Source organism: Sorex araneus, chromosome 2 (genome assembly GCF_027595985.1).
Source record: "Sorex araneus isolate mSorAra2 chromosome 2, mSorAra2.pri, whole genome shotgun sequence".
Lineage (NCBI taxonomy): Eukaryota > Metazoa > Chordata > Mammalia > Eulipotyphla > Soricidae > Sorex > Sorex araneus.
This window is the reverse complement of record NC_073303.1, coordinates 224709530-224778323: the sequence shown is the minus strand read 5'-3', so window position 1 is coordinate 224778323 and position 68794 is coordinate 224709530. Positions and strand designations below refer to the sequence as shown.

At 55.4% G+C, this 68794-nt stretch overlaps 3 protein-coding genes across 3 annotated transcripts; all 3 read right to left on the bottom strand.

Annotated features, from left to right (window-relative positions):
* Positions 1-13417: 13417 nt before the first annotated feature.
* Positions 13418-19614, bottom strand: KRT4 (keratin 4). Its single transcript, XM_055127237.1, has 9 exons — positions 19086-19614; positions 17245-17459; positions 16382-16442; positions 15921-16016; positions 15296-15460; positions 14952-15077; positions 14416-14636; positions 14214-14248; positions 13418-14109 (listed from the first exon to the last, which is right to left on the bottom strand). The coding sequence occupies exons 1-9, from the start codon at positions 19569-19571 to the stop codon at positions 13928-13930; spliced, it is 1587 nt and encodes a 528-aa protein (XP_054983212.1). The 5' UTR covers positions 19572-19614; the 3' UTR covers positions 13418-13927.
* Positions 19615-27100: 7486 nt separating this feature from the next.
* On the bottom strand, positions 27101-39916 carry KRT79 (keratin 79). The gene is made up of 9 exons (XM_004601508.2): positions 39446-39916; positions 37346-37566; positions 35896-35956; positions 35687-35782; positions 30408-30572; positions 30099-30224; positions 28318-28538; positions 27811-27845; positions 27101-27306 (listed from the first exon to the last, which is right to left on the bottom strand). Exons 1-9 carry the CDS (start codon positions 39914-39916, stop codon positions 27101-27103), a joined length of 1602 nt encoding a protein of 533 aa, XP_004601565.2.
* A 6032-nt stretch (positions 39917-45948) lies between these two features.
* On the bottom strand, positions 45949-52023 carry KRT78 (keratin 78). Its single transcript, XM_004601835.2, has 9 exons — positions 51642-52023; positions 51150-51364; positions 50214-50274; positions 49694-49789; positions 48889-49053; positions 48574-48699; positions 47031-47251; positions 46401-46435; positions 45949-46323 (listed from the first exon to the last, which is right to left on the bottom strand). Exons 1-9 carry the CDS (start codon positions 51999-52001, stop codon positions 46052-46054), a joined length of 1551 nt encoding a protein of 516 aa, XP_004601892.2. The 5' UTR covers positions 52002-52023; the 3' UTR covers positions 45949-46051.
* Between the last annotated feature and the right edge of the window lie 16771 nt (positions 52024-68794).

Here is a 68794-nt window from a genome sequence, read left to right as displayed (position 1 = left end):
CCTTGGCAGGAGTCACCTCCCAAACAGAGAAAGAAGGAAGTTCAGAAGCCATTTGCAGCAAAGTGGGAGGGGCTCAAGGGGAGTGTGTGAAGAGAAATAACTCAGAAGGAGCAAGACAAATACTGGATGATTTGTATTTGTGCAATGTAAGGGTTCAAGTTGCTGAACACCCAGAAAAAAAAAAAGACAAGATGAGGGCCAAGAGAACTGGTCCATGGTTGGAAGCTTGCCACAAGTTGGAGGAGGGGGAGGGCAGTTAGGACAGAGAAAGGACCACTATGACGATGCTGAAAAGGGGAGAGAGAGAGAGAGAGAGAGAGAGAGAGAGAGAGAGAGAGAGAGAAGATAAATAGTAAATAGAGGCAGGCAGAGGCAAGGGGCAGGGGAGAGAAACTGGCGATATAAGTGGTAGGAAATGTACACTGGTGAAGGGACAAGTGTGGAACATTGTATGACTGAAACACAATCATAAACTACTTTGTGACTGTATTTCATGGTGATTCAATTAAAAGTAAATAAATGAATAATAATAGAATGCAACAACAACAAAAGATAAGTTAGTAGACATTGATAATAAAATGAAAGTCAGGGGAGGAGAAGAGGAGAAGGGGTTGGGGGAGGGACAAAATATCAGGGTGGGGTGCTTGAGGGGGAAACAGAAGGACAGGGATTTGTTCTGCACACAGTAGACACCGGCTGGAGTGGCCCCAAAACAGAGGAAATGATATTTTCTCCAGTACCTGGTTCTGTTTTGTCCTGCTCTCACCCATAATTCACCACAAGCCAGGCAACATGTTGGCCTCCCTGCCAGCGTCAAACCGCAAGCTTACAATCTCACTCGTCTCCCAAATCCCTTGGTTCTTAGCAAGTGCTAAGTGCTTAGCAAGTGCTTTTCCAATAACTCATGTACATAAACAAAGGTTCATTGGCCAAATGAGTGAATTTGTGAATTTATGAGTGAGTAAAGACTTTGTTACCGTTTTACAGCCCAGCAAAACTGGCCAGAAAGGACTTCAAGTCCTGGGGATGTGGTTCAGAATGACAGAGCACATGCCTTGCATTTGTGAGGACCTGGGTTTAATCCATGGTACCGCATGGTCCCCAGAGCACCACCAGATGAGACCCTGTGACCACCCCCCCAAGCATTGCTCGCTCTTATTTAAAAAGCAAATAACTGGTTCGAATCCATTACATGAGGTAGCCCAAGATGATGGAGCTTATCAAAGTTGATATTCGGATTTAGGAGAGCAGGAATGTGAAATGAGGGTCACCTCCTCCAGTAGTAAAGAATTCTGTCACAAAAACAGATCAGTTTAAAGAATCAATTACTTAAATAAAACAAATTAGAAAATAAAAAATATAGCTTGTCAAGAAAATGTCAATAAAAAGAAGAGAATGAAAGAAAATGTCAATAATGGTACTAAGTACTGAACTAAAATTTAGGTAAAATAGTATCTTGTCCCCAAAAAACTTATAAATAAAATGAGAAAAATAAAAGCCTATGTAAAGAAATAAAATAAAATCAAGCAGCATCAGCTTGAAGTCCAGGCCACTAATCTGAGCCCTGCCCAGTACTGTGACTCCTCTCCTAATGTGACTGACTTTGTGACTCTGATATTCCGCAGCGACTCCCCATAGCTTTGTATAATGAAATCGAGCCCAGGTCCAGAGGGGACCAGCGAGGTTACAGGCCACACCTCCTTTCAACACTGGACTAAACCCAGAGCCAGGCAGCCCTTCCCCATGACTAACCATGACCAGACAGTTGGGGTTCTCCCCAGGCTTCAGCATCTTTCCCCAGCACAGAATGTGCATCATCTCTGCCCCTGAATCACACAGACTCCTGCCTCGATGAATGAATTGTCCCTCGGGAGTCTCTCACTCTTCAAGACTTCACCCATTTGAGCCGAGCTCTCAAAAATGTTGTTGGTCATCTCGAGTCCATAAGCAGGTTCTTGAACCACACCATGCCCAGTGTCCTCCTTTGTAACAAGTTACAAATGGGTTTTTCCCCCATAGAGATGCCTTTCATGCGGCCAACCCGAGTTTGATTCCTCCGCCCCTCTCAGAGAGCCCAGCAAGCTACCGAGAGTATCGAGCCCGCGCAGCAGAGCCTGGCAAGCTACCCGTGCATATTGGATATGCCAAAAACAGTAACAATAAGTCTCTCAATGAGAGACGTTACTGGTGCCCAGTCGAACAAATCGATGAGCAACGGGATGACAGTCACAGTGACAGTAACAGAGATGCAGAGTTAGTTCCACAGAGGCACAGAAAACACACTCTAAGTGTTTAGTCTAATTTTAAAATTATTTTTGTTGGCAAGTCATAAAGATTTACGGCATTCCTATCAGCCAAAAGAATAAATCCAAGAAAATGGCAATTCCATTTACCAATTATGCATTGAAATCCCAGAAGGAATGTGGGCTCCGCTCAGCTAGACAAAAATAATGTTAATCCAAGGACTTGGAATGAGGGGAGGCAGACCTCAAGCCCCCGAACCCACAAAAAGAAGCCAGGAACACGGAGCCTGAGAGAGAAGTCGAGGGGCTGATCATGTGCTTTGCATGCAGGCGGCCCTCCTTCAATCCCTGCACCAGGCGGTCCCCACCCACCACTGGGACAGCTCCTGACCACAGAGCTGGGAATTGCCCCTGAGTACTGCCAGGTGTAACCCGAAAACAAATCCCCCCAAAAATCCTGGGGACAATTATGAGTGTTTCCTGAGCCCAAACTCTCAGTTGCTGTGTACTCGAGAAAACAGACTTCAAAAAACTCAGACACAAACAAAGCAAGAGTGTATAAAGTCAAGTGCCCCGTGAAAGGTACCAAGAGGATGTCAGGAATTGGGAAAGCAGTGGAAATGCAGGGTCACAGGGGTAGGCTTCAAGCAGAGACCTGAGTCAAAACCTGGAAGGGTAGGGGGCCAGAGCTATGGTGCAGGGGGAAGGGTGCTTGCCTTGCACTGTATCAGGCCAGAGTTCCATGCCCGGCACCCCAGATGGCCCCCTTGAGCACCACCAGGAGTGATCCTGGAGCACAGAGCCAGGAGTAAGCCCTGAGCACTGCCTGGTGTGCTAGAGAAGAAAAGAAAGGAAAAGAAAAGAAAAGAAAAGAAAAGAAAAGAAAAGAAAAGAAAAGAAAAGAAAAGAAAAGAAAAGAAAAGAAAAAAACCTGGAAGGAGAGCACGGCTTAGTCAGAGATAAGACAAGTGTGTCACCAGATAAAGGGTGTTCTAAGGACCCGCTTGGGATGGGAGCTATGTGCTGAAAGTAGACTATAGACCAAACACGATGACCACTCAATACCTCTATTGCAGACCACAACATCCAAAAGGAGAGAGAGAGAGAGAGAACAAAAGGGAATGCCCCAACACAGAGGCGGGGGTTGGGGGGCGTGGGGGACAGAGGGATAGCTAGGGTGGGGATAGAGGGAGAGATACTGGGATTATTGGTGGTGGAGAATGGGCATTGGTGGAGGGATGGGTACTCAATCACTGTGTGACTGGAACGCAAGCACAAAAGTATATAACTCTGTAATTGTACCTCAAGATGATCCACTAATAATAGCACTGTCATAACACTGTCATCCCCATTGTTCATGGATTTGCTTAAACGGGCACCAGTAACGTCTCCATTGTGAGACTTGCTGTTACTGTTTATGGCATTATCGAATATGCCACGGGGAGCTTACCAGGCTCTGCCGTGCAGGCGGGATACTCTCGGTAGCTTGCCGGGCTCTCCGAGAGGGACCAGAGGAATTGAACCTGGGTCAGCCACATGCAAGGCAAACGCTCTACCCACTGTGCTATTGCTCCAGCCTGATCCACTAATAATAAAAAAAAATTAATTTAAATTTAAAAAATATATAGATCTATCAGTCCAGGTGTGAGTGCCCAGGAAGGCCAGTGCTGGAAGCAAGTGTAGTTCTGTTTAGGAGGTGGAAGCCATGTGAAGTTTTGTCATTTGGGGCTACAGAACACCCTTCAACACTTTGCCTTCCTTTTTATCACTTTCCACATTGTGGTCCCCATCATGTTAGGATAAAATCCAGAAAATGGGGACCAAAGAAGTAGTGCAGAAGTTGAGGTGCTTGCCTTGCATGCGGCTAAGCCTGGTTCAATCCCCAGCACGGCATAGGGTCTCCCTGGCACAGCGCCATGGGTAAGTACTGAGCACCACCAAATGTAGCCCCCCACAAAAAAATTTTTTCAGAAAATAATCCCAGTCTCCTCTGCTGATGGACGTCTGCCCTGGAGGCCTGGAACCTTCCAATGAGATCCACCCTCCTGGGGTCTGCTGTGGGCCGGGTAAGAACAGCGAGAGAGCAGTTCCCCTTCTGCAGAGTGCAATGGGGGGAAAAGTCATGGTACCCAGGGTGGGGACAGGGTTTTGTCCTTTACCCCAGGTCATGGGTGCAGCAAGGGCGACAGTGCCACAGGCCAGAACCAGGCTGCAGAGCTTTACAGAGCTGCCATGAGCAACAACAAACAACCCCTAGTCCGTTGTCCCATTTCCATGAGACAGGAATTCTGCGCATTGGGATCCGCAGCCCAACTCCAGAGCGTGAGAAACCACAGAGACCTGGATGGGGCGGAAACAGGTTCCGGAGAAGACCAGGCAGGGTCACCTTGGTGTCAGACAGACACAAGGCTGCCGTGGGGACTGCAGTCCCAGGCAATGGTGGGTGTCTAGAAATTCTAAACCCATAGTGAGCAAAGGTCCTTATTCCCCCAGACCAGGACACGCAAGAGACATCGCAGTGCTCTCTGGTTTTTGCCTGTCCCATCCTTCCTTGAGAGGGATGAGCTTGCAGGAGATTCTTTGAGAAACAAAAGCCACAGCCGTCAGCTAGCGAGAGATCCGGGGCCTCCATAGCAGGTGTTGGAGGGATGGGAGGGGCATAATCTGTTCCCATTCTGAAGCCAAGGTTTCTCACAATGGGGAAAAGGCACCACTAGGAAGAACACGCGTTGACATGCCTGGAACATCAGCCCCGATTGGCCAGCCAGGTATGAGGCGAATGTCAAAGAGGAGGCAGAAGTTGGTGGATGTTCCTCGCGGCCAACCCCAGCCCCAGACCTCTGCACTTGGGAAACCCAACACAAATTTTCAGAAAACAGAGTTGCCTTGCCCTCAGCTCCAACACCCAGATTGATCGAAGCTTAATTAAGTGTCCTAAGTACTCTTTCCTCGGAGAAAAGCGTGAGTCACAGGCTTGCAATGTACGAAATCAAAGCCTCATAGAGCGCTGTGGTGGAAGATTGTCCCCGTCCACTCCTCTCGCTCGGGGCGCTCCCTGCAGCCCCTGCCTCTGCTGCTCTTCAGGGCTGTAGAACGCGACTCATCACATCTGCTGGCATGCCCGGGCCAGCCAGCACCACCCTGAGGAAGGCCATCTCGGGTCCTACATTCATGCTTCTGCTCAGGGAGCCTGTTTCTTCTCCTGGCACCAGTGCAAGTGGGCTGGCAGGGGCCCGTGACCATGGCGCACAGCCCTCTCCGGATCTGAAGACCCCTTCTGTCAACAAGAGTCATAATGATGGGGCTGAATCAGACTTGATACAGTGGCTAGGGTGCTCGCCTCACATGCAGCCACCCAGGTTCAATCCCTGGCACCCCTCATATGATCTTCTGAGCCCGCCAAGAGTGATCCTGAGTTCAGAGCCAGGAGTAAGTCCTGAGCACCATCAGGCATGGCTCAAAAGTAAAACAAAACCAAAAAATATATATTGCAAGTGAAAATTAACATATATTCTCATATGTTCGAATTTAAGTGCTCAGTGTCCACAAAAACCTATTTTTACTCGAAGTCTGCCAATCTTCCAAAGAATTGCCTCCTGCACATACTTAAGGAATGGTAAGTCACATATGTGGAAGCCTTGTTTATTCAAGCTAAAGACAGTTGTATGCACTGGGGCTTGAAAGACTTGTAACTCATCAGCCCCACGCCAAATTATGGTGTTTCAGGGTCAAGTCTCAAACTCCCACCAGCCAACCCCTCCCATTGGCATCAGCTCTGTCCCTAGATAGGGCAGCTGTCCCCAACTGAGACCCCACTATACCAGTACCTCCTAAGGTCATTCAACCCCAACCTTTTTTCCCACAGCTTGGGTCCTGCAGTCTTTCTATGGAGGTGAACTGAGCTGAAATGAATTTGCCGTCAGCAGAGCTTCCAGCGTATCCCTAGTGTTCGGATCACAACTCTTGCAATATGTGAAACCACAGTCAAGTGTCTCCTCTCCCATTTGAAAACAGCTGCTTTGGCCTCCCAGTCTTCCATGCACTGGTTTCCAGAGCTCTTCACTGAACCCACTCCCTTCTGTTAATGTATCTCCCAAAATGACCGTGCCACTGTAAGATGCAATAATGGGAAGTGGTGCAATGAGGTGGTGCAATTATGCACCCAAAGTACTGTCTATGGTGCAGACACTGGATTTCTTTGAATGCAGGTTAAGATTCTACACCATCAGCACTTCAGGGCCCTCATAATAGCTTGGTGGTCTGGGGTACATGCTTTTCATGCATAAGGAGCCAAGTTTGAACCTTGGTATCACATGGGGCTTCTGCTCATTGCTAGGTAGAATAATAATAAAGCGTATTATCCACTCCCGTCCTTCTCTGTTAGTTCCTATCAGGTCTGCTGAGGGGAGATGAAGAAGACATGGGGCTTTGGAGTCAGGCAGCAGTGGGTCTGAATCCTGGCTCTGCCTTTTACCATGCAATCTTGGCCAAGATACTAAAACTCACAGAGCCAAAGTTTTCTCCTGTGTAAAATGGAAATAATCCCTAGTGGTTGTGAGAATTGAATTAACTCTCGGACAGTTGATCCTGGTACTCAGACATAGCACTGGGACATCAACTGCTATTTTGCATTTGCCAATCAGGGATGCACTTCTATCCCAGCAGGAAAGCAGAGCCTCTTCTGTGCTTGAAAACTCTTAGCTTCATTCACTGGATCAATGGCTCCTGTGACGACCCAAGCACCCATTTCCTTCCTCATGCCTTTGACTTCAAGTTCTTGTTCTCCTCACACTGAAGAACAACAACTTTGATCCCTCTGTTAGCGCAATGGATGCTTGTTAAGTAATGTGAAGTGTTTTTGCAGGCTCAGTTCTAGGCACTAGGAATGCAGTAGGAACAAAATAGATGGAGTCCTTCCTCTTCTAGAGCTCCCAGGCCAGTGGAAGGCAGTCAATCAAGAAATGAAATGTGGCCCGCCATGGGACTCAGTGGTAAAGGGCATGCTTTGCATTCATGAGTTCTGGCTTCAATCCACAGTGATGCAAAAAAAAAAATCACTAAATAAAAAGCAAAAGGAAAACTACATAACAGCTCAGTAGGAGGTTGTGGGGTAGAAAATACATAAGAAAGAAGAGGATGCATGGGCATGCCGAGGAGGGGTTCTATTTCAAAGACTCTGAGCAGAAATCTGAGCACAGTGAAGGGGCTGAGCATTCAGACACCTGAGCAGGGCCCTGTGGCCAGTGGGTGGCAAATGTTTGGGGACAGCCCGGAACCCACAGAGCCACAGCAGTGGGAGGGAGGAGAGACAGCTGGACATAGACACTGGCTTTAGACCAGCACCTTTTGTGACACTAACGAGGCGGCGAAGGACATGCACTGGCTCTTGGAAGCACGAGTCTGCCTGCAGGGTAGAGCAGAGCTTACAGCAGCAGAGGGGAGACGCTTGGAAGCCACCCCCTTTTCCTGTGCCCCCAGAACAGAAGCTGCTCCCAGGGGTTCTGCGACTCCCTCCTGCCACCTGCTCTAGACAAGCTGAAGGAGCAGCCAGCATCAAGCATGGCGGACCGCAGGGTGGTGGAACCAAAAGGGAGGTTCACCCAAGTCAGCGCATCAGACATTCTCCCTCTGTTTGTGCCAGATCACATGCCTCCTCCATCAGGAAGTTGTACATAGTAGACATCACCACGTGTCTTCGTTGGGAGATTCCCCCGAAAACTTCCTATGTTCATTGAGAAGTTTCTTGAACCTAGGGGTAAAGGAGAGGAGTAAAGTTGTGGGAAGGGGTTCGACTCTAGCACAAGAAAGCACAGGGGATGGAAATGTCTGCTCCCGTGTACAGGTGTGAAAGGCACAGCGGCTCTCACTCTCTCCCCTGCAGCATTCGAGGAAATCCCACTGGACCTAGAACAGAGGGTGTGATGCTGGGAGGAAACTGAGTCTCACATACCCCTTGTAAGTAATGAGAGAGATCTAGAAATAGCCAATAGCCACTCACAATGCAGGAGAAAGGGACTCTCCTTCACTGTTGGTGGGAACGCCGACTGGTCCAGCCCTCTTGGAAAACAATATGGACGTTCCTCCAAAAACTAGAAATTGAGCTCCCATTTGACTCAGTGATACAACTACTGGGAATGTACCTTGGGGAACCAAAAGCACACAGCTGAAACACCATCTCCACTCCTAGGCTCATTGCAGCACTATTCACAAAAGCCAAACTCTGGAACAACTGAGTGCCCAAGAACAGACAAGTGGATAAAGAAACTATGGCACATCTACACAATGGAATACGGTACAGCTGTCAGGAAAAATTAAGTCATGAAATTTGCTTAGAAATGGATAGACATGAAGAGTATCATACTGAGTGAAATGAGTCCGAAGGAGAGGGGCACATAGAGAATGACTGCATTCATTCATGGTATTTAAAAAATATGGAGAAGACTAATATCCGAGATGAGGGAAAGCAAGGGCTAGGAGGACTGGTCAATGGTTGTGGAATCTATAATAAGTTGGCGGGGGAGGGGGGAGGCGTTCAGAGGATAGGTAAGACAGAGAAGAGACCAGTATTATAATAATAATAGTTGGAAATGATTATGCTGGACAAGAACTGAATGTTAAAAGTAGGTAAAGGGATATACACAACAAGTTTTCAATCTGTATTGCAAACCACAGTGTCCCAAAGGGGAGCGAGAGAGAGAGAGAGAGAGAGAGAGAGAGAGAGAGAGAAGTGCCTGCCATTGAGGCAGGCTGAGGGTGGGGTGGGGAGTGACAGTAGGGAAGTTGGGGGTTGGGGGACACTGGTGCTGGGAAATGCACACTGGTGGAGGGGTGGGTGTTGGAACACTGATGACTGAAACCCAATCATGAACAGCTCTGTAAGGGTCTACCTCACAGTGACTCCATTAAAAAACATTTTTACAGAAAAGAAGCCCCCAACATTTGGACGGCACATAACAGGCTGATGTCCAAGAGCAGATGTAGCCTGGGAGCAGGTGGTAATTCCAGGTGACAAAGATGACGGCAAACTTCTCAGTCCCCGGAAACTTCCTCATGGCAATAGGAGTGAACAAGGAGGTGGGAGGGGGGTGGGGGTGGGGGGATGGGAGACGGTAGCAGTTGGCTGCAGCAGTTGCCAGATGTGAGTCTGAGGTGGGCCCGGGGCCCAGAGGCCACACCCTTCGGGCAGGGTCCGGAGTTCCCTCCTCCTCTGTTTCCGGGCTTGTTCTCACAGGCAGGCTTTATTTGGAGCTTGTCTGTCCTTGAACATGGCATGAGGACCAAGTCCCAAACAAATGGGCCAATGGGCCAAGCCATCGTCCTTCTGAGTCTGGCCTCAACTTACCTCTCCTGCTTCCTCGCTCATCACTCTCTGCATATCACCTTGAGGGGAAGTGAATCTGCTTGGGGATCTCACACACACACACACACACACACACACACACACACACATACACACACACACATACACGTGGCACCAAACTTCTCTGCCTCTCGGATTCTTGCTCCTCGACCACCCTACTCCACTGTACCCTTCATCCTCAACGCAGAGTTTTACACGGTCTCACATCTTTAGTTCTGTCTCAGGATCACTTCTTCCAGGGAGCCATCCTGGACTCCCCAGGCAAAGGTGCATGTGCTAACGGAGTCTTGGTGCTGATAATCCTCCTAATACTTTCCTGGGATTGGAAGCTCTGTATTTTACGTGGGTGCCTCCCCTCTCATGTATGTGCGTCACCTAGAGCCGTGTGCATCCTCCTCCAGGCTAAGGACCCTGCCATCCTGCTGAAACTACAGTGTATTTCAGCTGCAGCACAGCTCCCAGTCTGATGAGACACTACAGAGTCCAGAGCACGGCACAGGGGGACAGTGTTCAGACTGAGGCCCAAGGGGGCCAGAGACACAAGGTAAGGCAGTAACGGAGAGTCCCCTGGGACACTCGCAGAGTCAAAGTACGGCTCTGCCAGGTCAGCCCCAGGCCTCTGACACCCAGACTAATCTAGACCTCCTGCAAAGAGCACCTCTCACAGGAAGCCCCTTGTGATTGCCAGCACGCCTTCCCCAAGACTGGAAGTAACTTTCTCTCTTTTTTTTATTTATTTATTTATTTTTTTTTAAATTTATTTATTTTTAATTAGAGAATCACCGTGAGGGTACAGTTACAGATTTATACACTTTTGTGCTTATACTTCCCTCATACAAAGTTTGGGAACTTTCTCTCTTCTGAACTCCCCTAGCCTTGGCTTGTAACTCACAGAGTGTTGGATTTGTCTCTGGTCACCAAGTTATTTGTGTGTGTGTTTTATCTAGACATTATCGCCTCGACCTGAAACCCCTTGAAAGCAGGCATCTAGTGCTTAATAACACATTGCCTAGAACAGACTAATCATTCGATAAATACTTGTTGACTCTTCCAATCAACTATGTGCCAAGCCCTAAAATATCAGGATGAGTCAAGTTCGGTCCCTGCCTTTAAAAAACACCCCGGCAGAGGAACGGCGGGTGGGGTCTGGGCGGCCAGCAGGGCTGAGATGAATGGTAAACAGTGAGCAAAGCCCCTTCTCCATGACCAACCCCCTCCCCAGTCTCCTTGTGTCGCCTTTGAGTTCTTGAGGACCAGACCCTGAGGATCAGACCCACAACATGTCAAGGGAGAAAGAAACACAACGGCAGATGCAGGACGGTTTGACTTGGTCCACTGGGAAACCACGGGCACAGCTGGGGCCCAGTGCTAGGACACACCCGCACAGTAGGCAGCTCCTGGCCAGGCCCCATGCTTGGTCGTCAGCACATCTGAGCACTGGGCACTATTTGGGGAGCTCCTCCCTGGCCCCCCCCTTTCCCCTTAATGGAATGCAGCACTTGACAGATCCTCAGAGACTTCCCTGCTCAGCGATCCCAAGCCGTCCACCCGGCCTGCAAGTGGAGGGGAGACACCTTAAGCTGAGCCCCTGTGTTCTTAGAATGCAAAGGCTGAAAGCGAAACCCAAAGCCCAGAGCACAAAATAAACCCCTCTGCTAGGTCCTTCACATTGGACGGGGCCCCCGAGCGAGGGACACTTCCGAAGTGATGGCGAAAACTGGCGGGAACTCAGAGAGCTGGACCCCGTGCAGTGGCAATGGGGAAATGAACAACCCCGGAGGAAGCCTCAGCTGACAGAGAAAGACAAGGTGGGGGTCGGTAGTGGACCACCTTGCAGGCATGAGATCAGATCATTTCCTGGCCCCGGCCCGCAGGACATCCCGGCTTCAAGGCAGCATATGGCCCCGGCGAGGCCCCCAACAGATGTGCGTGGTCACATGCGCCCCACAGCTGAAGGGGTGATGCCCTGGGAGCAGCTGTTCCTGAAACCCACTCGAGTGTCTGAGCAGTCGCCCTCGTGCCTGGTCATTGCAGTAGCAAAGGAATGGGGACAATAATCCCCTGCACCCACGTGGGTCCTGAGAACATGGGTAGCTCATGGTAATGCTGGGGAGTGGGGATAGGGCCTCGTCAGGGGTTGGCAAGGCCACCTCGGTCTCCATTGTGCCCCAGAACCTGCAGAGCGAGTGAGCACCCAGGGCTGATGACCTGAGCGAAGGTGGGGCCTGCCATTTCTGAGGAGAATTTTCCCCCTCCATAATCTCCTTTGATCTTGTCAGCCAATGACAGACAGTGGAGCGAGCCAGCAGCTACTCCCCTGGAAAGCTTTGGCAACAGGTCAAAACAAGCGCTTGTCTTCCTTCTGACTTGCCCTTTCCTCTGTTGCTATGTCTGGGGTCACACGCTGGTGGTGGCAGTGTGGCCGACCCTGCCGGGCGGTGCGGGGTGGTGCCAGGGCTCACACTCTTTGCCTCACGCCCGAGAGGCCAGAGTCTACCCACCAAGCCCCATCCTCATGCCCCGCCCCTCTCTGTTTGGTAAACTAAGTCCCTTCCTATACCCCTAAAAACTGCACTCACAGAGCCGCTTGCTCGCAGACTCATTTCTTCTAGGACACACGTGCACAGAATCTGGGTCTGGACCCGGGGCTGGGTGCGTCATCAGGGAACTCGGGCCCCCTGCAGGGGCCCTGCCTCGGGCAGCACCTCCCGGGCTTCCCTTGCTCCAAGGGCAGGAGAAACGAGTTGACCGGCCCCCTCCCCAGCCCAGGCCCCCTGTCCTCCTCCTCATCCCCTCAGAGGGGAACTTGAAAAGCCTCTTCACCCCTTGGTTGCTCTCTACCATCCCAGAAACTCAGAGAAGAGCCACTGGAGCGATTTCCCAGGGGCGGGTTCCATCGTGGGAAGATGGCCAGGCCACCTGACAGCAGAGACTTCCTGCCCTGACACATGCCCGAGACAAAGGGGAGATTAGGCTGGTGAGGGCCCTGCCCGCAGCCCTGGGAGCAGCAAAGGCTCCTCCCGCCAGGGACTCACTGGCCCTGCTTAACCCTTTGTGGCGCAGCACCTTCTCAGCTGCCCAGGAGGCCTGGAGAGGCTTGGACACGCCCTCAGCCTCTCTGTCCACCACAAGTTGGGCGTGAGCCTGGCCGGGGGCTGTCTGGTGGCTCCCTAGCAGGGGCCAGGGCAGCACCCACTGGGGGAGAGTTGGGTCTGATGACGATAGGGGCTCAGGGACACTGTACCAGCTTCTCCTGGGAATGGCCCAGGAAAGAAATGGGCCGAAACTGCAAGAGCTCCCCCCAGATTCTCCATCTCACTATCTGCATTTCGTCAACTAGGATCCCCAGGGCTGACCCCCGTTGGGCTACTTCTCCCTTCTCACCTCCCACCCGCCACCCGCCGGGATGCAGGATCCTCCCCCCTGACAGCATCACCCCCTGCCCGCCAGCCGGGCCCTTGCCAGAGGCTTGTCTCCTTCCACTTCTCCAGCCAACAGCCAGGACCCGTGGCTTCCTGGGAGGAAAGAGATCAGCCATGGGACCCGGCCCAGCGTGGAGTGAGAATGGGGGTCCCCGGGCAGCCCTTCCGGACACTCTTGTCGTCTTATCCAGGGGGACCGCTGGGTTATATCTATGTGCACCTTCGTCAGACCCACTCACACCACACAGAGCACTGAGCTGGTCCCCCAGATCCGAATCAGGACAGGTGAGAAGCAGAAGGTCGGCAGGCTCCTGACCAGCCCTGGAGCCTTCTCCTCCCCCGGCACCTGAGCTCTGAGATTTCTCCCCCAGGAACAGAGATGCTTACTCAGATTGAATGACAAAAGCGATTTATTGGAGAGTCGGGGGCAAAGAGAGAGAAGGGTGAGAAGACTCAGGGGGGAAAGTGAGGGGCTCTTGTCCTGGCCTTGCAGGGCCCACTGCTGGCAAGCGATGGAGGACGAGTTTGGTCTCGATGGAGAGGGTCATTCGGGACCCCGAGGAGTGGCCACGGGCTGGCAGGGGACAGCCCCAGCAATGCAGGAGGTGAAGCTCCTGGAATCTACTCAGTCCGGGGGTGATGCTGTGTCCCCTGACACCCACTCCTGTTCCGGGCTGGTCTCCAACTAGAAGCAGCTACCAAACTCCAAGAGGACGGCGGCGTCCACGTGCTGGTGGGAGAGAGGACGCCGGGAGCCGAGACAGCCAGGGGAGCGCAGAGACGACACTGGGAAGACGAGCCCCAAACAGGGAGGGCAGGGGCGGGGGGTGGGGGGCAAAGGAAGCACCAGGATCCAGGGCCGGGCCAGTGGGGCTCAGCGGGCAGCAGGGACCTCGTCGCTTCTATCGGTGGGACCTCTTGGTCAGGCTGGTGGTAGAGACGATCTTGCTGCCCGAACTGACACCGCCGCCAAACCCAAAGCCACTTCCGGAGCCAGAGCCGAAGCCGCCACCCATTCCAAACCCGGAGCAGCCGCCTAGTCCTCCGCCGATGCCTCCAGCGCCGGCACCGCCGCCCACAACAGCTACAGGAGAGGGGCAAAGGGAGCAGTTACCCCAGGGGTGCTGGCCACAGGGCGTCCGCCGCAGCCCCGCCCACCCAGAGGCAGGAAGGGCCTGGGGTACTTACAGATGCTCACAGAGCTCTGGCACTCTCCGGACATCCTGCAGGGGGGGACAGGAGGGAAAGGGGACACAGAGCAGTGAGTCACGCTTGGTGGGCCAGAGATGTCAAGCCCACGGGGCTGTGACTACGCTGTCCTCGTTTGCGGCCACCAGCAGGCTCCTGGCCCTGTGCCCTCCTCGCGGTCCCCCCCCCCGCCCCCCCTCACCGGCACTCCTCGCCCTCCAGCAGCTTCCTGTAGGTGGCGATCTCGATGTCCAGGGCCAGCTTCACGCTCATGAGCTCCTGGTACTCGCGCAGCATGCGGGCCAGCTCCTCCTTGGCCTTCTGCAGCGCGGCCTCCAGCTCCGTGCGCTTGCTGTGGGCGTCTTTGAGCGCCAGCTCCCCGCGCTGCTCGGCGTCCGCCACGGACGCCTGCAGAGTCTGGCACTGTGATGGACAAGGGGGCGGACAGGCCGGCCTCAGAATCCTGCTGTCGGAGACTCCTGCATCCCATCCACTCCAGTCGGGGCCCCCCCCGCCACCCCCCAGGACCCCCACCAGGATGTTAGGTCAAAATGAGCAAAGCCCAGTGCAGAAATCTCACTGGCTGGGGCGTTGCCTCATGTTCACCAGGGCGCTGCCAGCCAGGCCTGGGTATGACCTAGGTCAAGGGCTACAGACCCCTGCGGGCCTTGGGGACCCTCTGGCCTGACGCCTTCTCTTCTTGGCCACAGGGAGGCCTCTGCGGAAGCTGACGCTCACCTGCTTCTTGACATTCTCGATCTCGGCCCGCAGCCTCTGGATCATTCTGTTGAGCTCGGAGATCTCGCTCTTGGTGTTCTTCAGGCTGTCCCCATGCTGGTCGACGGAAGTCTGGAGCTGCTGGACCTAACAATGCCCAGGAGACACAGGAAGACGCGTCAGGTGAGGTCACAAGGGAACGCGTCCAGGAGAGTCCTGCGCATCCGGCTGATGTTGCCGTGGGCTCGCTAGTCAGACCAGGACGGGCCAACCTGGAAGGCCAGCACAGGCAGCTGCTCCCCGCAGAGCTGGTCTGCCCCCAGGCAGCAGCCACGCCCGCCTCCTGGCACGTCCCCAGCACCCACCTTGGTCTGGTAGAGCGCCTCGGCCTCGGCCTTGCTCCTCTGGGCGATCTCCTCGTACTGGGCGCGCACCTCGGCGATGATGCTGTCCAGGTCCAGGCAGCGGTTGTTGTCCATGGACAGGACCACAGACGTGTCGCTGACGTGCGTCTGCATCTGGGCCAGCTCCTGTGGGGACCGTGGCTCACTTCAGGCCTCCAGGAGACTTCCCCAGGGCCCAACATCCCCAGTGCCTAACTGACACCCCAAATCTACTGTCCTTGTGGCAATGGCTCGCCACAGGCCCAGAGGGATGCTAACTTGGCATTCCCGGGGCGGGGGGGTGTATGGAGAAACTGCCAGACAATGGACGCAGCAGTCACAGAGGACACAGCTAAAGTTTCTCTCCTTGCCACTCCCTGAGAGCCATGAGCCAGGCCACGGTCAGCCAGTACGTGTGTGGAAGGCAAGCAACAGACTCATTTCTCCAAAGAAGCACCAGGCACGCAGAGGTCAATCTCAAGTGGCCTCGGACTCTGAATACCCCCTTCTAAGACGTCAGTTGCCTCCCCGGACTTGTCTGTCGAATCTCTCTCCACAGCCCTCCCTGCTCGTGACCCGCACATGCTCCCCTTCCCCGAGTGCTCACCGCAGCGTAGAGGGCCCTCAGGAAGTTGATCTCGTCCGTGAGCGCGTCCACCTTGGCCTCCAGCTCCACCTTGATCATGTAGGCAGCGTCCACGTCCTGCACGGGAGCAGGAGGTCGGGATGAGGAGAGGAATTCCAGTGTGTGTGTGTGTGTGTGTGTGTGTGTGTGTGTGTGTGTGTGTGTGTGTGTGTGTGTGTGTGTGTGTGGCAGCGGGAGGACGGGGGGTTGGGGAGAGATACCCAGTGGCGGTGAGGCGCTTGCCAGGACCACCTGGAAGCCTTTTCGGCACGGGGCCGAGTGGTAAAGGATCATTGCACATGTGAAAGCTAATTATTCAAATGACTTCCCTTTCACCCTTAATTCCTTGGGCCCGGGTTCTGTGAGAACCAGGTGGTGCTGAGGCGGTTCTGGAGGGAAGAGGCACGCCCTCTCGGCCCCCTCCTCCCTCCTGCCTCTCTCACCTTCTTGAGGACCACAAAGTCATTCTCGGCAGCTGTGCGCTTGTTGATCTCATCCTCATACCTGAGCAGGGAGGGCAGGAGGAGGCAAGGCACTGTGGTGAGCAGGCGCGTCTCTGAGCCCCCCGTGGGCTACACGAGCACCAGGGGTGAGGCAGCAGGCCAGCCCCATTCACTGGGAGACATGAACCCCAAACTTGTGAAAGATTCCCTTCCACAGGTGAACGTGAGAGAAGCCAGCAATGATCTGGTTGGTTTCACGTCTAAGGACTATCCTTCGGGCCATGGGGTGGGTCACGGTCTTGGGCACCTGGCCAGCGCTCTGCCTCTCTGGCGGGCCTGACAGGGAGCTGGGAGGACTTGGGGTTTCTCGGCTGCAGCCCCACACCAGCAGAAATGAGTCACCAGTTACTAACCCTTCACCCTCTGCCCCGCACTGGCCGCACGCTTGCTCTTTCTCGTGTACTTTCTCACAACCTGGAGGGAAGGACTGTCAGCCCATTTAAAGAACAGGGAAACTGAGGATCAGAGAGGTTAAACAACTCACTCAGGGTCACAGAGCTAGAACGTGGAGGGACCCATATTCAGACCAAGTCCATCCATCTGTCTCTATGACCTGTGTTTCTTCTGGTCTCACTATCCTACTCCTCATTGCTTCTGGTCTTGGTTGTCCTGGCCAGGCCATTGTCTGTTTAGACAACTGAGGGGTAGCGTGTTCCCCATTAAATGTGACCATGAGGACGCAAAGGGCCTTCCTGCACCCCTTGGGGTCTTTTCAGAATCTGGGATTCTAAATTACTTTGGAGGAGCAACAGGCCAATTTATCGCCTGATGCCACTTCCCCACCCCATGCCCCCGCCACGTACTTGGTCTTGAAATCCTCCACACTGTCCTGCATGGCCTTCAGCTCAGACTGCAGGCGGCCTTTGTCATTGACCAAGGAATCCAGCTGCTTCCTCAGCGCGCTGATGTAAGCCTCAAAGAAGGGCTCCAGGTTCTTGCTGGACGTGGTGGTCGTCTGCTGCTGCAGGAGGTTCCACTTTGTTTCCAGGACCTTATTCTGTTGCTCTAAGAACCGCACCTGTGGTTTTATTTTTTAAAAAATGTCATTAGTCAAGGGGCCAGAGCAGTTGCCTTGCATGAAGCCGATCTGGGTACGATCCTCGGCGTCCCATCTGGTCCCCTGAGCACCACCAGGAGTAATTCCCGAGATCAGAGCCGGGATTAACCCCACATTGCCTGCTGTGGGCAAAAGCAAAGGTCATTCGTAGACTGGGAAGCTTGGGATGTTGGTGGGAAGATTTGCACAGGCCACTCAGTGTAAGATTCCCCAGTGGGGCCACCATATTGCAACCTCCATCCACGGGGGTCCACAAGGTGCCCCACTCCTGAGCCCAGAGCAGCCCAGGGGGCACACAGAGGTGGAGGACAGAGCACGGGTGGAGCTGTGGAGCCCGACAAGGCAGCGAGGACAGTTTCCTTGCCATGAGCCCTGGGGAGGGTTACTGAGAGCACTGTAAGGAAAGCCAGGTTAGAAGCAACAACCACAGTCCGGGACATTCAAGGCGACCCGGGTCCAAGGCACAAGCTCATTAGAGATTTTTAAAATAAGCTCCCACACGAATGGAGCTGGGGTGAGGCTGCCCACTACTGAGCGAGTGCTCCAGAGCGAGGCCTGGGCCACGTTCCGAGTCTCAGCCAGACTCAGTCCCGCCAGGGGCCTGCCCTGAACAGCCTCTGTGTGCAGAGATGCAGCCCTCTAAGTCCTGTGGCAGCCTTGCACACTTTTCACTTCATGGGCTTCACAACAGAAATGGGGCAGGCCAGCTGGTCCCAGTCTGTGAGGCTGAAGTGACATGTGACAAGGAAGCCTCCATCCTCGGTCCTGCCTCTCCGCAGGCACTTCCTCAAACCATGATGACTTTCCACCACTCTGGGTCTGTCGAGCCTGCCTGAGAGCAAATACTCCACTCCCCACCCGGGATTGCTCATGCTTGCCCCCATCCACCGCCCAGGACTGGAGAGCCGGGGCGGTCTTCACACGGGCCACACGCGCCCCTTTCACCGTTAATCCCCCGGTGACTCAGCTCTCTGGGGCGAATGGGCTTGCTGTCACCATCCATCAACTCGGACTCTGGTTGAACCTCTACACATTGCTTGGAACAGGAAGTAAGGTGACAAGAAGGAAAAGAAAGGCTGTCCCCACCTTCTTCAAACAGACCCAGCAACGAGAGGTTTGCTGAGAGTCAGGGCGTGACAGAGGGAACCTGAGGGGCCTCGGAGCTATCCCCCACGACAAAGAATCCTTTTGGCGTCTGGAGGCCAACCTGGGTTTTCTTCCACTCCAACAATAGAAATCAGTATGTTAGCTGCAGTTCGCTAGTCTCCATTATTACATTCTCTACCATGCTATGTCCCAACCCTGAGCAAAGGCGGGGAAGTCAGGAAGCCACTTTGCAGCTGGAGGGACTGTGCCCAGAAAAGCTAAATGAGTTGCCATTTGCACACGGCACATGGAGGCAACTCCAGGCATGGAAGGGCTTTGAGAGCCTGTTCCCACCTGCCGTGGAAGGAGGGAAAGACTCAGGGTCTGACTCCCCTACTAGTAGCTGGACCACAGAGGCCCCAGCCAGCAGGCTGAGGTCTGGGACGCTGGGACTCAGCGGCCCTGGCTCCCAGCACCCGGTGAGGTCAGGCCTCCGCTCACCTTGTCGATGAAGGAGGCGAACTTGTTGTTGAGGGTCTTGATCTGCTCGCGCTCCTCAGTGCGCACCTTCTGGATCTCGGGGTCGATCTCCACATGGAGGGGGGTCAGCAGGCTCTGGTTGATGGTGACTTCCTGGATCCCTCCAGGGGGGCAGGCCGGGAAGCCAGGGCCCCCCCTTCCATTGAAGCCACCCCCAAATCCACCGCCAAAGCCGCCGGCCCCAAAACCAGCACCAAAACCACCAGCCCCGAAACCTCCGGCAGCCCCAAAGCCGGCGCCTTGGCGGCCCCCAGCCATGCTCATGGAGATGCTCTTGTTACCCCCAAGGCTATAGAGGCTCCGGCTGCCAAAGCCCCCCGAGGAGCAGCGGCCTGCACCCCCAGACATGGAGACGGAGCTGAAGGCAGACTTCCTGCCCCCGCCGCCGACGACAGCTGAGCCACAGCTGAAGCCCCTGGACCCTCCGCGGACGCATCTGGAGTTCATGGCTGGAGAGGAGAGTGGAGCTCAGAGCTATCAGAGAGCAGGAGAGAGGCCAGGCCAGTGAGTGCCGGAGCCCTCGCCCGGGTCCCTTTTATGTGCTGGAGCAGCTGGGCTTGGTTGCAGGGGCATAAAGGGAAAAATCCGAAACATCTCTGGGCTTGGCCTTTGGCACCGACCCATCCTCCTCGCACCTGCTGAGCATGTCACTCACACACCTAGAGAAGTCACCGGGAGGGCACAGGTGACTGGATCTAGCACACCCCCCCTAGAGTATCAGAGTCAGGGCCCCAGGGCTCTGGACCGGCGGCCCCTGCCTGGGCCCAGCCCTCCAGCCCCTCCAGCCTGCTGCGTTCACCAGCCCGCGGGAGCCTCCCCAACCCCCCCCCAACACCTCAGAATGTGGAACCTCACCTCCTGGGCCCCGTGCCAGCCTGCCTTGACCAGAATGCAAACCTGGAGCATGTCTGGCACTCTGAGAGACCGTGGCTTCCTGCGGACTCTGGAAACAATGCTCATATTTGCCTTTGCCACCCTGCAGGGTTCAGTTGAGAGCACATCAAACCCCGTGCTGGGCAAACGGTCGGAAGTTATATGTATGTCCCTGATCATGCTTATGTCTCCATGTGCACTTATTTGCCCCATATTCACAGACAAAGGGGGTCATGCATGTGCCAACCTTCGAGCCTCCTGGCCTGGCTCAAGGTTCCCCTGGACGCGCCAGCTCATGAGAGCCCGCTGCACTCCAAGGGGGCATGAGAGATTGAGAAGACAGAGGTGGCGGGAGGCTGCGGCATTGCTCTAACGAGCCCCTGACTCGTGCCCCGGGCTGAGGCTGGCGTCTCCGGGCAGCACCCAGGTGTGTGCTGGCAGGACCCGAGTCAGCGTCCTGCGGCCTGGGTCTCGCAGCTGCCTCGTTTGCTGCCAGAGTTTTGCTCAGCTCCCACAGAGCCAGCTCTGCTTCCCCAGACGGGCCCAGCATCCAGAGCAGATGTTCCCAGCTTTGGGGCGCGGGGGCCCATTTCACAGAATGGTGACCCCCAGGAGTCACATTTTCCTGTGCAGAGTCCCAGAGTGGCCGTGGTGGGTATAGCAGACCTGTGCTCAAGCCCCGCTGGGACCAGGGGCTATCTCTGCTCTCTGGGTGGGCGACCCTCCCTCTCTGCACCCAGCCCACCCACCCCCATCAAACACAGCCCCATCAGCAGGCCTGCAGAGCAGGCGCTTTGTGCCCAGGTGACCTTCTCCTGCCTGCCTTGCCATTACCACCTGTGAAGAGAAATCAGACCCTCTCCTCTTCCCAATCCCTGGCGAGGCGGCCAGTCCAAGTCTGAGGTGCTGAGTAGCCCACGCAGTGGGCCTGGCCCACTGAGGGCTGGTAGGGCAGACATGCAGCTTCCCTCCATGCACAGAGGGAGGCGGGCCACAGGTGGGAGGCTGCAGGGGAGTCTGGGTGGGCCGGGGCTCTCTCCCACCTCTGCTTCACCCCGTTTCTCCCTGCCCACCATTGCCCTCTGCTTTTGATGTGCAACACACACACATATACAACACACACATGCACACACACATACATACACACACATACACACATACACACATATATAGACACATACACATATACATACATGCAAATACATACACACATATGTACATACATGCACACATACACACACATATATACATATACACACATACACACATATACATGCATGCACATACATAGAGACACATATACATGCATGCACACACATGCGCACAAACATACACACATACATGCATACATGCACATACATACACACATATACATGCATGCACACACATACATACACACATATATACATACACACACATACACACACACACACCATGGTCCTCGCAGCACTCTCTCTTCCCACCCCCTCCCCCCACAGCCCATGCAGGCAGTGGGTGTGGATAAAGACAGGGTGGGGCAGCCCCGCCAATCAGGCCTGGAAGCCCTCGGCCCCTGCTCCCCTCACAGAAGAGAGCCCGAGCTGGGGCCATGCTCGGTGCTGAGAGAGCATTCTAGAGTTGGGCCCCTCCTGCAAGGGCTTGCGTAGTCACACCCCGCTTTCCTTCCCAGGAGTATGTGTCGGGCACCAGCTCTGAGCTTGGTGCTACCCCCGGCGCCTTGGCGTGTGTTACCATTCAATCTGCCCCCAGAGCTCTCGGCGGCATCATCAGTGCTGGCTGGGACAGTGTCAAGGAGCTAAAGTATTCCCCAGGGTCTCCCAGTGGCTTGTAGGGGCGGGGGCAGTGTTTGGGGTGTGAGCTCACATGCTCGGGGGCCCAGACTCTGCCCTCGCCGACTCTGCCCAGAGCCCTCCTGAGTCGGGCATCAGCTCCTGCTCCGAGGTGGCTGCAGGAGTGGCACCCGAGCATCCCGGGGCTGCCGGGCCTCCCCACCCCCACTGCCTTGACCCCCACCCAGGGGCGGCCAGTGGGGACGCTGACGTTCGATCTCTGACTTCCTGTCCCAAACAGACCTGGGACAGGCATCAGAGCGCAGTCCTGCCGGCTCACCCTGGGTTCTGCACCTCCCACTCTGGCTCCAGCCTCCCCTCGAACCCCGTGGTTCAGAGACGGGGGTGGGACACAGGAAAGCCCCGGGGAGCTGTGAGAATGGGTGCGCCGTGCCGCCTGTTACGGCCACTCATCTCTGACGCCTACAAAGGCAAGCAGGGGCGGAAGGGGTTGGGGGGGAGAGTGGCCCATGGGCTCTTAACAACCTGGAGGTCAGGGCGCTGATGCCCCACCCCATGAGTCCAGAATCCACATGTAACTGTTGACTCCCCAAAAGCTAAACGCCCACCCTACTCTGGGAGCCGCACCCAGTTGGTTGGCATGTATCTGTGTGTTCAGTGGGTTATGGACTGTATCCTTAGCAAAAAGCAGATTGCTGAGAACAGTGTTAGTAAGAAAATCAGGAGGAAGAGAAAATACATTTTCCAAGTGGAACTGGATTTACTGCTATCTTGAATTTTACATCATCTGTTAACAAGATGCATCATCTATCAGAACCTACGTCAACATTGTCTTGTAAGATGCAAATCGCTGTAAATGATTGATACATATGTTACAACTTCCACCTTATCTATTCCTCAAAAATCACTTTTCGGATCTGGAGCAATAGCACTGTGGGTAGGGCGTTTGCCTTGCACACGGCCGACCTGGGTTCGATTCCCAGCATCCCATATGGTCCTCTGAGCACCGCCAGGGGTAATTCCTGAGTGCATGAGCCAGGAGTAACCCCTGTGCATTGCCGGGTGTGACCCAAAAAGAAAAAAACAAAAACAAAAATCACTTCTCAGTGGCCAGAGCCATGGTGTAGTGGATAGAGCAAGGCAAGCATGCAGTTGACCCGGGTTCGATCCCTAGAACCCCATATGGTTCCCTGAGCGCTGCCAGGAGTGATTTCTGAGTGAGTGCAGAGCCAGGAGTTAAGCCCTGGGCACTGCTGGGTGTGACCCCTTCCCCCAAAAAAGTCTCATCTTGGGGGACCTGCGCAGTTGTGTTGGAGGGTCTTGTAGATAGTATGGGACCCGTTGTGTCTGTCCTTGAGAGGCACCCAACCACCGTACCATAGAGCCGTGACTGAGGTATTGTATCAGGAGGACTGTGTCATCCCTGAGACAGAGGGAGATGAGGGAGAAGGAGTCTGGGGGTTTATTTCTGTCTTTTTGTTTTGGAGCCTTACCGGGTGATGCTCAGGAATTACTCCTGGCTCTGCACAGAGGAGTTGCTCCTGGCGGTTCTCAGGGGAACATATGGAATACTGGGATCAAACTCCAGTCGGCTGCTTGCAGGGCAAGTGCCCTGCCCACTATAGCATCGCTCCGGCCCCCGGACAGTAGTTTTAGGGAGAGGGGACTAGTTTAGATGTGCTTATAACAGTCCTACTCATCCCACCCTCCTGGACACTGAGATTGGGAGCGTGGGGAAGAGTTCCCCACACCCAAGACCCTCCACCCTCACCTCCTCTCTGCTTGCCAGAGGCCACAGAGCCTGGCATGAGCTGGGACCCAGCTCCCCACCCAGGAACTGCAGGAAGATCAGCTCTGAAGCCCATCCAGACAGAAGCCTGAGGCCCGGGCACTGCCCTTTCTGCAGAGGGTCCCAGCCTGGGCCTGGCCCCTGTCCTGTGAACACTGGCCCTGTCCGCACAACCTCCGCTAAGGACTGACCCTGTCTGGAGGGCCCGACTCTGCATCTTCCAATTAACCAAATCCAAATTAAAGTAATTGCAAATCCTATAATAACCCGCACCAAAGAGGAAGACAGGCATAGGTCAGACTCATATCCTGTGGCCTGATTTGAGTCAGGATTGCCAGAAGTTCACAAATTGTTTGCACATTCGCATGAGAAATGAAAGGGAGAACTGGGAAAGAATATCCCCTGCAAAAGAGTGTTTTGCAGGGCCAGCGCAATGTAACAGTGGATCGGGCATTTGCCTGGCACCCAACTGACCTGAGTTTGATCCCCGGCACCCCACACGGTCCCCCAAGCCCACCAGGAGTGAACCCTAAGTGCAGAGCCAGGAGCAAGCCCTGAGTGCAGCTGGGTGTGGCGCAAAAACCAAACCCGAAAGAAGCGTTTCTCTACAGAGAGTGGGGGCACAGGTGCTTCCCCGCCGGGGCCCCCAACAGGACAGGCCACTCTCTGGGCACCCAGTGCTCTCTGGCCCGGCTTCGTCTGTCCTCCTTACCCTTCCCCATCTGGCTCTGCGACCTGCCCTCGTCAAGGCTGGGTGAGCCTCTGACAGGGGTGTGTCGAGAGCCGGGCGGGCGTGGGCGCGGGGTGCATGGGGCAAGCCCTCCCATTCAGGGAGGGGATTACCGGGATCCCCAGGTCTTACTCGCTCTCAGCCCCAAACCTGACATGCTGTGTGAGAAAACGCCACCGCCCACCCCGGCTGGATCACTTTGCCTCGGTTGCCCTGCTGGGCCTGAGTCACGCTCTGAGGAGTCAGGGCCAATTAGGGGATCCAAAAGGACCAAAAAGGTCAGTGTGTGGGGCAGGGCACGAGACGGTGTAGAGGCTGAGCCGGGCGAGGGGTCTAGGCCCAGGTCTCCTCTCCAGGGCCAGAGCAGCCTCTCCTGACACCCACCCTGACAGCGGGAGGAAATTCCTGCCACCCATACTTCATGTGTTGGGGCTGGAGCAATAGCACAGCAGGGAGGGCGTTTGCCTTGCATGCGGCCAGCCCGGGTTCAATTCCCAGCATCCCATATGGTCCCCTGAGCACCACCAGGGGTGATTCCTGAGTGTAGAGCCAGGAGTAACCCCTGTGCATCCCCGGGTGTGACCCAAAAAGAAAAAAAACTTCATGTGTTATAGGGTGCAGAGAGCAGCCCGGGGGCTCCCAACGCAGCCGCTTCCAGCAGTTTCCCCAGGGAGAGGCCCCAGCTCCTGAGACCTGCGTCCCCCAGCTCATGCTGGAGCTGCCATCAGCTCCGTGGTGATGGGGCTACCTGCTCAGCACTCAGGCCTCAGGTGCGACTCCCATAACATTGCTCGTTCCAGGCTGGAGACGTGGTACAGCTGGTGGGGCACTTGCCTTGCTCGCAGCTGAGCCGGGTTCCATCCTGGCATCCCATATGGCTCCCTGAGCACTCCCAGGAGTGATTCCTGAGTGCAGAGCCTGAAGGAACCCTTCAGCATCACTGGGTGTGTCCCAAAAACAAGCAAACAAAAAATTGTTTGTTCGTTGAGTTTATTCTGCCCTCTGAAGTTCTTCCCTGACTCAGCCCCCATCTTCTCCCCCCGGAAAATAAAGTGTTTGGAACTAGATGGTTTCCGACCTCCCTCCCGGCTTCTGCGCCCCCTTCTCTGCTTCCTTTCCCCCGCAAGCAGCAAGACGTGTGGGGAGAGACTTCAGGTTCCCGGAGCAGAGCGTTGTGCTCCTGTGGCCTTCCACAGGCCGCCCGGCCACCCGGGCCTCGGTTCCCTCCTCAGGTGGGGCGCTCAGAGCTGTCCAGCCCCAGCTGTGTGGAGACCACCTGGGTGAGGTCACCATAACCTTTCAGGGACCCGCTGTCCTTCGCCAACAGCATAAAGGAAAAGGCAGGGGTCCCGGTTGGCTGCTTCTCTCCAGAGGTGACCTGGGGTCACCGGGTCAGCCAGGAGGAAGAGCTGATGCTGCTCAATGCTGGGCCTTTGCAGCCCTAAGCCGCGGCTTAGAGCTTGGCCCGGAACCCAGCCTGCCGTTCCCAGGAGCCCGCGGGGAGCTTGCTGGCTTGCCAGGTGGAGGCTGGCCCGGGGTCCCAGACTCGGGCATCCAGATGGGCTCACTCCAGCCACAGCCCCAAAGCTGCCCGGAAGGAGGGGAGGCGGGACCCTCCAACCAGACACACGGACTTGCTCGTGGGGCGGGTGGGGGCGGGATCCCGAGGTGTGGTGTGGCCTGAGGGGGTGGGGCTGTACAGAGAGGAGAAAGTGGGGTGCCTCTGGGGTGGGGGAGCAACGAAGGGTCAGTGCCATCAGGTGAGTAGGGGGCAGCTCCTGCCGGAGGGACAGGCAGCTGTGTGGACGCCCCAAGCCAGCACAGGCTGGCTGAGAGCTGACTTCCAGGAGCGTGTGCCTCACCTGTCGAAGGGGGACCAGGTGTCCCCCTGCCCGGATTCTAGGGCTGCGAGCAGGTCACAGGGAACCCCATGCCCTCGTGAACACCAAGGTCTGGGTACAGTGTGGATTTGACGCCTGGGCGTGAGGGTTCGGGGGGAAATGATCGGGGTCAAGGAGCAGAGAAGCCAGGAGGTCAGGCACAGGGGGCTAAGAGCCCTCCTACGCCATCTTCCCCCACACTCCCACTTTCACCCGGGGGAATGGGCCCAGAGAAGTAGAGGAAACCACCCAAGGCCACACAGCTAGTAAAAGGCAGCGCTGGGACGTGAAGCCAGGGGTGCCCGGCTCCGAGCCCTGGATCTACGGGCTGATGCTGCACCGTCAGGCTCCAGCCCGTGGGGAGGGCTCAGGCCATCGGGGGAGGAGCTGAGTGATAGGCAGTGGCCCAGGGGCCAGGGTGGCTCTGAGAGGAGCTGGAGAGAGACAGGGAGGGAGAGGAGGAGGGAGAGGAGAGAGGGGAGGAGGAGGAGGAGGGGAGAGGAGGAAGGAGTCGGCGCGCAGGCCGGGCCCGCCTGTGCCAGAGCCCTGGCTGGCAGTTCGCCCGGAGCGGAGACGAGCCACACACACACCCAGCTGCCGTTGCCGTTTATTGAGACCCTCGCGGGCACAGCCAGGGCAGGAGCTGCAGGCGGCGCAGGGCCGGTGGGTCTGGGCTCCGGGGCAGGCGCAGAGGAGGCGAGGGGGGTCCAGAGCCCGGGACATCCAGCCTCTCCTGGCGGCTGAGGAGTCAGCCCACCTCACCCAGGCCCGCGTGCTCCCCGCTCTCCGGAAGCAGGGGGAACCCTGGGGAGGCAGGGCCGGGCAGGGGTCTGCGGGCGAACACGGACCCCCGCTCCTGGGGGGGAAGGGGGGAGGACAGCAGGGAGCACGGGAGGGGGCTGCAGAGGCGGGCACTAGTATCTCCGGCTGGACGTCTTGACCGTGGTGGTCTTCCGCAGGATGGAGGTGCCCCCAGAGCTGGGCCCTCCCTTCACGGTGCCGTAGCCGACGTTGCTGCTGAATCCGCCCTTGCTGGCGCCCCCACTCCCGCCCAGGGACATGCCGCCCCCGTAGCCTCCGGCGCTGCCGCCGCACACCGTGGTGGAGTTGCCAGTCACCGCTGCAAGGCAAAGGGTCTGCGTGAGGCCCGGACAGCACGACAGCCGGGCGCTGGCCTTGCTGCAGCTGACCTGGGTCCAACCCCCTGGCCCTCATATGGTCCCACGACCCCACCAGGACTGATCCCTGAGCACAGCTAGGACTGGGCCCCACAAAAAAAAAAAAATAGGTCTGGGTGAGGCAGGACTCCAGCTGGGAGAGGGCTAGGAAGCTTCCAGAAATCGGCAGGGAGGAGAACACTGTTGGGCAGCAGGGCCATGAGGGAGCCCCGGCTTCCTCCCCAGTACCTCATGCTCCCCTGAGCACTGCCAGGAGTGATCCCTGCCCCTCTCTGCAGCCCCAGAACGTTGCTGGGGTAGCCCCCAAATAAGAGAAGAAGCCACGTGAGGAAGCTCGTTCTCTGGGCCCCCCGGCCCTCCCTTCTGGGGCCAAGCAGAGGAGGGCTGTGACCCGACCCACGGGTGGGGGGGGGGGGGCTGGGTAGGGCGGGACGGCAAATACTCACAGATGCTGACGGCACTGGGGCACTCTCCGGACATCCTGGGGAGACAGGCGGGCCGGGAGAAGTCAGGGTCAGAGGCCGCGAGCCCCAACCATGCCTCCTGCTCTCCCCCCAGCCAGCCCACCGACAGGCCGAGGGTACAGGCCACCCGGGGGAGCAGCACGGCAGAGGCCACTCACTGCCCAGCCCCAGCTCCAGCCCTGCTCCCCGGTGGGAAATGGCCCAGACAGTCAGCGGCCACGTGAGGGGCTGACAGGCTAAGGGGCTCCCCTGGGGACAGGGGAGTTCCTCAGCGTCCCCGGGACCAGGACCTGGAGGGGAAAGTGACCTGTCCAGCAGATGTCCCTGGAAAGTGTAGTACCCAGGAGAGGACGTGACCCCAAGGGGGTGTCCTTGGGATGAGTCTGGAGCCCAGACCTCGCTCCTCCCTCCCTCCCTCCTATGGGAGGCGGGAGGTGGGAAGGCCCTGGGGAGGTCAGCTGGGGGCGGGGGGGGGGGGGGGGGCCTCACCGGCTCTCCTCGCCCTCCAGCAGCTTCCTGTAGGTGGCGATCTCCACGTCCAGGGCCAGCTTCACGTTCATCAGGGCCTGGTAGTCGCGCAGCAGCCGGGCCAGGTCCTCCTTGGCCTGGTGCAGGGCCATGTCCAGGTCCCCAAGCTTCTTCTGTGCGTCCTTCAGAGCCAGGTCCCCACGCTGCTCCGCCTCCGCGATGGCCGTCTGCAGCTGCTGGCACTGGCCGGGAGGGAGCCGGGTTAGAAACATCCTCTATCAGAGGGTTCACATTCACGTCTCCGCCCCCAGCCAGCATCACCGTCCTATACACACACACACACATGAATACACACATGCACACACATACATGTACATGCACACATGCAAACATGCACACAAACATATGTATGCACACACATGAACACATGCATGCACACACATGAACACATGCAAACACGTGCAGGCACACTTGGACACATGTATACATGCCTGCACATGCACATATATGCACACGCACACATGCACACATGCATGTATAAGCAAATACACATGTGCACACATATGCACAAACACATGCGCACACACAGATACACACATGCATGCACACGCACATATGACCACTGCTGCAGCTGAATGTGGACTAAGGGAAGCATCTGCCAAGGAGACACTAATCCACCAGCGACTCACGTAGCACCCAGGACCAGTTGCTGGAGTCTAACATGAACACTGCCTGCTGCCCTTCAGCCCCGTGTCTCAGAGGAGACAAATGAACAGGAGCAGCCTCACTCTGAACCAGAGTCTCCGTTCAGGTCTGCAGGGAACATAAACTCTTGCTTTGGTTTGGTTTAGTTTTGGTCACACCCAGTGATGCTCGGGGGTTACTCCTGGTGCTGCACTCAAGAATTACTCCTGGCAGTGCTCAGGGGACTATATGGGATGCCAGGGATAGAACCCGGGTCAGGCGCATGCTAGGCAGTGCCCCACCACTGTACCATGGCTCTGGCCCTGAGAGCCACACTCTAGTCAAACCCTCAGTGGAGCTGGCAGTGGTGCCAAGAGCCTTGGACTCCGAGCCTGGGGTTTGGCCTCCTGGAGATGAGATCCAGCTCCTTGGGGAATGTGTCCCACCTACTCTACCACTGATCTACTGTGTGGCCTTGGACAAGTCTCTTTCCCTCTCTGGGCCTCAGTTTCTTCTTTGGCAATAGGAGTGTATTGATCTTGATGGCCCAGCATCGCCTGGCCTACCCGCTGTAGTATCGCTCCAACCAACAATGCTAACTTAACAGGTTGCTTAAGTTAACTGGGCAATAAACAAGACAGAAATCATCAGGAGAAGAACAGAATGTCCTTAGAAGCCAGGGAGGACCACCCCAGACTGACCATGAGAATACTGCCACACACACACTCACACACACACTCACATGCACTCACACACACTCACACTCACACACGCACTCACACACACACACTCACTCACACACACGCACTCACCACTCACACACACACACTCACACACACGCACTCACCACTCACACACACACTCACACTCACACACACACTCACACACACTCACACAAACTCACACATTCACACACACTCACACACACATTCACACACACACACTCACCACTCACACACACACACTCACACACATGCGCACTCACACACGCACTCACCACTCACACACTCACACACACATATACACATGCACATATACACATGCATATGCACACACTCACACACTCACTCACACACACACACACACACACACACACAGACTCCCACCCGGAGACTCACCTGCTTCTTGACCGCATCCACCTCCCCCTGCAGCCTCTGCACGGTGCGAGTAAGCTCAGAGATCTCATTCTTGGTGTCCCGCAGGTTGTCACCGTGCTTCCCAGCTGTCACCTGCAGCTCCTCATACTGGAGGCCAAAGAGAAGTGGTGGACGGCCTTGGTTCCAGGCCCGTGTGGGTAACCCCTGGCCCCAGGACCCCCTCAGGGCCGAAAGGCTGGATGTGTGTGAGCCCAGGGGCGCAAGCCTCCCGGGGTGGGGATCCTTTGTGTCCAGCCTCCGTGTGTCGCCCTGAGCCCGCCCCTCACTCACCTTGGAATGGTACCAGGCCTCGGCCTCAGCCCGGCTCTTCTGCGCAATCAGCTCGTACTGGGCCTTGACCTCGGCGATGATGCTGTCCAGGTCCAGGCAGCGGTTGTTGTCCATGGACAGGATGACGTTGGTGTCAGACACGTGGGTCTGCACTTGGCTCAGCTCCTGCAAAAGCGGAGAGAGCTGCTACCAGCGCACCAGGCCCGAGGTGGTGGGGGTGGAGGGGAGGTTGCAGGGAGGGGGGCAGGTACCGGGCTTCCCCAGGCCCCCCAGAGCCTGAGCTTTCCCTTCCACCATCCTGCAGGGAGCTGCCACTTCAAGGAAAGGCCTCGGTCCCTCTCGCTGAGAAAGGGCTCCTGCTCTTACAGGCGGCTCTGTGAGCCTTTGCTGGCTTCCCAGACATCACAGCAGTGGTGAGGGGGAGATGCCTCAGGCCCTGAACTGCCCGACTCCCTGGGTCCCAGGGAGCCCTGGAGGCAGGCCTGGGCACAGCTGGCCCACACGGTTTTCCATGCAGATTGTAGAAATCTGGTCAAGGCCACTGGCAGCCAGGAACTGAGCCTGGCCCTGATCCCAGCCAGGGCCACACGTCAGCCTGGTAACAGGTCGCTGTCCACTCACAGCAGTCCTGACGGTAGGGTGGCCAGGGAAGAGGCTTGCACGGGGGACAGCATACATGTGAGGTCACCCAGGCTGAGGCCATCAGTCTCAGGGTAGGCTTGAAGCAGCACCGAGTGACTGAGCCCAGAAGCTTCCTAGGAATGCTCAGCAGACGGCAGAAGGCAGGATGCTCTCCGCCTCCCGTGTGCCCCGGCCAGCAGCCCCCAGCCCCGTCATGGAGGCGGCTCTGCCCACTGCTCCTGTGTTCAAGGCCAGCTCAAGGCTAGGGGTCACGTCTGCTCATGGAGCCCGGAACAGCCCCTGAGCATCATGGGAAATTATAGGAATAACCTGTGGTATTTGACACAGATTCCAAACCTGACCTGAGTTTCTTCTAGTATGATCAAGAGCGTCTTTTCTCTAAATAAAACTGGACTGTGGTTTCTCCATAGAGAATGACTTGGGGAGCTTAACATGGGGAGCTTTCCTTCTGTTTTGCAAAGCAATTTCTGCCTTGTTGATTGCCTGGTTAACTTAAGCAACCTATAAAAAGTTAGCATTGTGGGGCTGAAGCAATAGCACAGCGGGTAGGGCATTTGCCTTGCATGCGACCGACCCAGGTTCGATTCCCAGCATCCCATATGGTCCCCTGAGCACCGCCAGGAGTAATTCCTGAGTGCAGAGCCAGGAGTAACCCCTGTTCATAGACAGGTATGACCCAAAAAGCAAAAAAAAAAAAAAAGTTAGCATTGTTGGGGCCCGAGAGATACTGCAGTGGGCAGGACATTTGCCTGGCATGTGACCAACTAGGGTCAGATCTCCAGCAACCCCGGGCTCCCCTGAGCACTACCAGAAGTGATCCCTGAACACAGAGCCAGGAGTAGACCCTGAGCACCACTGGGTGTGGCTTAAAAACTAAAACAAAACCCCAAAAATGCATTGCAAATGATATAAATTAGCAAAAACTTTTCTGGAAAACAAAATCATTCATCTGCTGAGTGCTTCACCAACCCCCAAAAGGGATAGAACCTTCTCTCCCAAGTCAACACCCCCGTTGTATGGCTGGTCCCCGCCCGAACTCCCACGCTGGCCCTCCAGGGCAGCCAGCTAGGTGATAAGACTCCTAAGAGCAACTGTTGGCTGCTGTCAGCCGGGGCCTGGCTGCTTCTGTCTCATTCCCGGCAGTCAACTCATCCAGAATCCCAACAACTCTTAAGTGGGGCGCCCAGGCTCAAATGCGGGGAGCCTGATCACAGAACCTGAGACATGGAGAACATCGGGCATGACGAGGAGCTAAAGGGGCCCACGAGAGGTGACTCAAGCAGGAACTGGAGTTCACAGGAGATCCCGCAACCCCAGCCTCCAGCCAGAGTGAGACCACAGAGATGCTTTCCTGCCCCCTCAGGTCCGCCGAGGTGGTGGTCGGCTTTCTGGGTTTCCTCGAGGTGTGGCCTGACCTGAAGCAGACCAAAAGGTCTCATTGTTCATGGCTCATGAAGACTCTCATGCGCCAAGTGGCAGGAGGGCAGCCTGACCCCCACAGAGGCATGAGGAGGCAAGAAATGTGGCAGGAACGACCTGTGGCCCGGCTTAGAGTACCCCGTCCCTTCGTCATTCATCCTCCCTCGTCACTCGATGCCAGCACACCTGCTCCTCCCCAAACTCTGTGCTCAGAAGGTCGAAGGAATCTCCTCCGCACCTGTACAGGCAGGCCCCCGCCCCCCTCCAACCTTCCCCAATGCTCACAGGAAGGCTCAGGCCCAGCCCGGTCCATGGGCAAGACCCAGCTGTCATCGCACACACTCAAAACAGGACTGCAGACCCCCCCTACAGGGTCCTGGCTGTCACGCCTACGAAATGCCTCCGGGTGCCCTTGGAGTGCATAATGGCCATGATCCAGAGACTCACAAATGAATCTGGGAACCGAGCAGCTCACTACAAAGATGTCTCCAGACCCAAAGTCATCCCAGATAGAGAAGGGAACACCAAGTAATATATGATTGGAGATCCTGCCGGGAAGGGAGATGCGTCCTGAAAGTAGACTAGAGACTGAACAGGATGACCACTCAATACCCCTATTTCAAACCACAACACCCAAAAGGAGAGAGAGATATCAAATTGGAATGCCCCGCCACAGAGGCGGGGTGGGGTGGGGGGATGGGATTGGGGGGGTGGGAGGGATACTAGGTTCATTGTGGTGGAGAATGGACACTGGTGGAGGGATGGGCTCTTGAACATTGCATGAGGGAAAAACAAGCACAAAAATGTGTGAATCTTTAACTGTACCCTCACTGTGACTCACTAATTAAAAAAAATAAATTTAAATTTAAAAAAGATGTCTCCAGACCCCACTTACTCAAATTTTTAGAATTCCAGGGGCATGAGAATTCCAGGACATCTCTTGCTATTATTCATAACAAGCAAAATAGATTATCTAGAATCTGCCTGTTGGGCAGGCTCGAGTGGTGGTGGGAAAATTCAAAATAATGGTGTGGGAAGGTGTAAAGGTGGTGGGGTTGGTGTTGAAATATTTAATGTAACCCTCTATTGTGAACAACTGTATGAAAATAAAATTTAAAAAAGAAAATCAAAAGACTGCAGACCCCACCCACCCATCCAAAGACAAGAACTGTCCTGTGTCCCTGTAGAAGGTTCTCGAACAATCTCCACCCGGCAGGGACAGGGGGTGGAGACGTTGGGACCCGGGGCACTACCTGTAGGTGGGGTACATAAATAAGATGTAGGGGGTTGGGGGCGGGAAGGAAGAGGCGGAAAGGCCAAGCAACTCATCTGCTCGGTCCACTGTCTCTTTCCCATCCAGGCAAACAGGAACCAAACTGGAAGGGGAGGATGCTTGAGAGGAAATGGAAACCCAAAACAAACACTGTGTGGGAGAGCCCTTGCCCAAGCCAGATAAGCAGTTTCTCCTGGGAAAACACGCAACCCTCGAGGCCCCCCAGACACCCCACCAGTGCCGTGAGAAACATGGAGAGGAGGGGAGGTTCCAGACCCCCAGACACAGCCGATGTCTGGCACTTTCAGAGATGTCTCTAACTTAAACTTGGTTCCAAGCTACAAATCTCTGGAAGGGGTCCTAGAAGGGGTGCACAAGGCACAGAGTGGGCCACAGCTCCCCAAGGAAGAGTCAAGCCCAGTGGATGTTATTTTCTTCCCGTCTTTCCCCAAACTGCTAAAGGACTGCCGTGGGCATCGGCTGACCAAAACTGCCACCACTGTCTTGAAAACAAGACAGAAAATGTGGGTCCACAATCTCACCTGCAAATAAATAAATAAATGTAGCACTGTAGCACTGTCGTCCCGCTGTTCATTGATTTGCTCGAGCGAGCACCAGTAACGTCTCCATTGTGAGACTTGTTACTGTTTTTGGCATATCGAATATGGCACAGGGAGCTTGCCAGACTCTGCCATGCGGGGGGATACTCTTGGTAGCTTGCCGGGCTCTCCAAGAGGGGTTGAGGAATTGAACCCAGGTCAGCCGCATGCAAGGCTGTCCTACCCTCTGTGCTATCACTCCGGTCCAATTTTTTAAAAAAATTAAAAAAAAACAAAACAAAGAATCTCACCCACATCTTCAAAGCCCCCGTTTCCTGGGATCCCTCCTGGGTTCTGTGATTGACACGCCCCTCCACCCTCACCCAGTTGTAGCTGTCCCTTTCTACCCACCTCTAAGCCCTCATCCTGTGGCGTTACAGAGTGCTCAGTGGAGCAGAGAAACCCAGCAGCACCGGCACTGCCTCTTCTTTCTTATTCTGTCTAACTTGCTTGCCTTCTAACTCCCTTCCTCCCTTCCTTCCCTCCTTCCTTCCTTCCTTCCTTCCTTCCTTCCTTCCTTCCTTCCTTCCCTCCCTCCCTCCCTCCCTCCCTCCCTCCCTCCCTCCCTCCTTCCTTCCTTCCTTCCTTCCTTCCTTCCTTCCTTCCTTCCTTCCTTCCTTCCTTCCTTCCCTCCTTCCTTCCTTCCTTCCTTCCTTCCTTCCTTCCTTCCTTTCCTTCTTTTTTCTTACTTTATTTGTTGCTTGCTTTCTCTCTTTCTTTATCTCCTTCTTCCTTTCTTTCTGGTTTTGGGGCCTCACCCAGTTGTGCTTATAGCTTACTCTTTTGCATTTTTTTTTTTGCTTTTTGCTTTTTTGTCTTTTGCTTTTTTGCAATGCACAGGGATTATTCCTGGCTTTGTACTTAGGAATTACTCCTGGTGCTGCTAGAGGGACCATATGGGATGCTGGGAGTCGAACCTGGGTCGACCTCATGCAAGGCAAACTCCCTACCCGCTGTCCTACTGCTCCAGCCCCAAGCTTACTCTTCATTCTGCGCTCAGGGATCACTCCAAGAAGGACTCAGGAGACCATGTGGAGTGCTGAAGAGCAAACCCTAGCTGGGTTCCATGCAACATGAGCACCTTCTCCACTGTACTAATTCTCCAGCCCCCCAAAACTGCCTTTCCAGTGGCTGTGGGCATGTCCTTCAGAGCCTGACTAGGTGACCCTTATTATGAATTGTTCTGAGGATTATGTCAAGCTTAGCACAGGGGCTGGCCCATCAGATGCACGGCATTGAACCAGCGGTCATTGAGTGTCAATGACACGGCACTGGAGCATTGAGACCTGGCCTCCAGGGCAATTCCCAGTGCCCAGGTCACTGTCCCTGTCCCTCAACCAACTCACCATCTCATACAGATGAGTCAGAAACTCGATTTCCTGGGTCAAGCTGCCCACTTGGCCCTGCAGGTCCATCCGTCCCATGTAGGCGGCATCCACATCCTGGGGGACAGGGGACAGTGGGCAGACAGTTCAGTGTCCAGACTCTTGTTCTGCTTTGAGTCACCGGGCAGCTGAATGACCACCTGCCCTCCCCCCCCCATCACCCTTCTCACCTTCTTGAGCACCACAAAGTCATTCTCTGCGGCTGTGCGCTTGTTGATTTCATCCTCGTACCTGGTTCATGGAGAAAAATCAGGTCATGCTCTGCCCTGTTCACAACCTCAGACCCAGTTAGCCGAAAGAAGCCAATGAGACCGACACTGGCCAAGAACATCTGTTGTTCTCCAACGCAGCAAACCAGAGGAGTAACTCACAAGGAGGTGGAGGGAGGGTCTCCTCTTTATTTAAATATTTCTCTCTGCCCCCTTTCAGAACAGGCACCAAATCTTTGCAATAACCTGACCATCAAAAGCAGCCAACTCCTTGGACCAGAGCCCTGAGGAGGAGGTAGAGGAGCAGGTGAAGCTGTGTCGACAGCGTCTCACCTTTGCATTGACTTTCAACAGTAGGATGGCACTTACGGCAACGAACTTCTCCCCGAGTGCTTTGGTGGAGACTTTAAGGCTTAGAAATTGCCATGATGAAGTTACCGGAAAAATTAGGGAAGATCAGTCCTTAAAGGTCCATAGCCACCATACTATGGAATCCCTGTCGGGCTCTTGATTCCAACAAACTATATTTACAACCTTATGAGCTATTTGAGAGCTTTTTTGAAGGTCTCAAGGAACCCAGGTGTGTGTAATCCCATCAACGGCCAACATCCAGAGACTTAAAAGCAAGCTCCCAGAAGCATGCAGCCACAAAGCAGCTGCGCAATATGTTATAACCTACTTCTCTCTCTGGGAGAAACCAGCAAGCTACTGAGAGTTTCCTGCCCACATGGGACAGCCTCGCAAGCTTCCCATGGTGTATTCATATGCTAAAGCCAGTAACAAGCTGGGTTCCCGGGCCCTGAAAGAGCCTACAATGTGGCATTGTTGGGAAGGACGAGTAGAGAGAGGCTTCTAAAATCTCAGGGATAGGACAAATGGAGACGTTACTGAGACCGCTCAAGAAATTTGACGATCAACGGGATTTTGTGATGAGACACTTGGGAAATCAAAACTAACTGAACTACTTGGTGGATATTGAGGAGCTGTTGCCTAAAACATGTTGGGTGTGGTGGTGGCCTTGTGATCATGTTTGACCAAGTTGTGCCACCAGGGAGGTACATGAATAGACCCGGTGAATATTCATGTATGAAATGAGATGATTTGCTGCGAGACTGTGAGGGAGGAGGAGAGGTGAGTCGGGGACAGATGAAACAAGGCCGACTCTGAGTTGGTCATTATCCAAGTTGGAGGGAGAGAACATAGAGCTTCATTGTCCCGTTCCTCCTGCCACATGTTAGTTGGTTTTTTAATGGCAGAAATAAGTGTGACAGTTCTCGAGGATGCAGCAGGTTCCGTTCTCAGCATGGGGGTGGGTGTCTGTCTGTCTGTGCAGTCCCCCAGGTGTTCCCCTGGAGAGATCACCACCACCCCCCGCCCTCTCCCCAGCCTGGGTGGCTGAAGCCCGCCTCACTTGGTCTTGAAGTCCTCCACGAGGTCCTGCACGCTCCTCAGCTCCGAGTCCAGCTTGCCCCGCTCACCCTGGAGGTTGTCCAGCTGCCTCCGCAGGCTATTCAGGTATCTCTCAAAGAGGGGCTCCAGGTTATTCCTGGTGACGCCTGAGTTCTGGCCCTGCTCCTGCAGCAGCGCCCACTTGGTCTCCAGCACCTTATTCTGCTGCTCCAGGAAGCGCACCTGAGCCAAGGCAAGAAGGACAGACGGGCCTCATCCCTGCGCACAGGTGGGATCATCTGCCACCCATCCCCACCACCAGGACGCCTCCAGAGTGGCAGGGCCTTGCAAGAAGGACTCCCTCCGCCGGATTAGACAGTCCACCAATGAAAAGGACCTATGGAGATGATGGACATAAAGGCCCAAATTTGATAAGCACCTTCCCCACAGTACTGACCACCAACTCTGCTTCTCAATGGCTGTGGGCATGTCCTCAGAGCCTCAGCCGGTGTCCCTGACTATCAGAATACCCATCTTGTAAGTCATTCCAAAGATTATACCAAAGGTTTAGCACAGGGTCCGCCCATCAGAAGCATTGAATCCAAACCAGTGGTCACTGGGCGTCAATGACACGGCACTGGAGCATTCGGACCTGGTCTCCAGGGCAATTCCCAGTCCCTAGGTAGCTATCCCTGCCTGTCCCTTGGCCAACTCAGCTCTCACACAGATGGTTCACTTGCTTGTTGAGTTAATCAAGTCCCTTGTCTTCGGGTCTTTCTCTGTCTTGGGTAAACTGAGCTAAATCAGTGTCTCTGAGTCCTAATTGTGTATCAAAATCCACCGTTAAAAATGCAGGTGCACATATAGAGTGCATGTGCGTGTGTATACACATGTGTGTATGTATATCTGTGTGTGCATATACACAGACATACATACAGAGGGAGAAAGGGTATATAACAAAATGTTAAAAATCGGTGAATCTGGATGAAAGTGTATTCAGTAGTGGAACACGTGATTCTGGCAACTTTCCTGTAAAGTTGAGGTGTTTGGAAGTTGGGTTCTTTTCTAAAACCGAGGCTCACCCTCATCTACAGACTTGAGGGCTCCTCGTGTGGTTCCACGGGGCCCCCTGTGATCCCTCTGCCCACCCAAGACCCAGGCTCCTCTCGGCCCCGGCTCCCAGGCTGGTCCTGAGAACATGGGAAATGGTTTTGACTTCAACCTCAGGGCCTGTCCCAGAGAAGGAGAAAGAGTCACTGGGGGGAAGGTGAGGCGGGTGGGCGGCTCGCCCTGCCCGCTGCTGCCAGTGCCTCCGGGGCCCGCCCCCTCAGCCCCGCAGGCCCACACACCGCACCGCAGGGTGAGCACCAGCAACACCTTTGGGTGCCCAGGACCATGGGGTCAGGAACCTGGGCTCCAAGCACTCGGATGAGCCTCAGACAAATCTCTCAAGTCAGCTAGGTAAGCCTCAGTGTTGTTTCCTCTCCTGAAAATGGGTACAATATCCCCTCCTTCGACTCCTCCTGGTCTCCCACGAGAAAGGGGGCAAGATGATCCCCGGGGAACCACTGAACCAAGGCATGCACCCCCACTAGGATGCTCCCCACATGGACACTCTGGACAGAGGTGGACAATGCCAGCCCTGTCAGCCTGGAGGCAGGAGAGCCCAGCCAGGGACAGAGCAAATGCCACGGCCCTGGGAAACCCCCCTCCTCGTGATTAACCTCACACCGAGCTAATGAGAACTAGAAGCCAAGGGCCAACTCGCCCTAAGACCACATCCCACAGGGGTCCTGATTATGTCTTTGTCCTCAGGCCTCCTCCCAGGCCTAGAAGACATGGGCCACTCTGATGGCCACTCCAAGCCACACTTCCCAGGGGGTGGCAGGGAGGACCCCACCATTGGAGTGAGCCATGAGACTGCCGTGTAGGAAGCCGGGATGAGGTGGGCCCAGCCAGCAGCTGGTGAGCAGGCGCCAACCGCCTGAGCAGGCTCCGTAAAGGCCCAGGAGGCTGTCTCCAGCCATCGCTCAGGTGAGAAGCCTCTAGAAGGTCATTCCTAGCTCCGCCTGCACACGCCCCGCCTGGGCCTCGGCGCACCTCTGCTCTCCAGAGCACCCACCTTGTCGATGAAGGAGGCGAACTTGTTGTTGAGCGTCTTGATCTGCTCGCGCTCCTGGGTGCGCACGCGCTGGATCTCGGGGTCGATCTCCACGTGCAGGGGCGTCAGCAGGCTCTGGTTGACCGTGACCTCTTGGATGCCCCCGGGGGGACAGACGGGCCCGAACGCCTGCCGGCCAGAGCCCACATAGGCCCCGCCGCCCAGGCCGAAGCCGCCCAGCCCGCGTCCCGAGGACGCCCCTCCGGCCACGCTGACCGAGATGCTCTTGCTGCCCCCCAGGTTGTAGAGGCTGCGGCTGCCGAAGCCGCCCAGGCTGGGCCCACAGCGGGCGCCCCCACCGCTGCCCCCGCTGCGGGACACGGTCACGGAGCTGAAGCTGGTGCGGGCCCGGGAGCCGCCCCCGCCGCAGGCAGAGTTGGAGCTGAAGCCCCCCTTGGTGGAGTAGGTCTGGCGCGACACGGAGGAGCGCATGGCTGCAGAGGGCCGGCGGCAGGGGGAGGAAGCGGGGAGCCGGGCCACGCGTGGCCTTTTATCTTTTCCTGGGGACGGGGCTGGCTCTGGGAGCCACACACACCCCTGCCCCATCGCCCCAGGACGGGGGGCGGGGCCCCGTGGGCTGTGGGGAGTCCCTGTCCCCCGGCAGGAGGGAGGGGCCCGTCCTGTTATCACCTCCCGAGACTGTCTGGGGTAGGATGCTGCCACAGGCACCACCTGCCCCCAGGGCCGTCCTCACCTGGAACGAGATGACACGGGCTCCCCCGCCGTGCCCACCACCGGGGGCTCCTCCCACCCAGCCCCAGTGGCCGCGCTCAATGGGGCTCTGTTCTGTGGGCTTTGTCCCAGGCCCCTGTCGCAAGCCAAGGCCCCGGGGCCCGGGGCTGTGCAGGTGGTGAGAGAGGCAGTGTTGGGCAACGGGCTGCTGGAGAGGGTGCCCAGGCCTGCCCTGTCCCACCCACCCAGCCCACGGTCTCACTTCTGGTAGTCCACGGTGGGCACAGGTGGGAGCATGGGGACTCGGCACGCCCCTGAAGGACCGCCTGCTAGGGGCACTCAAGGGTCTGGACCAGGGGGGTGGACGCGAAGAGGCCTCAGGCCTGGACTGCCTGGTGGGGAGTTCCCAGGAGGGGAGCACACACTTCCGGGGCTCGGTGGGTGATAAGGAGCTTCCAGCACAGCCTGAACGCCAAAGCCCTGCCTCACCCTGGTGGCTGGAGGGGACGCACCCCATCGAGACTGGACGTAGGTGGAGAGGCAAGACGCACGTGGGACCCCAGTCTCCCGGGGTCTGCAGAGCACCTCAACATTCCTGTCTCCTGTCCCAGGAGGAGCCTCGTGCCTGGCTCAGGGGTGGGGGGGTCCCGAGTCACCTCATAGCCCCCTCCGCACCCCACCTCAGGCTGCTGAGACCAAACCCCGGGGAGGGAGCAGAGGCACGCTGCTAGAGGGGGCCCCGGGGAGCAGCCAGCCCGCCTCGGCCTCATCCTGGCCCAGGAAGGCTGGAGAATGGGTCCACCCAGGCCAGACAAGTCTGGGAGGGGGGTCCTTGCCCAGGACTCTGGGAGCGGCTTCCTGCACATCCCACGGGGACAGAGATGCAGGGAGCCACAGTTCCTTATGCACAGGATGCTTTCCCCGCCCCCCGCCCCCCCCCCCCCCGCTATGGTGAGAGAATAGCAGGAGTGGAGAAAGAGGAAGTCCCTGAGTCAGGGGTCCTCAGGCAGTGCAGAGACCCTCTGGGCCCTTCTGGGCATCTGGTCTACCAGCAGCGCCAACAGACCTGCCTTTCCCAAAGCACCAGCAGCACCCGGCCTGCCACCCCAGCCTCCCACCACCCCCCACCTCCCCAGCCCGCCACCCCCGCCTGCATTCCCAGCTGAGCTGTCACTTCCCACTGACCTTTGCCTGCTGTCCCCACGGCTGTGTTCACTTTCTCAGCCTCCCTTATCTCTCCCCGTCCTGAGTGGGGGCCCCCTGCCCCGGGGAAGGGAGTGATGTCAGATGCCAGCTGGTGAGTCAGGCAGACAGGGGGTGGTGGGAGTAGTGGGGGAGCACTTGCCGCCCCTCCCTGAGACCAACATCCACGCACGGTTACTCAGTGCCCTGTTTCGGGCTTGTGCTGGCGACAGACACAGCACAGCCCAGACTCACTCTCTGGAACTCAGACACAGCAGAAGCCAGCCTCCTCCTCCCTGCAGCCACAGGCACCCTGACCTCCTGCTGCAGAAACCCCCACCAAAAGCCCGTGGAAAACCAAGCAAGGGGCAGTGAGGGGGTGTGGGGAAAACACTATTTTTATTGCACTGGCAGACCCAGCAGAGCTCCTGCTCCAAAATCTGGGCCCAGAACAAAGGCGAAAACTGTTTTATCGAACATCTGATCAGGATGGGGGCATTTGCAAGCAGCTGGCCGGGGAGGGCAGGGGAGATTCCCAAGGACATTGTTTTACAAAGCAGGGTCGGGACCACCTTGAAGACATGCGCAGGTGAGAGGCCGTTCCCACGTTACCAAGGTCACAGGGCAAGATTAGGACCGTCTCAAGGCCACCCCGAATGCTCTCCGTGGTTCTGCCGTCACCCGGGCTCAGCTGCCCCTTGGCAGCCTCCTCTCTCGGGTGCTAGCCCGTTTGGAACACGGGCAGGGATCTGCTTTCCTCATCACTCATCTGCAGGCCCTGGAGTGAGGGTGCTTGGGGGTTGACCCACCCAGTCCCGGCTGCTTCCTTCCCGGCCGCCACTCAGACCTCCGGACCCCCGAGGACCTGCTCAGGGTCGCTTAGGGGTTCCGGACAGGGGGCAGAGGGAGCAGGAGGCACTGGGGAAGTCCGCGTGGGACGGGAAGACAGGCACTTGGGGGTGACCCACGGGCTCCTGGGACACACAGGCCCCGCATATTCCTTGCCTCTCCACCTACGTCCGGGGAAAACCACTCATGGTGTCAATGGAAGCCACGGGCAGGCTGGGTGCTGACATGGGCGAAGAGAGTGGAGTGACGTGGGTGGCTCCCGGCCCGGAGAGCCCCTGTGGGAAACTTTCTGACTCCTGGTAATGCCGCCGTCAACACTTAGGGCACATGGTCATGGGGCAGGCCCTTGGCACGTGAGCATCTGCCACCATCAATACAACAGGCTAGGGGTGGGGAGAGACTGACCCAGCACTGCACTCCTGCCCTCCTGGCTGCAGCCCTGTCTCCTGTCACCCTCCGGGTGGCCGCGTCACGGCGCCCCCAGCCCTGTCATCAAGGCCCCCTTCTCTGATCTCCAGCACTACCCAGGGTGGGTCCAACATCCAGATTTTCCCAGCACTGCCCCAGTCCAGCCCCGGAAGTCTCATATCCCTGGGATACTTCTGGGCCCAGGACACCCCTGGGTTCTGGTCTGTCCCTGGGCTGGTGGTGGCTTTCCACCGTGGCCAGCCTGCCCCCTCCCACCTGCCCCTACCCCGTGAGAATCCTTCCATTAAACTCCATTGTACCCACCTGTCTTTTGTTGTTATTTGGGGTCCACACCTAGAGGTGCTCCAGACTTACTCCTGGCTCAGGGATCACTCTTGGGAGGTGGGGCGGGGCTCGGAAAATGACAGGGGGTGCTGGGGATCAAACCCGGGTTGATCACATGCAAGGCAAGTGCCCTGTCTTCGGTACTACCACCCTGGCCCAGCCCAACTTTCTTTGGCTGGTTTGTTTGTTTGGTTTTGCTTTGAGGCCACACCTGCTGGTGCTCAGGACTTACTCCTGGCCCCGTGCTCTAGAAGAGTGGCTGTTTCTCAGCCGCAAGCAGCTGATTAGTATGTGGCTGACCTGGGCTTGACTGCTGGCACCCCCTATGATCCCCGAGCACGGCCACTCTCCTGCCCTCCTAGTACTGGGCCGTGAGCCCTGCACCCCTGCTTTCTGCAGAGGAGGAAGAGCAAGACATTGCCAGCCTGAGGTTCCAATGGTCCCGGGCTGGGGTGAGCACCAAGGAGAAAGGAGGGTCGGGAAGAGGCCCCCCAGAGCCTGGCCCAGCTGGCAGCTGCTCCCATCCATCTCCTGCCCAGAGGCCCCAGCTAATAGAGAGCCTGAGTCCCGGACCAGAACTCAGCAGAAATGGAGCCCCGAGGACAACAGGTGCAGCCAGGCTGGGCTGGGGCTGGGGACGTCTGAGGGTCCAGGCAAAGGGAATTAGGGGGGCCTGCAGGAGGAAGGACATCTGTGAAGTCTCGGAAAGGAGGAGTCTGGGTGAGCAGACCTGCACGGGTCAGGAACGAAGCCTGCTGAGGGCTGTGAAACTGATGAGGAAAAGAGCCCCATAGCTGGAAGCTTGTGTCGTGAGCAGAGGGGAGAAGGCAGAGGGAATAGAGAAGGGATCACTGAGAAAATGATGGCGGGAGGAACCAGTCGGGATGGGAGATGCATGCCGAAGGTAGATAATGAACCAAACATGACCTCTCAGTGTCTGTGTTGCAAGCCATAGTGCCCCAAAGTGGAGAGAGAGTATGGGGAATATTGTCTGCCATGGAGGCGGGGGGTGGGAAAGGGGGGTATACCCGGGATATTGGTGGTGGGGAATGTGCACTGGTGGAGGGATGGGTGTTTGATCATTGTGAGATTGTAACCCAAACATGAAAGCTTGTAACTATCTCACGGTGATGCAAATAATTAATAACTAAATAAATAAATATACTAATACAAGGTAGGAAGCAAAAAAAAATTAAAAAGACCCCAGAGACACACAAATGAATCTCGGACCTGACAACTTGCCACAGAGATGGCCCTGGACTTTGCAAAAGGCCTTCCCCACCAGGCTGCTCCAGACGGGGGCAGGCTCTGTCCCTCCGCCTGCCCGCTAAGAGCCCCAGTGGTCACCATTTTCTAGAAGGCAGCCAGAAGCACCAGGTACAAGTTCGAGGTAGTGGCAAGTTGGCAAATCCCAAGTCTCTCGGGACAGGGGAGGAGTGGGCCATCCTTGTTCCCACCCCATGGGACACTGAGATGATGTCACATCCGCCCACCATCTACTTAAGCTCCCACATGGCCATGATCCAGAGACACACAGATAAATCTCTGACCCGAGCAACTTGATGCAGTGATTTCTTCAGACCCTAATTATTAAAATCTTAGAATTCCTTGAGTGCGCGGCCACTCTTGTGGCTGCACAATATTATATTATATCCATAACGAGCAGTACAAAACACATTGTCTAACATTGCATTTTTGGCAGGTATGAGGTGTGGTATGACTGATGTTGATTGTTGAAGCTAACTAAAGTAGAGAAAGAATACTTTGCAAATTGTCTGCCATCAGGCAGGGGGAGGTGTGGAATGGGGGTGGGGAATCTGGGGATTTTGGTGGTGGAAGGGATGGGTGTTAGATGATCAAAGTTCAAACATGAGATTTTTATTACTGTATCTCACAGTGAATTAATAAAAAATTTAAAAATTGGGGCTGGAGCAATAGCACAGAGGGTAGGGCATTTGCCTTGTACGCGGCCAACCTGGGTTCGATTCCCAGAATCCCATATGGTTCCCTGAGCACCATCAGGAGTAATTCCTGATTGTATGATCCAGGAGAATAACCCCTGTGCATTGCTGGGTGTGACCCAAAAAGCAAAAAAATTTAAAAAATTAAAAAATTGAAAAAGAAAGTAAACTTTATCAGTCTTAGTCAGCAAGTCCAATACACATTGATGTTCCATCATATATGATTGGATAATCAATACCTTAGAATAAAAAAAGAAATAAACATCCCTTTCATTTACAAAAAAAAAAAAAAGAAAAAAGACCCCAGCCCAGATTCCGAACAGACTAACACCAGAGAAAAGGACCTTTCAGGGGGCACCTGAGTCAGGGACACATGACATAACCATGGAGTGCCTTCGGGATGTCCTTGAGACGGTCCCAGTCTGGCTCCGGAACCCTGGTGACCTGGGAATGGCCTGTGATGTGCTCATGTCCTCGAGGTGGCCCAAACCCAGTCTTTCCAAACCACATGCATGGAAATGTCTACTTCTACACTCTACTTTCTACTTTCTACACCCCTGCCAGGGGCTGCAAATGCCCCATCGCTTCTCGGACAGACTAGAAAACAGAGTTCTCGTCTGTCCTGGGCCCAGGTTTTGGAGCGGGAGCTCGGCTAGGTCTGTTGGCATCATTAATATTGTGTTTTTCCTGTTTTAAGGCATCATGCCTGGTTCCCACTGGATTTGGGTGGGAGTTTCCTCAACAGAACCAGGGACTAGCTGTAGAGTTGGCTTGAGGTTCATTTTTTTGGTCTTGCATCTTCAGAAACCTTTCACTGTTGCATACTCAGAACATAACTGTTTTTGTAACCTCTGCTTTCCGGCCAGTGTCCTCACCTGGGCCTGTGACCCCAAGTTTGAGAAGCAGGGGCTGGCTGGGGGATGACACACCTTAGTGGGAGTTGGGAGTGGGGACAGGGCTTCAGACCACACAACGCAAAGTCAGACTGGGTGGCAGGTGAGCAGCTGGGACTTTATTGACCGGTGCAGAGTGCCCCAGAGCTGGCTGTGGGCAGTGGGCATGGAGCAGGGGGTGGAGGGACGGGGTGAGGGGTGGGAGCGGGGCCCTGAGGGTCCAGGGAGCCTGTGGGGGCAGGAGGCTGCTGGGTCACTCAGTAGATGATGGACGTCTTCAGACTCGACTCGACTGTCTTCTTCACAATGGTGTGGCCGCCGCAGCTGGCGTTGGAGCTGGAGCCGGAACCGGACACAGAGCAAGAGCCCAGCAGGGAGTCCCACCCTGGGCCGAGCGAGGCCCCGGAGCCCCCCTTCACGATGCTGGTGCAGCTGGAGCCAAAGTCGCCTCTCCTGCCTCCGCGGCCACAGGTGCCCCCCAGGCCAGCGCCGAATCCCCCGCACGCAGAGGCACCGCCTCCCCCGACAGCTGCCAAGAGACACAGAGTCAGGGTGGGGTTCTCGCCTCCCCACACAGCCCCTCTCCCCAAGCCCCCCAATACTCACAGATCGTGACCTGGTTGCTGCACTCCCCAGACATCCTGGCAAAGAGAGACGGGAGAAGAGGCTAAGAAGGAGCCAGAGAGTGGATCCCCTAGGGGAGCTATTTGATCATTCGGGGGGACCCCCGCCCTGTGCTCAGGGAATGGAGGGCTGAATATTTGAGCCAGCAATGAATGCTGCTTGCACCCAGGGGTGCTGAGGCCGGGGAGGCCACCCCGCAGGGCTGGGGCTCCTTGCCCATGTGCGGTGGTTCCCTGACTCCTCAGCTCTCGCTCCAGCCCCAGTGCTCAGGGCGTTTAAGCCTCTGGGAGCAGCTCATCTAGCCAGGAAAAGCTTCCAGCCCTCATTTGAAACCTCAACCAACAGAATGTCACTGTCATCCCATTGTTCTCGAGCGGGCACCAGTGACGTCTCCATTGAGAGACTTGTTGTTACTGTTTTTGGCATATCGAATACGTCACGGGTAGCTTGCCAGGCTCTGCCATGTGGGCAGGATACTCTCGGTAGCTTGCCTACCGAGGGGTGTAGGATCGAACCCGGGTCGGCTGCGTGCAAGGCAAACGCCCTACCACTGTGCCATCGCTCCAGCCAACAGAATGACTCTCCACACCCGGGCAGCTGCCCGGCCCTCACCGGCTCTCCTCGGCCTCCAGCAGCCTGCGGTAGGTGGCGATCTCCACGTCCAGCGCCAGCTTGGTGCTCATCAGCTCCTGGTAGTCGCGCAGCAGCCGGGCCAGCTCCTGCTTGGCGTCCCTCAGGGCAGCCTCCAGCCCGGCCAGCTTGGCCTGTGCGTCCTTCACGGCCGCGTCCCCGCGCTGCTCCGCGTCGGCCACGGCGTCCTGCAGGCTGGAGTTCTGGGGAAGGCGGAATGGGCGGCAGGAAGGGTCAGTGAGTCCAGCACCACTGCTCCCTGGGGGGGTCGGCCGGAGGCGGGGGAGGGTCTCTGTCCCACGGCCCCCTCCTCTGCTATGGAAAGACACTGCTGAGGGGAGCACACAGTGCCCCCCATGGCCCCGCCACCTGCAACATGAGACGGTGGCCTTCCTGAGGAACAGGGTCTGTGCGTGTGTGTGGGCTACGGGTGTCGAGAGGGAACCCCACGGCCACTAGGCTGAACCCTAAACTCAGACTGGGGTCCCCAGAGGAAGATGCATTGTGAGGGCAGAGACGACACAGTAAGTGATGCAGAAACCCCTGGGAACTGGGTCCTCAGGGACAAGCACGGCCCCCCCACCCCCAGTTCTCCAGAAGGAGTCCCCACAGGCCCCACTCAAGACTCCCAGACCCCCAGAACTGAGGAATGGACCACGGGATCTCCATATGTCACAGGCCCCGGTGACACAGCCGGTGTGTGAGCAGGAAAGACACCAGGAGACTGATGTGGTCCCAGCCGGTCACATGTGAGCACCACGGCCACCCCCATGAGCCTCCTCCTCCTCCGGCTCCTCCTCGTTCTCCTCTTCCTCCTCCTCTTTCTCCTCCTCTTCCTTCTTCTCCTCTTCCCTCTCCTCCTTCTCCCATTCCTCCTCCTTCTCCTTTTCCTCCTCCTCCCTCCTCCCTCCTCCTTCTTCCCCTCTTCCTCCTCTTCTTCCTTCTCCTCCTCCTCCTTCTCTTCCTCCTCCCTCTCCTCCTCCTTCTCTTCCTCCTCCCTCTCCTCCTCCTCCTTATCCTCCCTCTTCTCCTCTTCCTCCTCTTCCTCCTCTTCTTCTTCCTCTTCCTCCTTCTCCCCTTCCTCCTCTTTCTCTTCCTCCTCCCTCTTCCCCTCTTCCTCCCCCTCTTTCCCCTCTTTCTCCTCCTTCTCCTCCTCCTTCTCCTCTTCCTCATCCTCCTCTTCCTCTTTCTCCTCTTCTTCCTTCTCCTCTTCCTCTCCTTCTCCCCCTTCTTCTCTCCCTCCTCTTCCTCCCCCTTGAGATGAGCATAGCCGGGATGTACCCAAGCACCACAGTCACCGAGTGTGACCCTGTGAGTGGCAGAGGAGCCCCGTGGTTCCACAGCGTGTGGGAACCGTCATCTCGGCTGTGTTTTCGTTGGCAACAAAGGGTAGAGCCAGGAGTAGGCCCTGAGCACTGCCAGGTGTGGTCACATAACCAAAAGGAACGGGATTTCACATCAACCCAGGGAGGGCCCTGGGGCAACGGCGCGAGAGGGAGAGCGTCAGCGGCCTCAGAGCCCTCACCTGCGTCTTGAGAGTCTCAATCTGACTCTGCAGCTTCTTGATCGCCTGCTGCAGCTGGGAGATCTGGCCTCTGGTCACCTGCACGCTGTCCCCGCGTTGCTGCACGGACCTCTGCAGCTCCTGGTACTGAGGGGCAGAGGTGGGCTCATGCAGCAGCAGCCTCCCCGCCCCTGCTCCACGCCCCCCACCCCGTCCTCTGGCAGACGCTCTGGCCTGGCCTCCTTCCTGGAGGGGGACGTGCTTGTGCCCGCTCGGCCCCGGGGGCTTCCGCGTGGGGACCCGCAGACCCAGCCCTCCCTCCACCCGGCCCTGCACCTTGCTCTGGTAAGCCGCTTCCGCTTCGGCCTTGCTGGCCCGCGCGATCTCCTCGTAGCGGGCGCGCACCTCGGCGATGACATCCTTGAAGTCCAGGCAGCGGTTGTTGTCCATGGACAGGACCACAGACATGTCGCTGGCCTGCGTCTGGAGCTGGGCCTGCTCCTGGGGGGCAGACAGACTCAGTCCCACCGTCTGGCCCCTTCCCCCTGCAGGCCCCCAGGGGGTGGGGAGGTGGTAGGAGGACTTCCTGCACACACACGGTGGGGGGCTGCCTGGTGGTAGTGAACCCCCTCGGGGGGTGCTGTCCCCTCGGTGGACACAAAGCTTGCACAGCTGGGCACTAAGGGAAAGTGTCCCCAATTCTCCCCACCGTGCCCCTGGCTGGGCTGAGCTGCTGCCCACCCGCCGTGTCTCCCCAAAGACACCAGCGCGCCCCGGGCTCTAGGCAGCCCCTCTGCCCGGCCGCACGGCCCCTCCCTCACCTCCTTCGAGTCTCTGCCAACTCTGCGTCCTGCAAAGAGGCCTCCTGCGACCCCACCGGGCACAGCAGCCTCTGCCCTCACGCCTCCTTCCCAACGCTCCGCCCCCCAGAGCTCCGGGGACCCATGGCGTCCCAGACAGTTTGCCCGTCTGCAGACATCTGCCCGGGAAGACAGGCTCCGGGCTGTGTGTCCGGCCCCTCGCGAGCCGAGCTGTCCATCCTCGGTAACTCTGCCCGATGGCTGAGTGACGGCGTCCCCTGCAGCCCCGGGGCTCGGGGGGCGCTGCCCTCCCCCACCCCCTGCCCTCGGCCAAGCCTCACCTCCTCATACAGATGCTTCAGGAAGTCGACGTACACCCGGAGAGACTCGTGCCTGTCGTCCAGCTCCATCTTGCTCAGGAATACCCCGTCCACCTCCTGCAGAGAGGGGAGAGAGAGACTAGAGGCCTCTGTGTGGTCTTCGGGGGGGAGGTGCTCTCTCGTCCTCTCTGAGGTCCACCCGCACCCCCCACCCCCTCTCACCACCTCCAAAGACCCTTGCCATGCTGCACTCCCATTCACCTGACCAAACCACACCACCTCCAGGAAGCCCACCCGGCTCAATCCCAGCCAGCTCTGCTTCTTTCGTGCCTTTGGCATCCTCTCCAGCACGGTGAGTCCGAGAGTTTAGCACATGGCTCCTGGGACGCCTTGCCTGCATAGCTGTCCCACCTTCTTGGGGGCCCCCAGGGAGCATGCCAGTGGGGTCTGCGTTCAGAAGCCGCCCCTCTGGCTCAGGGCCGGGCTCTGTGCGTGGGGAGCCACTCGGCACCCTAGCGGGGTCACTGGCCCCCGCCCTCACCTTCTTAAGCACCGCAAAGTCATTCTCCACCGTGGCGCGCCTCTGGGCCTCCTGCTCGAACCTGCCAGAGGAGGGACAGACTCAGAGCCCGGCTGCCTCCGGCCAGCCTCCCTGCAGGCCCGGGGCCTCCCGTTTCCTCGAGGGGCCTGCAAGCTGGACTCCAGCCCCTTCTCAGCCTTCCCTGACGTCGACATCCTGCCGCATCCGGCACTGTCCCCGTGGGCCCTGGCCCCGGAGCTTGTGGCCATCCTGCCTCGGGGAGGGCGGGTCTCCGACAGCGCCCCAGGGAACACAGGCCTCACCCGGGCTCCCTGGGCCCAGGGCTGAGAAGGCTGAGGGGAGCCGGTCCCCTGAGGGAGGCTGAGGGCCGTCACCTGATCAATCCCGCTCACCATCAGAGGTGGCAGTTCAGCCTTCCAGAACTTTAGGACCGTCCTCCCTTGGTGGCCCAGAACTCCCGTCTCCTGCTCGTGCCCTCCCCACCTCTCCCCTGCCCCAGGCTCCCTCCAGGGCCTGTTCCCCCCCTGGTCCCATCCTCCTGCGACTCAGGGTCAGAAGGTGGCACAGGCCCACTTTCCAGACACGGAAACTGAGGCTGGGGAGGTGAGCCGGCGCTGCCCGTGTCCCGCCCCGTGAGGAGGGTGAGGAGCCCAGAGCTGCCTGCGGTGTGAATCACGCCACTCTCCTGGGGAGGGTCCCGCTAAGTGGATTCCACGGCACCCAGAGACCAGGGCAGCTCTGAGTCACGGGAGCCCGCAGCCTGCTCAACCAGAATTTCTGGGGAGAACCCCACCGCAGGGGAGCAGCGGGGGCCCCTCCCGGCCCCGGGCGGCACGGCTGCTGCGCACCCCCCCCCGCCCCCGCCCCTGCGCCCCTCGGGGCTGCTGCAGGAGCCCAGGCTCCCAGGGGGCCGAGGCAGCGCCCAGTGGTGCCTACTTGGTCCTGTACTCCTCCTCCTGGCTGCGGCAGGACTGCAGCTCGGCCTCCAGTGCTCCCCGGTCTCTCTGCAGCTGCTCCAGCCACTGCCCAAGCTGGGCCACATGGGCCTCGAAGAAGGACTCGAGGCCCCGGGGGTCGGCGCGGGGCCCCTGCTCCTGCAGCAGGCTCCACTTGGTGTCCAGGACCTTGTTCTGCTGCTCCAGGAAACGCACCTGCGGCACCGCAGAGGCTGCCTGAGCCTGGGGGCCGAGGGGCAACAGCCCCTGCCCACGCCCACCCCGCCCGGCCAGGGCCGGGGCCTTGCTCGGACTCTCCGAGCACAGAAGAGCAGTGTAAGTGATCGGGAGGGCAGGCCCTGAGGAGGGAGTGAGTGATCAGGAGCCTCGGCCCCCCACCACACACACCTCCCCTGGACATCCTAGGGCTGGGAGGGGGGAGAGGAGGGCCCCTGAGGGAGGCGGGGCTGGGCCCTGCTCCCGGGACCCTCACCTTGTCGATGAAGGAAGCGAACTGGTTGTTGAGGCTGCGGATGGCCTGGGTCTCCTGCGTCCGCACCTCCTGGAACTGGGGGTCGATCTCGATCTTCAGGGGGATGAGCAGGTTCTGGTTGAAACTCACTTCCTGGATGCCCCCCGGAGGGCAGCGGACGGGGCCTGCCGCCCCACGGCCTGGGCCGAACTGCGCCCCCCAGGCCCGCCCCTGGGAGGCTCCTCGGCGCCCCCCGGAAGCACTGAGGCTCCTGCTGCTGAAGGAGCAGGAGGGCCTGGCTGGGCCCCGGGCCCCCGGGCGCACAGAGCAGGCCGAGAGGGCGCGGAAGCCCCTGCGGGCCCGGCCTGGGGAGAGAGACATGGCAGAGGCAGGCTGAGCTCGTGTGCCGTGTGCCGGGACTGTGTGACTTCCTGCCCCGAGGCCCCGGCACGAGACTTTTATCCCCTCCCGTGCCTGGGCTGGGCCTCCGCGAGCCAGATGCCGCGGGCCTGACTGTGTCCCTCTCAGGCTCCAGCTGACCTACCCTGACACCAGCAGCGTGAGCAACTGCCACGTGCCGGGCCCCAGGGGAGGGAACCCCAGACCTGCCCCGCTAGAGAGGAAGGACCACACGGGCCTCGGGACCAGGAAGCAGCCAGACATGGGGGCCTTGTGTGCTGGGGGAAGGGGACGGCTGGCCCTGGGCAGTCTCTGAGGGTGTGATCAAGGAAGGCTTCCTGGAGGAGGTGGGGAGGAAGGGAGGAGGAAGGGGGGGAAAAAGAAGGGAGCAGATGGGCTTCAAAGCACCCGGAGACCTGGAGAGAAGCAAATGGACTTCTCAGGGGCCAAGCGACCTACAGGCGGTGAGGGAAGGCGCTGGAGGAGAGGAGGTTAACAGGGATGCGACTAGAGTGACTGGCTGAAAGGACTCCAGTGTTTGGAAATGAAACAGGAAAACAGGGCGGCCGGGTCCCTCCTCTGGCCCAGCCCAGCAATCACCCGGGAGGTGCCACCCACAGGAGCCGGTGTCAGCGCTGCCCAAGCCACTCGGACCCACGGAGCCTCTGGGGTATGGGAGACACCTGACCGCCCCACTCCCCTCCAGGGAGGCCCTGACAGAGCACCGGGCTCCATGTGAAGTGTGTGCCCGAGAACATACTCCCTTGGGGGGCGGGAAACAGAGGCCAAAATTCAGGGGCGTCTCCAAACAGATTTCACTGCTCCCCTGAAGGTCCGCCGAGTGGAGGGGCTCAAGGGCTCAGGTGGTAAATCCCTATTGCTATCCTGGAGGGCTCCCTGTAGGAGGCACCTGTGGGCTTGCACCAAAGCCCCTCCACTGCAAGCAGGCAGCCCGGGATGCTAGAATGCCTAGAATTTCTCTATCTGTGCCCCCCGCACCCCCCCACCCACACACACCCACCTGCCTTCTTAAAGCCTCGTGTAACCAGGAGTTGGGTATTGCAGCCTTGATCATCGAGCTCAAATCAATAACAGGAACAGCACGTCACACCCCAGAGAGATGCGATGAGGAAGACCCGGGCTGGTAACGTGCCACCCTGCCAGGCGGCCTGACTCCCCCCACCCTCAGGGGGATTAGGGGCCCCTTCCTCCTTCCTCTACCCCAGGGGGCAGCGCCCCTGGAGGAAACTGAGCCACAGGTGACCTCATGAGGAAGAAGTGACCAGCAGGCCACTGTCCGTGGGCAGAGCAGAGCTCAAGGGCCCGAGGCCAGGGGCACCCAGGAAACAGGGGGCAGCATGAAGCCACCCAACCCGAGAGAGAGAACCCAGGAAGCCGGAAGCCTGAGGTGCCACCTGGACCATCCTGCAAGCAGCAGGGAGAGCCAGGGACGAGCTTAGCTCAGGCCTCGAGTGCTAGAGCGGGGCTTGCTCCCCGCACAGCGCCAGCCCCGGCACAGCCAGGAGGGAGCCCCCAGCACCAGCGCCAGGTGTGGCCCCAAAGCAAACAACAAAGCGGGGGGGGGCCGGCCCTACCCCAGGATGAAGGGTGGAGAACTAAGGTCACCAAGGATGGGGCCGAATTTACCTGCCGGGAACTTCCCCATATTTGTGATACTAGAGTGAGCCAGAGTGAGCTCACGCCGTCACCCTCATCTACACGGCAGGGTCCTGAGGTCCCCTGGTGTGGGGAGGGGTGGCCCTGGGCCACTGAGGCACTGCACCAGCTAACCTTGAGATGTTCGGCCTGCCACTCTGGGGTCTGAGTAACTTGCTCAAGAACGCCCCTCTATGGGGTGGAGCAATAGCACAGCGGGGAGGGTGTTTGCCTTGCATGCGGCCAACCCGGGTTCGATTCCCAGCATCCCATAGGGTCCCCTGAGCACCACCAGGGGCAATTCCTGAGTGCAGAGCCAGGAGTAACCCCTGTGCATCACCAAGTATGACCCAAAAAGCAAAAGAAAAAAAAAAGGATGCCCCTCTAATCCGGCAAAGGGTGGGACCCCAGCTCATCCAGCAGCCCCCCCACACCCCCGGGGCAGCCCACCAGCCCTTGGTCATTCACGGTGTCTGTCATCCTCCTCTGTCCAGCCCTGGCCACATGGGGCATCCGTGGCGCTTGCTTTGGATTCTTGGCCCAGAGATGTGGGTCCTGAGGAAAGCACAACCCTTGCATCTGTGGGCCCCGACTTTGTCCCCCAGGACTGCCCACACCCCCCGGGTGTGACCGCGCCCTTTGGCATTGCAGCTAGGGAAAACTTCCACCCAACACGGCAATAACACAAAAGGTTCATTCCTTATTGTTTGGTGGGAGGTGGGGGGGTGGGGAGGGACCGTGTCCAGGGATCCCTCCGGGCCGGGCCTGGGGGAATCATATGGGGTGCTGGGGATTGAACCCCAGTCTGCCAGGTGCCAGGCAAGCCCCCGACCCACTGGACCATCACTCTGGCTCCCCAACCCCAGGTTCTTCACTGCTCTTGTCAAAGGTTTTCTTTACTTTGACGAATAAATAGTGGGGCCAGAGAGATGGCTCGCAGGCCGGGGGTCCATGCTTGCCTGCAGGAGGGCATGCTCTCCGCCCTGAGACCACCTCTGGCCCCAAGCACTGCCCGGAGTGACCCCCGCTCCTCCCGGAGAATAAAGAGCAGTGTGCAGAGCTGGGGAGGGGAGGGGCGGGAAGAGGGGAGGCGGTGCCCAGCCCCTGCCATCTGGGTGGTCTCTGCCCGGGCACCAAGGACACTCCTCACACAGGAGCGAGTGCACAGGGGCCTCCACCGTGGATGTCCGGCCACTCCCAGGGCTGGAGCCTCCCCAGCCCCCGCGCCCACACCCACCCTGACCAGTGCCAGCTCAGTGTGCCCGCCCCAGGGAAGCCCCAGGCCAGCAGGGACCCCATTCATGCACCCCCCGGCACCCTACCAAGTTCAGCACTGACCCTAAAACTCAGTCTTTCTCTTTGTCTCTCTGTCTCCCTCCCTGCCTCTGTCTCTGTCTCTGTCTCTCTCGTCTCTCTCTCTTTTCCTTTCCTCCCTCTCTCTCTGTCTCTCTCACTCAAAAGCCCTTTCTAGCTTGTGCAAATGAAGCTCTTGACCCAAATACCATTTATTCACATGAATTTATTTACTGAAAATAAATATAATTGAGCACCTACTCGATCCTACATGCTGAGACTTAGGACTTCACAAAGGCCAAAGTCCGCAACCTGCACTCTGAAAGCTTAGAATCTGGTAGAGAAACAGACATGGAATAGGCAATTAGAAAAGTATGTCATTGCAATTATGATAAGCATAGAAGAGTATAGGGTGCAAGAGGCCTAACCTAGTTTATCCCCTCATTTATTCTCCACATGCCAGGAACATTCCTGCCACAGGGCCTTTGCACTTGCCTTTCCCTCTTCCTGGAATGCACCTCCCACATAATGGTCAGGGAAGAGGCGGGGGTAGCCTGGGAGATCTGAAATGGTGAGAGAGGTTTGTCTCCTTTTCCACCCATGTCCAGGCTCTTGTCCTTATATCACAGAAAAGAATTTTTGTGGAAGACAACTAAAGTGAAATTATTTTAGTTGGGAAATAGCAAGGAGACAGAGAAGAGGCAATCTGTGAAGTGAAAGAAGGCATTCTCCCCTGAGCTGGGAGGCTAGCGGTCCGAGGATTCAAGGTCCCAAAGAAGGATGCTCACTGCCTGCTCATGGAGAGTTTATTTTACAGGGTTGTGTTTTTATTGCTTGGGGGATTTTTGTTTGATTGGTTGGTTGATTTGGGGGCACATCTAGTGACGCTCAGAGGTACATCTCAGAGTTTATCCCTAGCTCTGTGCTTAGGAATCACTTCTGGCAGGGCTCAGGGGACCATATGGAATGACAGGGGTCCAAGCTGGGTGTCCGGTGTGCAAGGCAAGTACCCTACCTGTTGCACTATCTCTCCAGTCCCCTTTTGTTTTTTTTTTATAGGGTTTTCTCAAGCTTCTGGGACTCGAGGCTGTCTTTGAAGATAAGAGCCCCTTGGGAATAATGGTGGTGGGAAGGTGCAATGGTGGTGGGACTGGTGTTGGAATATTGTCTGTATCTAAACTGATAACTTAATAAAGTTATAAAAATCAAAAAAGATGAAAAGAGTCCCTTGCACGTGAAGAGGACTTTGTGCTTTGGGTGGTCTTCTTCCAGCTGGTGCTGACGCCCTTCATGCCCCCCGATCTCTTAGCAGACCTCAGTTCCTGCGTCGCCAAAGATTCCCTCTCTTGCTTTGGGCTGGCAAAGGGACTAGGGAAGAGTAAGTTCTTTTGTCTCTCTGTGGCATCCTGGCCTCGTCACTTCCTGTAAATCATTGCCGAGGCTCCTCACCCCGACACCCTGCCTGGCTCATGCCACAGGGCTCAAAGCCACCTCCCGACTGACCCAAACCAAACTCATTGCATCCCCGAACCCACCAGCACCTCCCAGCCCCTCCCTGCTTGCTTTCCACCTAGCACCAGACAGTGCCTTTTGCTCCTTTTCTCTCCCAGGGTCCCTGCCAGGACGGAGACCCCTGAGAGCGGGGATTCTGTCTTGGCTGGCTGCCGGATCCTCTGCAGCAGATTCTCAAAAACTACTCGAGTGACCAAACCCATTGAGGTTTGCATTGTTCCTTCCCGTCCATCCTTCACCCGTTTCAGGCCCACTACTCTCAATTCTGTTCTCCAAAGCATCCATCACTCCCTACTCCCTACCTCGGTATCTCCTTTTTGATGGCTGCTGCCATGCCTACTTGCTGCACTGCCCCCAATAGCTTTACGGTTTTCTTCCCTGTGCTTTATTGGACTGTTTTTAGTGATTAGGTAGCCCCTCTCTGGCCTTGTTGCAGCAAGAGCATAGGAGACTAAGAAAGCAATTTTCAATCAGTGCATCTGTTTACCCTACGTCCTTCAACTGATTGATAGGCTCAGATGAAGGAAAAAAATTCTGCCTTGGACGCTGAAGTTCCCCGGGCCAAGCTTTCTTTAGCTTCCACTGTGCTGCTGAGACTCACGACAGCAAATGCAGGTTTTTGAGTCCCTTCATAAACTACAGTTACTGGGGGCTGGAGAGATAGCACAGTGGGTAGGGCGTTTGCCTTGCACGCGGCCGACCCGGGTTCAAATCCCAGCATCCCATATGGTCCCCTGAGCACAGCCAGGGGTAATTCCTGAGTGCATCGCCAGGTGTGACCCAAAAAGCAAAAAAAATAATAATAAAAAAAATAAATAAACTACAGTTACTGCCATGAGGGAACCAAGTTCTATCTGGATTATCAGGGGCGTGTCACTTAAATCAGAGCCACTACAATACTTTTGTTCTATCAGCTCTATGCACAGATAACCTGTGCTTGCACAGGGTTCCTCGGAAAGGGGAACGAAAGGTTGCAGGATTTAGTGCCTGGCAGTGCTTAAGCGTCACGGTGGGGCTTGGCACCTCGTCAGTCTCCCGCCTGTCAGCCACCGGCAGCCTTTTACTTCTGAATTGTCTTGGGGTGGGTGTCCTCGAGCAAGTTTCCTGGACTCCTCCGCCATAAAGCAGCTGCTGCCCCTGTGCTGAGCCACCTCTGGGCCACACTGTCAAACTCCCTGTGATTTAGGTAAGCAAGGTACCAGTCTAGAATTGGGTACCAGATTTGGGGTTAACAGAACTAATGTCATTCCCGGATTTTCAACTACATGTAAGGGGAAAGTCTTTTTGGATTAGGCATTGCCAAAACTGAAATTAAATCATCTTTAAGAGTTTGGAATGCCAGGTGTCAATTCGAATCCCAGTCTAGGAGCTCAAAATCAGTCCCTTGAATCCCTCATAAGGAGGTTTTCAGAAACTTGGCTGTTGTTTTGCAGAAACACAGCAAGATTAGAGACTAGGTCCCCTTCTATTTGCTAAGAGGTCCTGGAAACTGGCTAAGGACAGAGCAGGTGACTCTATTATTAAGATAATATTTATAAAAATATTAATGTTCTACTTGATTCTTCAGAGTTACCTAGGCTTGGCCAATGCAGAGTTGTGAAAAACAGATGAGCACACAATGACAAGGCACAGCCTCGGTCCTTTCATCTGGCAGAGTGGCCTGACCTGCAGGAGTCCAGCCCATCCTCTCCAGAGCCACGAAAGATCCAGGTTGCCAGGGTTTTCTCTGGAGCAGAGTCCAGGCGGTGGTCAGGGCCTGGAGGGTCCCTGTTTCTTTTTTTTCTTTTTTTTTGCTTTTTTTGGGGGGGGTCACACCCGGCAATGCACAGGGGTTACCTCCTGGCTTTGCACTCAATAGTTACTCCTGGCGGTGCTCAGGGGACCATATCGGATGCTGGGAATCGAACTCGGGTCGGCCGCTGTGCTATTGCTCCAGCCCCGGGTCCCTGTTTCTTATAGCAGAGATCATTTCCTGCGACGGTCAACCTTTAGGGTCTCCCTGCGGTTTGCAGGGCTCCAGAAACAAACTTATTACTCTTGTCAGTTCTGCTCTTGTTAAACTCATCCCTTTGGACTCTCTTTCTCATAGGGGACTTTGGGGTTCCGTAGCTGGTTCTTAAATTTTTCCTCCTGTATTGGGGGCAGACCCTGTTACACAAAGAAAAAGCTTCCTTTCTGGATTCACGCAAACCAACCACATCAGCGTATAATATTTTATTTGTTTGTTTGTTTCGGTTTTTTGTTTTTGAGCCACACCTGGCTTAGATCAGGACATGCTCCTGGCTCTGCACTGAGGGATCACTCCTGGCGGGCTCATGGGACGACAAGAATCCACCAGGATTAGACACATGCAAGGCAAGTGCCCTGCCCACTGTACTATCACGCCATTCTCAGCATGTAGTATTTTTTTTAACCATAAAGTTGTTGAGAAGAGAGAAGAGCGAATGTTTCACTTTACTCCCAATGAGATGCCATCTACCCGTTTGCTCAGGTCAAAAGAAGTATTGTCAAAATCTAACAGGCAACGCCTAGTTAATAAAAAAAATAAAAGCAAAACTTGGACTGCCCAGGGGACCTTAAAGCTTGAATAGTCCACCTGTGTTTGTCTGTCTCCTCATGTGTGTGTTTGTTTATTCTCGGTGACCAATCTCTACCGGACAGAGGTTGAAGACTGGTTTTAGACAAATGGAGACCACCGATATGGTCTCAGAACAAAGAGAATACATTTCAGAGACACAACTAAAGCTGCCAAAAAGGGTGAAGTGTGAGACATGCCAGCTCCTAGAAATCATCTCAAGATATTGACAGTGCTGCTTTCGCACCCGTATCCCAGAGCAGTGGCGAGATCCTGCACCAGGTCCGGAGATGGTGCCACCACAAGCAGCCACATGGCACCTCTCCCAGAAACCAACACCATCTCCAACCACTGGAAAATCCACCCTGAGAGGCAGCTCAACCACAGTACTATCAGTCCTCATTTAAAAAATAAAGGGTGAGGAGGGCTGGAGCAATAGCACCGTGGGTAGGGCTGACCCGGGTTCGATTCCCAGCATCCCATATGGTCCCCTGAGCACCACCAGGAGTAATTCCTGAGTGCATGAGCCAGGAGTTACCCCTGTGCATTGCCAGGTGTGACCCAAAAATAGATCGATAGATAGATAGATAGATAGATAGATAGATAGATAGATAGATAGATAGATAGATAGATAGATAGATAGAGGGGTGGGAATTCTTCCCCCGAGCAAAACACCCCAAGAATGGTGTTGGGGAACCATTATCCCCAACATGCCAGACACATTGCACACCAGGTCGGGGCAGGAGCCTGGCTTTGGGGTGAAGGACTGCTTTGAGGTGAATTTCAGAGAAACCCCTATAGGAGACGCGCATGACAGCCCACCTTATTGCCAAATACACACATTTTTATAGAGGGTCTTGGCTTACAGGAGATCCAATCACATCAGAGATTAACACCATCAGCCCATCACTTTTCCCTTCTCTAATGTGCCTCCCGTCCAGTCCCCTTCAAGGCTGTATGTTGCGGTTAGAATGACTTGCTAAAGGCGTGCGTGATGGTTTCTGTGTTTCAGGCGTATGTGACTAGGGGGTTGAGTGAGGCTCAAGGCCGGACACATGATGCAGGCACCCTGTTTCACTAACTTTGCCCAGCTACTTCCTCTCACGAGGTTTCTCTTCAGAGACGCTTTGCAAGGTTGGTTTTTCCTGCTCCAGGGCCCATCGCCCTGCTCCACAAAATGGGACCCCAAGAAAACTAGTTTAAGTATCAGGATGCAAAGCTTTTGCAAAAATGCACCCAGGAAAGAATTATATAGCAGGAAAAAAATCACTGTATCACTGTATCACTGTCATCCTGTTGTTAATCGAATTGCTCGAGCGAGCACCAGTAACGTCTCCATTCATCCCTGTCGCATGCTAGTGTAGCCCAATGGCATATTGGGGGCTCTTTCAGGATCAGGGGAATGAGGACCATGGTTGTTACTGGTTTTGGCATATTGAGTACGCCACGGGTAGCTTGCCGGGCTCTGCAGTGAGGACGGGATACTCTCGGTAGCTTGCCAGTCTCTCTGAGAGGGACAGAAGCATTTGGGGGCAGCCGCTAATCGCCTTTACAGGTGTTCCCAGTCTACCAAATGTAAGCTTTTGGTCGACTGGCATGTTGTGACGATCTGCACACTGACAAACACGCACCTGCCTGCGTCTCTGGGCAGCACCTGGGACCTCTGCGGCCTCAGGTTGATCTCCTTGAGGTTGATGGAGGGCGCCCGGAGGTTGCTGAGCAGCTGGCAGAGCAGGACCCTATCGTGGAGGGTCTGTGCCAGGTTGAACACCTACGCCAAGTCCTAGGTCACCTGGTGGTGGGCTGACAGCACCCCACAGTGGATGAGCCACTGTGCGCACTGCCGCCACTGATCTATGCCTGACGGTGCTGCTACGACTTGGTCCAGTCAGGGCAGACAACAACACTGCGGCCACCACCAGTTTCTCCATGCCCCGCCGACACCATTCTGTCCGAATCTTGCAAAACAGCCGTCGATGTCCATCAGGAATCACGCATAGAGTTCCAGCAGGGATCACCCAGAGAGTTTCATGCCTGGCATGCTGAGCCGTGCTTTGTCTAAGGAGAGATGGTGAGCCGGGTTCGGGAGAGCATGAGGGATTCAGGCAGCATCAGTGCCATCTTGCCTCCAATCAAGTATGGTGTGGTAATTATGGAAAATTAGTAGGTAGTGTCTTATGATGTCTCAGTTTAGGAATATGTTCACTCATACGTGAAGCTCAGCCTGAGCGTGTGGAAAGTGGCCTGGAGCATGGCGGCAGTTGGGTACTGGAGGTCGGCTGCCGGGGCTGGGTCCCTTGGGGTGGGGAGGACTCTCACCTGCCCCCCTCTGGGGCGCCCTGAGTCCTGAGTGGAAATAGCCTGACACGAAGTCTGATAGCATGGTTATAGGGGCCTCATTTTGTGCTCCCTTCCCGGAGAAGCAGCCAAGAGTTCTGGAGGGTGGCCGAGGAGGAGATTATCTGCCTCTGGCAGGAGGTGGCTTATGGGCATAACCCCTGGGCCACCAGAGACTGGGGGAAGCAGGCAGAGGATCTCCACTCCTGGGTCCCATTGAGCCCAGAGTCCAAGGTCACAAAGTTCTGCGTTACCTGAGTTCTGTGGGACTTCACTCATGCGTGAGGTTCAACTTGAGTGTGTGGAAAGCGGCCTGGGTTGTGGAGGTCAGCTGCCGGGGCTGGGTCCCTTGGGGCGGGGAGGGCTCTCAGGAAAAAATAGAACGGATAACAAATATTTGCCTGATGCAAAACTGTGCCAGACAAGCATAGAATAAGACTGCTTAGGGCTTTTTAGATAGAGGGCAGCATGGGCGAAAATAGAATAGGAAACTGTCAAGACTTCTTATTTTAATGGTGCCTTCTAATAGTTCCGTGAAATATTCCAGCCTCTGATCTTCCTGTAATTATTGAATATTGATGTGTTTAATTGATTGTTCTTAATGTCTCTGTCAACAAAGGCTCACCTGTTGGGATCCCAGTGGGGGTGGGGAGTGATATTGATTTAATCATGGCTGCCAGGGGGACCTTAAAGCTTGAAAAAAAATCTTTTATTTGGTTAGTCACATATTGAAAGCTTTAATCTCCTATAAATCTTCATTGACCACGACAACTTTGTATGACTCTGCAGACCTCTCTGAGCACAAAGCATTAGAACACTTTAATCAGTTGCAAATGATTTTTAAATGCTCACAACTAATTATAACACATACTATACTTAGCAAGAAAATTTGTGAATTAATCATAACATATTGATCTTTAAGAGTTTCGTCCTTGCAATTCTGATTTCTAGGAACACACAGATGTTTGTTTTATTTGGAGCCACACCCAGCGATGCTCAGGAGTTACTCCTGCTCTACATTCAGGAAATACTCTGGGCAGTGCTAGGCAGACCATATGGGATGCTGAGAACCAAACCCAAGTCAGCCTCAAGAAAGGTAAGCGTCCAACCCACTGTACTATCGCTCCAGCCCTGGAAACACACAGAGGTTAAACTCTCACAGTTACTATGAAATGAGCGAGGATTTCATACTTGTAGATAGAACTTAGTTCTTTAAAAATCAAGACAAGATTATTTAGAGACCTGGTGACATAAAATAAAATTATTTTAAATAATATCCTCTGAGAGACACAGCAGTGAATCCGAGAAGACAACAGCTCACTGGAGATCTCTCTGGACCCCGTATCGAGCCAATTCCAACACCCACTGGAACCAAAACCAATGGGTGTTCGATCAATGTATGACTGAAACTCAAACATGAAAGCTTTATAACTGTATCTCATGGTGATTCAATTAAAAAAATAAAATAATAAATAAATAATATCAACTATTTCCTGTTCAGGACAGACTAACAATATTGTCTGCAAAGCTGATTACAGTCATTTCCCTCATTTTTCTCCCACTCCTGCTTTTTCAGTAACCACTAAAGTCAAAGGGACGATTTCTAACTGCTTGTATTTGATTTGATTTTTGTTTTTGTTTTGGGAACACACCCAGCTATGCTCAGGGCTTTACTCCTGGCCTGGCAAATGCCCTACCCACCATACTATTGCTCTGGCCTCTAACTGTTTGCATTTCACAGTGACCCTTTTTCCCTTTTCCTTCTTTTTCTGTCTGTTTAAGCAGCTCTATTAGCAAACAGACCATCTGTTCCCTGGGCCAGGTGTTTCCTGCAGGTGAGACTTCCCCAGCACCCTTCCCTGTGAGGATTGGCACCAGAGTCTCCCCCAAACACACGAAAGGGGAGTGTTTAGGAGCTGAGACCTTGTTATTCAGACTTGAGTATCCCTGGTGCAGCAGTCCTTAAGGTGACAAAGAAGCTAAGAACCGGGTGGTCCAGACATTTTTATTCTCCTGACCAGATTCTCCATCCCTCTGACTAAAGTTCCCAGTGGTGGCCCCAACGCTGATCCCTTAAAGTCTGCAGGAGAAGATGCCACTCCCTGCCCTACCACAGGATCCCCAAAAGACACATCGTAAAGGGGAGACTAAAAGGGAGCAATAAGAAGTTTAGTTTTTTTAGAGGGTTTTTTTTTTTGCCGATTTAACTGTTTCATTCCATAAGTGCACTGAACTTTCTTCGAGGACCCAAAAGCCTGTCACAGATTGCAAAGAGAAACAGTGGGCTTGGGTCCTAAAGGAAGTGGCTAAGGATTAAGATTTCTTCATGGAACCGCTTCTTTTCTTACTTCAGTATCAATGCTTGCTTCCTTACGCTGGCATGAAGTTACAGGCACCAGGGTGTGATTTTTCTAATAAAAGGCCAGTGCTTCTGTCCTGAGGCTGCTGCTCTTGTCCAACAGCTGGTGTCAATAAAGACTCTTCCAAATTCCAGTTCTTTCTGTCTCCAGTGGTCTTTCGATCGTGACCGCCGCAACACAAGGAGAGTCATTTGGGTTAGAGTCCCCATCACTGACCTCTGTTCTCGAGCCCAGGTGTCCCTGGTGATGTGGGTGATGTGTCCTAGTCTGTCACTGTCACTGTCACTGTCATCCCATTGCTCATTGATTTGCTCAAGCGGGCACTAGTAACGTCTCCATTGTGAGACTTGTTGTTACTGTTTTTGGCATAACGAATATGCCACAGGTAGCTTGCCAGGCTCTGCCATGCGGGTGGGATACTCTCGGTAGCTTGCCAGGCTCTCTGAGAGGGACAGAGGAATCTAACTGGGTCAGCCACGTGCAAGGCAAACGCCCTACCCGCTGATGTGCTATCGCTCCAGCCTGTGTCCTAGTCTAGGTCCCAAAGCTGTGGCTTTGCACCTCATGACTGGGTCCGGGGAGAGAAACCAGGTTTGCCTCACTGGCTAGCCACTTGCATCTCTCCTCAGTTACTTCCTGTATTTATTTAGCTTGGAGTTAAGCCTGTGTCCTGGCCTCATGAGCGTCCCATTACCCACTCCACCCCCTAGACATCTGTAATTCACTCATTAACTGCAAGGAAAGTTAAGGGAAAGAGCATTTTCCCAGGAGAGCAGAGTCGGACTGCAGATTTCCACAGGGTTCCCTCCTTCCTCCTGCACATCTCTGCCTCTGTGCCTTTGTGTCACCACTTTGACTTCCACCAGCAGAGGGGAAGGGTCCCCCGGGGGGCTAATGTGAAGTGGGGACGAGAGCGGAGGCAGCCTCCAGAATTCCCCCCTCTACCGACCTGGGTCCCTCAGGAAGGACCTGGGAAGTCTAAAACAGATGAGTCTGTGATGAGGCTCTGCTCATCTCGCCAGCCCCGTGAGGTGGTCGTCAAACTGCACCTGAGTTCCACTTCTCCTGCCCAGTGTGGACAGTGCGACTCAGTTTCCCTGGGAGCCTTGGGACTCAGGCCACGGGAGGATATTCTTTGCAGGAAAGAGAAGTTGCCCCTAAGTCCTACCCGGCCTTTCCAGGTCCGTTGCTTTCACTCATGGGAAAGAATTTCAGGGCCACGCTCGGGATGGGAGATGCACGCTGAAAGTAGACTATAGACCGGGCATGGTGGACACTCGATACCTCTACTGCAAACCACAACACCCAAAAGGAGAGAGAGAGCAAAAGGGAATGCCCTGCCACACAGGCGGGGTGGGGTGGAGGGGACAGGGTGTGGGTGGTGGGAGGGATGCTGGGACTATTGGTGGTGGAGAATGGGCACTGATGGAGGGATGGGTACTTGACCATTATATGATTGAAATGCAAGCACAAAAGTTTGTAAATCCATAACTGTAACTGTACCTCATGGTGATTCACTAATAAAATTTAAAAAAAAAAAGAATTTCAGGGCCAGAGAGTACAGCGTGTAAGGTGTTTGCCTGGCACACAGCTGACCATGTTCTATTCCTGGAACCTCATAGGATCCCTCGAGCCTGCCAGGAGTGATCCCTGAATGCAGATCCAGGAGTAAATCCCTGAGCATAATCAGGAGTGGGACCCCACTTGAAAAAAAAATACAGACACAAAACAGTTTATTCAGGAAGTAAAAGAAGGGGGAAAGAGAGAAAAATGTTCAAGAAAACACAGACTTCCCCAGAGTGGAAAAGCCCAGAGCCCTTTTGGGGAAAGTTGAGTATGGATATTTCCCATAACCACCTTTGTCCTCAATTCTTTACACAGGTTAAAAGTTAATGGGGCTCGGACCAGAGTGATAGCACAGCGGATAGGGCATTTACCTTGCACAAGGCAACCCTAATTCAATCCCTGGCACCACATATGGTCCCCCGAGCTCTGCCTGGGTAACTGCTGAGTGCAGAGCCAGGACTAACCCCTGAGCATCGCTGGGTGTGACCCAAAAAGAAAAAAAAAACATTAATGGGGCTTTTCCTGGGGAAAAGCATTGAACTTCCAGAGGTCCATTCTTGAGGGGAAACAAAACATTCTTTTGTTTTCCTTTGGTTTTTGTTTTTTTGTTTTGTTTTGTTTTTTAGACACCATTTAATACCATCCTGTTCATGACAGGTGTTCTTGCATGAATCATTCTAGCACAACACCCTCTACCTGCATGTCCTCTTCCCTCCACCATTGTCCCAGTGTCCCCCTGACCCCATCCTCTTCCCTCTCACACTCCCCTATGGTAAGCTTTCTACCGAAGACCAGTTCTCAGTTTCTACTGCCTTTGGGCATTGTGATTCCCCGACTCTGTTTCTTTAAATCCCACATACAAGAGATCATTCTGTGTCTGCCCCTCTGCTGGCTAGCTTCACTCAGCACGATCCTCCAGATCCATCCAGGTAGCAGAAACTTGAAACTGTACTGTAAACCTGTGGTAATCAAAACAACATGGTACTGGAAACAGGACCAACTCTCAGGTCAATGTAATAGAACTGAGAGTCCAAAGACTGATTCTCAATTTATGGACAGCTAATCTACAATACAGCAGGAAAAGTATGAAGTGAAGTGAGAAAACTCTCTTCAACCAATAGTACTGGAGAAAAACTCGTCGGTCATATGCAAAAGTTGAACTTGACATCCTCACTAACACCTTGCATAAAAATCAAATCAAAATGAATTAAAAACAGGGCTGGAGCAATAGCACAGTGGGTAGGGCATTTGGCTTGCACGTGGCTGACCCGAGTTCAATTCCCAGCATCCCATATGGTCCCCTGAGCACCTCCAGGAGTAATTCCTGAGTGCAAAGCCAGGAGTAACCCCTGTGCATCGCCAGGTGTAACCCAAAAGCAAAAAAAATGGATTAAAGACATAGATATCAGACCTAACTATAAATCATATTGAGAAAAACATAGAAATAACACTGCATGACATTGAATCTAGAAGCATTTTCAAAGATTAAGTACCATTAGCCACACTAATAGAAGCAAAGATAAATAAATGGAGCTATATAAGACTAAGAAGCTTCTGTAACACAAAAGAAATGATAACTAGAATTAAAGAACATCTTATAGATTGGGAGAGAATATTTACCCATCACTTGTCTGATAAAGGGTTAATATCCAAGATTTATAAAGCATTGGTAGAAACTTACAAGATAATAATAACCAATCCCATCGAAAAATGGTGGGAAGAGATGAATAGCAACTTCCTCAAAGAAGACACACAGATGACCAAAAGATATATAAAAAAAATGCTCTGCATTACTTATCATTAGGGAAATGCAAATAAATACAACAGTGAGATTCTCACACCAGTGAGACTAGCACACATCCCAAAGAACAAAAACAACCAGAGTTGGTATGAATGTGGGGGGGGGGGGAATAGACCCTCATTCACTGGTGGGAATGTCAGCTGGTCCAGACTTCTTGAAAAACTCTGGAGACTTCTCAAATGACCCAACACTTTCACTTCTTGGCATCTATCTTAAGTACCCAAAACCTCTATTCATAAAAGACACTGCCCTTCTATGTTCATTACAGCACTATTCAGAATAGCCCAAATCAAAATAATGCAATTGCCCAAGAAGAGATGGCTGGATAAAGAAACTGTGGCTTCTTTATATACACTGGAGTACCACTCAGCTGTAAGAAAACATTCTTGAATTCTTTTTGCAGCCTTTGTCCATGCACTCCCGGTGCCTCTCCTCCAGGGCTCCAGCCACTTCTCTCTGGGCCTGGAATTCAGCAACTCGATGGTTTTCCAGGGCAGGATCCTGAGATGGGTTCTGTGTCTCAAAAGTCCTTTGGGCTGGTTTAGATTCTTGACAGTTTTTTCTGCCAGTCTACGTGACCCGTCTCTCTGTCTGCAACAGAAGCATACATACATTCTAGAAACACAGTCTCTTCAGTGAGTGCATGTGCATGGGGGTGTGTGCACACGTTAGTGTTACTGGGCTGCTCTGTGGGTTAAGCACTGAGTTAATGCATGGAGGAGATGCAAGGCGGATAAGCCACATCCGGAAAGACTGGATAACCTCACCGCAAGTTCATGACTACAGCAGGGGGCTGAGGTAAGGGCCACTGCCCCAGGTTGCAAGCAGGCGTGTTAGGGTACTAATGGGGGTTCTCTTTCCCCTTCGCCCAGTGGCCAAGTATTAGAGTAAGAACTGGAGAGCTCTGTGCATTCATTAGAAACCCTTCCTTTGCAGTTCTGCTATTCCCTGAGAGCCCTTTGTTCCACGCTCAGTTGTTTGAGCCTCTGGATATTTTTATCCAGACCCTATTTTTCCCATCTTCTGAGAAGACATCAGTAGTGTATCCAGCTGGTGGTAGAGTCATCCTCCCCATCCTCTCTCCTCCACACTGTTCCCTCCCGCCACTACCCCACTGGCTACCCCAAGCATCCCTTACCATGTTGCCAGAAAGCCCAGCTGACTGGACCGATAACGGGGCAGACAGAGCACATAGACAGGAGGGTTCAGGAAGCAGTGGGGAGGGCACAGCTGCCGCTACATTCTGAAACTGGAATCTCAGAAGCTCCTGGTAAAAGAAACAGGCAACATCCAAAAAGGAATTAACATCCAGTGTGTTCCCTAGGGAGCTGATGCTGTGACCCAGGAAGCTGATTGGACCCGAGTCAACCCTGCAGGAGCACCTCCTTTATGCCCAGCAGCCAGTGAGGGTGGGGGGCTTCTTTCCGGGTTCTTTCATCTGCCACCCCCACTCCCAAGTGAGTCCCGCACAATACAGCCAAGTGCCCAAGAACAGACAACTGGGTGAAGAAACTATAGTGAGAGAGAGAGAGAGAGCAAGAGAGAAAAGGAACATGCCTGCCATCCAGACAGGCTGTGGAGATGGTGGAGGGAAGAAAACTGGGGACACTGGTGGTGGAGAATGTATCCTGGTGGAGAGATGGATGCTGGAACACTGTGTGACTGAAACCCAACC

What these genes read in the sequence shown, in the direction of transcription:
- KRT4 (XM_055127237.1), bottom strand. Translation starts at nt 19,571, where the DNA reads ATGAACTCCAGATGCGTCCGCGGAGGGTCCAGGGGCTTCAGCTGTGGC. An exon ending in AGGCGCTCTACCAGACCAAG is followed by an intron (nt 15,078 to 15,295) that starts GTGGGTGCTGGG and finishes GGGCATTGTTAG; the next exon opens with GTCCAGCAGCTCCAGACTTC. An exon ending in CTGGAGGGCGAGGAGTGCCG is followed by an intron (nt 14,249 to 14,415) that starts GTGAGGGGGGGC and finishes CCCCCCCTGCAG; the next exon opens with GATGTCCGGAGAGTGCCAGA.
- KRT79 (XM_004601508.2), bottom strand. Translation starts at nt 39,916, where the DNA reads ATGCGCTCCTCCGTGTCGCGCCAGACCTACTCCACCAAGGGGGGCTTC. An exon ending in TCGCCTCCTTCATCGACAAG is followed by an intron (nt 37,567 to 39,445) that starts GTGGGTGCTCTG and finishes GCCTTGGCTCAG; the next exon opens with GTGCGCTTCCTGGAGCAGCA. An exon ending in TGGATGCGGTCAAGAAGCAG is followed by an intron (nt 28,539 to 30,098) that starts GTGAGTCTCCGG and finishes CCTCCCGGCCAG; the next exon opens with TGCCAGCAGCTGCAGACGGC.
- KRT78 (XM_004601835.2), bottom strand. Translation starts at nt 52,001, where the DNA reads ATGTCTCTCTCCCCAGGCCGGGCCCGCAGGGGCTTCCGCGCCCTCTCG. An exon ending in ACTTTGCGGTGCTTAAGAAG is followed by an intron (nt 49,790 to 50,213) that starts GTGAGGGCGGGG and finishes CCCTCTCTGCAG; the next exon opens with GAGGTGGACGGGGTATTCCT. An exon ending in AAGCGGCTTACCAGAGCAAG is followed by an intron (nt 48,700 to 48,888) that starts GTGCAGGGCCGG and finishes TCTGCCCCTCAG; the next exon opens with TACCAGGAGCTGCAGAGGTC.